At 47.1% G+C, this 71,940-nt stretch overlaps 1 protein-coding gene across 1 annotated transcript; it reads right to left on the bottom strand.

The window, feature by feature from the left end:
* Positions 1-23,223: 23,223 nt before the first annotated feature.
* On the bottom strand, positions 23,224-66,256 carry EMB (embigin). Its single transcript, XM_036020162.1, has 9 exons — positions 66,025-66,256; positions 55,494-55,583; positions 40,662-40,848; positions 40,328-40,416; positions 30,924-31,051; positions 27,977-28,256; positions 27,132-27,165; positions 24,075-24,129; positions 23,224-23,525 (listed from the first exon to the last, which is right to left on the bottom strand). The coding sequence occupies exons 1-9, from the start codon at positions 66,134-66,136 to the stop codon at positions 23,505-23,507; spliced, it is 996 nt and encodes a 331-aa protein (XP_035876055.1). The 5' UTR covers positions 66,137-66,256; the 3' UTR covers positions 23,224-23,504.
* Positions 66,257-71,940: the final 5,684 nt, after the last annotated feature.

The following is a 71,940-nucleotide window of genomic DNA, read 5'->3' as shown; positions in this document are numbered from 1 at the left end:
TCCCTCTCTAAAAAATAAATAAATAAAATCTTAAAAAAAAAAAAGAAGTAGATGGGGGGACTGCCTTTGAAGATGGAGCAGTCAATGTTGCAGAGGCAGCCAGTTCAGGGAGAAGAGAAAGGAGAACATCACAGGGAACATCAGTCAGTAGGAAAGGATAATTATTTGGAGAGACACTGTCACTCTTTGATACAGGGTTAGAAACAAAGTGGGTTTAGGCTCCACTTTCATTAAGATGCAAATTCTGAGTCGGGCCTAGAGGAGGAAGCAAGGTCCTGCATGTCTGAGATGCCCACGCTGGTCCACGGACCACTGCATGGCGAGGGAGGTCTAGGAAGTCACTGGACACTGGGATCAGTCGCCAGAGGACTGAGCCCATCTGACGGGGCGGGGCGGGGCGGGGGCAGAGGATCTCAAATCCGTGCTCTCCAAAAGCTTCTTGTCCTCATTGATGAGGTCAAGCGTGCAGCATGGCGTTGATATTTAACTCTTAGAGAGACTTTGACCCCCCTTCACCTCTATTACACTGATTTGTGTTTTCTCTCCCCCCTAATTCCTTAGTGGTTCCTCTTAGGCCTCTAGCCTAAGAGCAGGCAATTCTGCAGAGTTCCATCTGGGACAAATCCTTCATAAACAAATCCTGTTTCTGACTGTAATTGAACCTGCCACATTGTATTTTCAGGCCTGCATGTTCAAGGACAGAGAGAAAAAAAATTTTAAGTGAGATTTTTTTATATCATGGGAGCAATGACCTCTTCAGGCAAGGCTTGATCCAGCTCATGCTATGTCACCAATAACAAATGTATTCCTTTTTTCTTTCTCCTGTCTTCTTCTGAGATGGTATCTTGATCTTCAAACTTGACCTAGTTTTCTCTGGAATATCTGGGCCCTTACTTTACGATAGGAAAAAAATGGTTATCAAAGTAGCAGACCTCACTTCCTGTAAAAGAAAGATCATTTCCCATTCCCTGTCATCCCCCTAAACATCTGTTCCCATCTTGCTGACTTGAATTTGCCCCAACCTGTGCTCATCATCAGGACAGGACATGGTGCTAATTCATTGGCTTGAGAAATGGGGATGAAGTGAATCCCACCCAAACCTGAAAACAGGAAAGAGTACAGAACAGAAGAATGAATGTCAGTAAGAAAACAAATGAGTGCCCGCTCCACGGAGAGCCAGTTTTCTAGCTCCAGGTTCACCTTGTGTCCTGACACTGTCCACCGCTCCAGTTAAGACACTTTTCAAAAAGTGTCTCTCACCTGGCTGGCGTAGCTCAGTGGATTGAGCTCGGGCTGTGAACCAAAGTGTCGCAGGTTCCATTCCCGGTCAGGGTACATGCCTGGGTTGCAGGCCATGACTCCCAGCAACCGCACATTGAAGTTTCTCTCTCTCTCTCTCTCTCTCTCTCTCTCTCTCTCTCTCTCTCTCTCTCTCTCCCTCCCTCCCTTCCCTCTCTAAAAATGAATAAATAAAATCCTAAAAAAAAAGGTGCCTCTCACCTCAAGGCCCCCCCACCTTGCCTTTCACGCTAACGAGTCACACCCTACCCATCGTCTGGGTCTTACCACACAATGGACCCTTGGCCTTTCTGAATCACATCTTTCCTCTCACAATATCCTTTTCATTTACATTATTCTCTAATTATTGTGTATATGCTTCTTTCCATCCAACCAGACCATGAGCACATGAGAAGCCCAGGACCATGTTTTACACGTATTATATCCTCTTTCCATACCAAATAGGTCATCAGGCTCATAGTCTGCACCCAATAAACAATCGCCGAGTACGTCCCATCATGATTGAATGGGCAGCACCTTGAGACAAAGGAGCACTGAGGCAGGACGCGGACTCGGGCTTTCATTCCAGCTCCGTCTTTGACCAGTCGGCCACCCTTGCACAAGTTATTGAACCCAGAAGCCTCATCTATAAAATAGGCAAATGTCCCTATGCTATGCCTACGACCCATGTCACTGTGGAATCAGTTGACATGACGTATTTTCAAAAGTAAGGAACAATCGTACAGGAATTCCGAGGAGAATCCGGCAATGAATGCTGGGCATTTGGGGGAACCTTCCCAGGGGAGCGGAGCTGTGCTTGGAAGTGTGCGGGCCTTCAGAAGGAGGAGGAAGGGGGAGGAAGCCTTCCAGGTGGGGGAAGGGAGGAGAGCCAGAAATTCAGGAACGAACACAGTGTTTTTCCTGAAGCCCGAGAAAACCAGCCTAACCGATACTCATTCTTTTCAAATGAGATTGAAAAAAGAAGCCTTTTGCAGTCATGACAGCTGGAAATGGAAAATTTTCCAACATCTTCAGTGAATTCCTAACTCCAGCCCTACAAAAAACCAGGCATTAGTTGAGAAAAATACAAGCAGCTGTTACCTGTCAAACCAATTGTATTACAAAGTCTCAGAATCACAGAAGGGAAAGGAGAGGTAAGAAAGTGTCTTGTTTCTAAGTGAAGAAAATACCTCAACTCTCCATTTCAGAAGCCAACGTTTCAACGTCTCTGATAAACTTTCACAATCCCCATTAGATGTACATTCTATTCATGTCACTACATTTAGCACAACGCACACAGAGATGCATTGAGTTGGCCCCAGACCCCCAAAAGCTCTCATCTGGGATGAGACGGATGGTCTCTCAGACCCCAGACTTTGGTCTCTCCTGCTAACCAAGCCTAAAGCTGCCTCCTTCCATCGCTGTGCCCTGGCATTGTTAGCCTGCGGTTGATGTAAAACTGATACTCCTGGGAGAGATCGGAAACACCCGGCAGGATTATCGCCCAACAGTAAGGACACGCAGGAAAATAGGTGAGCTCATTCAAGCGAGTTTCAAATCCCTGGCCATTCGACTCCAGCAAACAAATGTACGCCATTATAAAAATAACATCCACAGGACACCAGTGTGTGTGCTTGCTCTGATATTCGAGCCGCCTAATGTCAGGGAAAGGATTCTTAGGAGCTATTACCCATGAGCTTAATAATCAAATAATAACTTTCCTCAATAGTCAACTGTAATCTTGCTTTTTTTTAATGCTACCCAACAAGTTTCTGGAACTCAACAATACGTTTTTATAAATTTTAATTTTACATGATAAAGGGGATAAAAATTTTCTTGTAAATAATAATAATAATGTAATAATGAATAGATAATAAATATGTGCTCATGTTTTAATTCTATTTAATATCATTCACTGTGATACACTTCATACAGGAGAAGCAATTATAACAGCAGTGGATTCCTCAATATTTGCCTTTAAATGTCTTGCATTTAAAGGCATTTCTCAACAAAAGGAATTAATTGCTAGTTGTGTTGCCGCTGGTATTTCCCTAGACACGGGAAGCAAAGGGAACTGGACGTTGAGCCAATGCACCGAGGAGCAGGCGCCTGCCTGCCTCCCCAGGAAGCTACAGCGTCTCTCTCCAGGGGCCTGAAGCACTGTGCCCCGCCCCGCCCCCCCCAAACCCCCTGCTCCAGGGCCAGATTGCCAGGGAAAGGCAGGTACTTGCTCCCTAAAAGTCCAAATGGCACAGTAGGGCAGTGCTTGACCAAAGAGGAAAGAAGGGATTCATTAGGAGAGAAACCGTATTCAAAGTTTGCGAAAGCCTGGGACATTGATTGGTGGTTTTGGAAAGGCACCTGATCCATCCCAACCCCAAACTGGTATAACCCCAGGGGAACAAAGAAGCTCTTTTGCCCACCTGGCAGCGTGTTCGCTCCGTGCACTGGTGTGTTCACTCCCTGCGTGGAGCAGCCACACAGACAGGGCTCCACCTCCGGGGCATCCAGGAACAAGCGCAGCTCCCGGGGTTGAGAACTGAGACGGGTTAGCCTGCGGGCTTCGAAGGACCGAGCTTTAACATGAAGCAGCAACTCTGGACCCTGGCTTTGGTGCTGGCCTTGCGGAGGCCAAGGTCGGCCCTTTCCCATGGCAGGACAGGAAACCCGGGGCAGCTTCTATCCCCACACGAATAAATCTTGTCCCACCTGCTCTCCCACGTATGGGTCCTTGGAGCGCTTTCCTTGCGACCCCGCGGAAGAGCTTAGTTCCCACCGACAACAGTAGGTGTATGGAGAAATCGCACCCAGTTCACTGTTGAGTATAAAATTGTGCCACTTTTACAGGAGAAGAGTTCCTTAAAGTTTTACCTAGAAATGCTGCTGGCAGGATTTTACCCTATAGCTAGGTACAGGCACTGTATCCAAAGTATGTGTGTGAGGATCTCATGTTAGCACTTTTGTAATTGCATAAACAAACAAATCACAACAAGAAAACACCAAACGCACACACAACAAAAACCACTGTTTCATCTGCGGGAGACCAGTGAAATAGGTTTTGGGATGCCTACCAAAATAAACAGCTGCCATAGAAACTAGAAATTAATGCCGATGGGAAAAGCTCTTCAAAGTACATCCTCGAATGTGAAGTTCAAGGTGCAAAACATTGCGTATCGTGTGATCCATAAAACAGCAACGACAAAAAGGATATTCAAGGAGATGTGCTCCTCTTTTCTTTTCTTCCTGTTGCAAAAAAAACTGGAAGAATTTGAGGGATGGCGCGGGGGGGGGGGGGGTAGAGAATTAACAATAGTTCCCTGGAGAATCAGAGTGAGGGAAATGGAAGATTTTTATCTTTTAATCCTGGAACTTACTATAGTGCAGTTTTCTATCCCTGTACACGTATACTTTTTATCAGTGTCCTTACTTATTTTTAATTCCTCCAGTGTTACCTGTACAATATATTACAGGCTGTAATTGTTTTCCTTTGGGCTATTACATGCTTTTTAAAAAATTCAGAAGCCATATACATATTCTATTCTACACACACAGAGAAAACACAAGTCTGGCTATTTAGGGCCTTTATTACAGCAAGAGGTGTGTTGACTTTGCAAGGAGGGGAAGATGGCATACGACACATTTTAAAATTATTGAGCTGCAGAACTTTTTTTAAAGGATATCCACAGAGACCAATATTCCACATAAGAAATGTTACAAAATTCTGACTTCATCAATTAAAATATCATTCCATAGGTTTCTTCTTATTGTTGACCACAGAGAACATGATGAAATACAGTTGACCTGTAAGTACTGTAACTCCTTTTACCTTGATGCCTATTTTATAACAAATACACTTGTAATTTTGTTGTTTACAGCAGGTGGCAGCTTTTTTTTTTTTTTTGTACACAGCCAGACAGTAAATATTTCAGGCTTTGCAAGCCACGCAGTCTCTGTGAGGACCACCCGGCTCCGCAGATGTGAAGGGAAGCAGCTGGAGACGAAACACAGCGGCCAGCAGCACCAGACCCCCGGGCCTTGGTTCAGCAACCTCGGTTCCTGAGTTCAGCCTTGAAAGAACTTGGAGCCCAGGGGCTGAAATACAAGCCAAAGCTGACGGAGAAAGTCACCAGGGTGGAAATACAGGAGCCAGCTGCGCTGTGTGGACTCAGGAAAACAAGTTACAGAAGCAAAAGGAGGGACTTTGGAGCTTAGAAGAAAGAGGGGCAGAGAAAATGCCCCTGAGGGAAGGAGAAGGAGAAGGGAAAGATGTGGGTGTGATCCAGAGAGTGGGGGTTGGGGGAGAGCTCCAGCCCTGGGGAGAGAAGCCGGTGGGGAAGGGGGGCATGCGCAAGAGAGAGAGGACAGGCTGCATCCTTCCTCCTGAGGGCTTTGATCTGGAGAGCTCAGGGGAGGATCTCAATAGAATATTCACCGACTTCCCAGGTGTGTCCTTTCAGGGTCTGGGTCTCTACTGATTGGTCAGTGCGAGGGGCCATTAGTCATCACAGCTGGTCCTCAGGTCAGCCAGGGCGTCCCCTGGTCTGGTTTTACTGCTTCCCTGGGCCCGGGGCTGAGACACAACTGAGGCCTGGATGCTCTCTCTGGCGAGGGGCTCAAAGCTTGTGGAAGTGGTCCTACAAGGGCGTGTATGGGGCTGTTCTTCAGTCCCCTCGTTCCTCCTCTAAGGGCGTCTACCACATGATGGGGACCTGCCAGAGGAGGAAAGGCCACTAACTCCCAGCCTTCCGCTCCTGTTCTCCAGCGTCGTCCTTGGCGCCACGGTTCCCAGCGTGTGGGCACTTGGGTCCCCGTTTCTCACCTGGTCACCGGCGCCTGCGCCCTCCTCTCCCTGAGCGACGCCCTCCATTCCTCACTCCCTAGTGGGCAATACCATTTTTCCATCGAGTTTCCACCTTTCCCTTTAGTTGTAATTAAGTAATCTATGATTATATGGGAAGAAATCAAAGCAGAAGTCATTTCCTCTTCTTAGGCTTGGTACTGCTTAGTGGGATGACCAAAAGCAATTACAAACAAGGTAATATTTTTCTCTTTTTCAGAACAGAATGGCTATGAAAGGAATGCAAGCAAAATCAATCGTCTGTGATTCATTAAAACGGAACTCCCACTCAGCATTTTGATAACATATGGTGACCTTTTCTTTGATGCACTTTATCAAGCTTCAGTTTCTGCAATATTTCTTATTTTAAAAAAAAATAAAGATAAAGTTTTAAATTATTAAAGAGCCCAATTTTTTTTTGCAGCACGAATATTTTTTATTCTCGATTAACCACTCCATGAGACATATTAGGGACGTGGATGCCGAGTCCACACTTTAAAAAGAAGCCATGCTTTTATAAACAGACGCTTTGCTATTTTCTAACTCACCATCATTGGTACTCATGCACTGGGGTGTTCTTCGGGTTCTGTGTAAACATCTACCACAGACTAGGAAGGAAACGATACCGCAGGGAAATGAATTCACTAACAATCCCTGAAAACTCTACCAAGAACTTCCGAAGCAACTGCACCAGGCCCCCCCTATCTGTGGGGGTGCATTCCCAGAGACCAGTGGGTGCCTGAAACCCGAGGCAGTACTAGACCCTGTACCTACTCTGTTGTTTCCTCCTGTGCATACCTTTCCACTGAAAGGAAGCACTTGACGACTTTTCTTTGGCGTGTCTGAGTTAAGGGCATCGCTGCTCTCGTGCGTGGGGGCCATCATGAAGTAACACAGGGGTGACTTGAGCACAAGTGCTGCCATACTGGTAACCAGGGGGGCTCCTGTGTGACTGACAAGTGGGGAGTTCATACAGCGTGGACACGCTGGACAAAGGGGTGTTTCACATCCTGGCCAGCACACAGCTGGATTCCATCCCAGTACTCAGAACAACACGCAATTTAAACCTTATGAATATTTATTTCTGGAACTTTCGATGTCATATTTTCTGACCGCCATCGCCCACAGGTACCCGGGAGCATGGAGAGCAAACCTGTGGACCAGGGGGTGCTCCTGCGCTACGTTTTACTTCCTAATCGTTCTTAGGGATCGGGGTGCTCTTGCAGGCTCAACGCGACAGTGTGGTTTTGTCGCTGATTTGGCACATTCCGTTTATTGATAAATTCTCTGAAATAATTTCATTAAACTCCAAAGCATGCTAAAATGAAGTATGAACACACTGAGACAGTATTCTTAGCCGACAGGTAGGAAGGCGCCTTAGCTCGTTGACTCGGGGCGGCTCCCTCGGTGCTCCCGACTTTCTGCGGGGGCGCCTTCCCGAATGCAGGACCCCACGAGGGGTGGAGGAAGTGCTGGTGATGGGTGGGACTCTCCTCGTCCCCCTCACGTCAATCACACTGCCGCCCAAACCTCCGGCCTGCATCTGCAGACACCGAACACGTCAGACCACTGTGGAAATCAGATTTAATGCTCTTTGCTTACTTTTTAAAAATGCTCTTTGGCTGATGGAAAAACAATGACTTGTTTCCTGGCTTCCTTTCCTCCCTCTCTCTGTCTCTCCCTCTCCCTCGTCCTCAGGCACGCACACGGCAGGCTGCGCTTCCGTAGCCAAGTTGGAAGCTGTGTCTGTTCAGAAACAAGCATCATTTTGCTCGTTGGTAAAAAAAACACAAAAGTGTGTATATTATTAAATGCATTTTATAGGGATAACTAGTATGAAAAATTATAGGGAAACAGTCAGAATTGCAAGTAGTTTTATCAGATTACCTTTCCCGCTGCCTCCAGCCACAGCCTTCCAAAGGGTGACGTCACTGTTTTTCTTCCTCCCCACCCCCACCCCCGCACTTTCCTTCCTCTCTCCCTCCCTTCCTCTCCCTCCCTCTCTCTCTCTCTCTCTCTCTCTCTCTCTCTCTCTCTGTCTCTCTCTCTCTCTGTCTCTCTCTCTCTCCCCTTTCTTTTTTTCTTTTCTTTCTTTCTTGCAACTATAGCCTGGGTTCTTACTGGAAAAAGATTTCTACTAAGTGGAAATTATACTTCAAAATCTAGTCGGTCTGGCCTAGCAAGAGAATGTGCACATTGTTTTGTCCCAAGACTATGTTCTACAGTGAGTAACATTGAATTCAATTATTTTCCTCAAGGTTGCTGATAGTACCAGACACATGTGAGTTTGTCATAAATTTTGCCCACGTTTATGTATTTAATACACAGACAGAATTTCCCGTCGATGAAGATTAGATATGCACCTCATTGGACTAGGTGGAATCCTAAGGTACACAGAACAAAGGCTTGTGTATCATCAACGGACTTTGTATTTTATTTCGAAGCCAATGTTAAGGGAATAATCCAGGAAAAAGTAAACTTGGGAAAATCACACCAAAAACGGGTATGTGGGGAGTTTCCAGGTAAACCCTACAGCTACAAATCTATTTAGCTACCAGCCCAGTGACCTTATGGAGTTGGGGTCACTACTGTAGACCCCCATCTGGCCTCCCTGCTTCCACTCCGGCATGCCCCGTCCTCCACACGGCGCGGCGAGCCTTCACTGCTGTGAATCAGATGGCCCCTGCTCTGCCCTGCTCTGCTCTGCACCACCCATTGGCTTCTCGGCTTAGAGCCCGCTCAGAGCCACCCAGCCAGTGCACTGTTCTCCTGCGACAGCACAACCCCCAGAGCTTCACACTCGCCTCGGGGGGGGGGGGGAAAGGGCACTTTCTACTTCCTCTCAGAGCCAGGCGTGGCCGTCAGACCAAGTTCCTGCACTGCAGCGTAAGTCTAGATGTCTGGAATACTTTTCTGGGATGGAACTTTACAAGTACAAACATTGTCTTCGCTTCTTTGTACTTTCTGGTCATTGTAAGGAGGAGCTGGTGGCTGCAGCTCCCCAGCCATCTCAGGCCCCGGGGCCGAGGCCACCTTCTGAGGGCGACGCAACCGCAGGATGGAAGGAGCTCTGTTCCCGACCATTTCGGAAGTTGGGCAGCTCGCCTGTGTCTTGATGTCTGTCTTCATCAGAAAGAAGTAATCTTCTACCTTTGTTCAGCTATTCTCTGTATACATTTTTCACCACTTGCCGCTGCACCACATGCTGACTTTTCACATGAATGAGAATAAAATTAAGATTCTTTTCATGGTCTACATGTCCCTCGGTGATTAGATCGCTTACATCCTACCCTTCTCCATTCAGTACTGGACGTCTGGCTGCTCCTTGGACGCATTAAGCACAGGAGTACCTTACGGCCTGTGTGCTTTCCGGCCTTCAGCCTGTTCTCCTACTCCAGGTGTGCACACATGGCCCGTCTGGCCTCTCTTGGGACCTTGCAACCACTCTGCCTCGCATAAAAGCACAAGATAGCTTTTCTCCATTCACTTTATTTTTCTTTATAGTATTTTTTAATCCCAGTTAATACATTATATATTTTCTTTGCCTTTACATGTGTCTGTCTTCTCCACCAGGAGCTATGTTCCTGGAGGTGGGCACGTCATTTGTTTGGCGCTCTATCTGCCAGACCAAAGGCCATTGCAGTTGCACAGTGCACATGCGTGAAGAACTGATTATACGAGGTTCTCTCCAGAAAGTGCCCAGCCACGTAACATGAAAACCAGAGACATTTATTGAAGAAGATACAAGATACAAGGAACATTGTATGTAGGACAGTGACACCTTGGTCCCCTTTAAAGTACGCACCTGGAGACCTCGCAGACTTCTCCCAATTGCTATCGGCAGCCCTGTCATATTTTCCTGAATCTCATCGACAGTCTGAAATCTGTTCCCTTTCAAAGGTGATTTTGGTTTGGGGAAAAGCCAGAAGTCTCAGGGCACCAAATGTGGGCTGTAGGGGAGCTGAGTCGCCTGGGTGATTTCATGTTTCTATGTACATTCCGGAAATTATTCAGCAAAGAAGAAAACATTTTTTCACATTGTAGTAAAATATTATGCTGCTTCCCCACCCCCACCCCCACCCTCACCCCCGGCCAACACCGCCTGTGGATTCTTCAGAACGGCTTCTTTCCCTCGGGCGCTCCCCGTGACCAGCACACCCCCTGCAAAGGAAGCCCTCCGGGGCTGCTGGTGGGAGGCGCCTACCTGCCAGTCTCTCTACCTGCGCATACAGTCATCCCCGATTTGAATGACATAACACGTATGAAACATCTGTCGTCGTCATCAACTGAATCTTGAGTGGCACTGAGGGCCTTTTACAAACAAGCACGTAAAAAAATGAGCAAGAAAATTTCAGTGTCCCCTGGTTGCAGACATGTTCAGTTTTCGTCGTAGAGAACAGGACAAAGTAACAAGACTGCTCCGTGCAACTTAAGTTGAGGAAGTGCATTTCCACGTGGTTTTTTTTTCTTCAGTTTCTATTCTGACTTTCAAAACACACAACACTGGGATTTCGGGGGGAGAAGAAGCTGGGAAGAGACCTGGGAATAAAAGGGTCCTTTTCCCTCGGTCCAGCTGTGACCTATTTCCCAGAAAACAAGCCAGCTTCAAATTAGGACCTCTCTGAGTCCCTTCCCTTCCCTCCCAAATGTAAGTCCCTGGGAGTTTAGAGGCTCCAACAAGGGGAGACCCTGGCTGATGCCCAGCTTTCTCCCTCACTAGCTGCTGGCTACCAGGTGTAACTCAGCAATAATATTGCAGTAATTGGAGCCCCTTAGCCTGTGTGCTCAATGGTGGGGACACGGAAGCCAAGGGCTGGTCCCTCGGCAACCGCCTGTGCTTCCGACAGAGAAGTGGGAAGGACGGGTCTCACTGGGATGTGGAGCCAGCGGAAGGGCCCAGATGAGATGGAGCCTGTTCCCACTGGGCAGGGCAACACCCTTTCCTTTATAGCTGGCTTTGAAGGACAGGTTTTTGGATCATGAGCTCAAATCGCTCCAAGTCTCCTAGCGTATACGGGTGGCCCAAAGTAGGTTTATTAATTGCGACTTGTTCCTCTCAAGGTAATACCATAGAAAATAGCAAGGTTCCCCCTGACAGGTGTGGGAACAGAAAGCCCATTTTTGTGACTGGATTCATTTTCTTAATTTTGCTTTTCCCCATGTAAGTAGATTTGTATAATTTCTGCCATCTCTCTGTGCACTTCTTTCACATAAAAAAACTTTGTTTTTTTCTTTAGATAAAAGAAAAAGCTGTTGCTGCTTTTTTCTTTAGATGAAAGAAAAAACTGTTGCTGCTTTCGACAACCTTATCTTGTATTCAGATAAAGGGTTTTGTCTGCCCCAACTTAGGAATGTTCAAGGGACATCGCTGAAAGCGGGATTAGAGTATAATTTAATCGTCATTTTCTGAATTTCAGGAGCCGTTTCCCAGCCTAGATAATTTTGTCAGACTTCTCGTGCCCTCTGGGCTGCCTGACCTACAGGAGCACAAAGGTTGGCTGCACTGTTGACTACACTGCCACCAGGCAGGCAAGGTCGGTCCCATGTGACAGCAGGAGCTGCTGGCCCCGTCTCCAGCCACACACCGTCTCCTGACACTGCACAGCCTAGGACCCTACTCGTCCCATCATCCCCTGCTCTACCTGGAGGGACTGTGTGGTGGCCCCTGACCCCTATGGAAGAAACAAATACATGAATACATAGGATTATGACAGGCAAGTGATGGGAGCATGAATATGTACTCTGGTATTTTGTGTGTGTGGGTGTATTTTTATAAATGTGCAAGGTTTTGACTATGGATTTATTTCCAAAATAAAACAACCTTCTTATTGTCAGCACTAAGTGGCCCTTGCAGCTATGGTTGGGTACAATGAGAGGTTCAATATAAATAATTGCCGTGTCTTATGTAACTATAGCAGCACAAAATAAAGAGCCTTACGGTCAGGTGATCTTAAGTTTGTGCATAAACACTGCCAGCCATTCCCTGATGGGAGAAACTTACAAGCACGTATTGTCATTTAGTTCAGCATGGGAAACGTGTATGCATACGGGGGGGGCAAAAGCAGGTTTGCAGCTGTTTGTATGGGACACGATACAGTAACTAATGAATGGTATTAGAGGAAACTGTGTGTTGCGCACTTACAACCGTCGACCTACTTTTGCCCCCCACGTATATACACTCTTCCCTGGCAAACACTTTCCGGTAAAACGTTAGCATCTGTGCTCGTGGACTTGCTACTCGCCCTGCTCTTCGCTGTTTTACTAACGGTTTTAGCTGACCTTTTACGCTGACTTTCTATCTGAACCTGAACTTACAAGGAAAAAATTCTCTATCGTGTTCTCTTCTAATTCGAATCATTTGACGCTTAGACTAGTCAATTGATTCAAACATTTTTTAAAGCTATCTTATTTTTTTAAAGATTTTATGTATTTATTTTTAGAGAGGGAAGGGAGGGAGAAAGAGAGAGAGAAAAACATCAATGTGCGGTTGCTGGGGGCCGTGGCCTGCAACTCAGGCATGTGCCCTGACTGGGAATCGAACCTGTGATACTTTGGTTCGCAGCCCGAGCTCAGTGCACTGAGCTATGCCACCCGGGGCTGATTCAAACATTTTTAAAATATTTCATTTCGAAAAAATTATAGATTTGCAGGAAATTGCAAAGATAGAACAGAGAAGTCCCTTTCATCCTTAATCCCTCCCAATGGTTACCTCTGAAGTAATTCTAGAACAGTATCAAAAGAGGGAAATTGACATTAATTAGTATAATGTATATTTATAGTGCCAAGACTCTTAACTCTATAGGAGTGACCAAAAGTAGGTTTACCTGTGTGAGTACACAAAACAGTTTATTCTTGTGCTGTTACTTATCAATTATTTTTTTCCAGCTGTAAACCTACCTTTGCCCACCCCTGTATATCACAGATTCATGTAAGCCCTGAGACACAGAACTAACCATTCTTACAAAGGTCTCCCGGATGCTACCTGTCTACAGTGGCACTCACCCTTTCTCCCTCCCGGCGTCCCTAAGTCCTGACAAACACGGGTTTGTTCCTCATTTCTAGCATCTCATCATTTTGCCACTGGCATGTAAATGGAGTCATACCTTCTGAGACGAGTTTTTTTTCACTCAGCACGATGTCCTTGAAATCCATCTAAATTGTTGCATGTATCGACAGTTAGTTCCTTTTTATTGCTGAGTAATATCCCACCATATGAAGTGAGCATAGTTTGTTTAAATAGTAATTGAATGTAAGACATTCTGGTTGCTTCCTGTACTTAACTATTATAATTAAACCTATCTGTAGTCATGTTTGTGTATGTGTGTGGGCATGTACTTTTATTTTTCTGGATAAATAAATGCCCAGGCATGTGATCGCTGGGTCGTACAAAAAGCATATGTTTATTATTTTAAGAAACCACTACATTCCCCCCCCAGAGTGACTGTATATTTCCACGAGAAATGTATGAGAGATTTTTTCTGTATGTTTGGTGTTGTCAACATTCTTTATTTTAGCTATTCATGTAAGTATGAGGTAATAGCCCACTGTGATTATAATTTGCATTTCCTTATGGCTAGTGATGGTGGGCATCTTTGGGTGTGCTTATTTTCACTTATGTATCCTCTCTGGTGAAATGTCTTTTCCTGTCTTTTACCCTTTCTCTGCTTGGATTATTTATATTGTTGTTACTACTGAGTTTTAAGGTCCTTTCTGTATTAAATATGAGTCCTTTATTAGGTATGTGGTTTGCAAATATTTTCTTCCAGTGTGTAGTTAATCTTTTCATCCTCTTAAGAAGGTCTTATGCAGATTAAAAGTTTTTAGCTTTAATGAAATATCACTTACCAAGTTTTTTCCTTTATGGATTGTTCCTTTGGTGTTATGCCTAGGCACCAAGTGCTATGTCCCAAAGACCTATTTTATCCTATTTTTCTTGTAAGGGATTTATAGGGTGTTCTGTGTACTATCAATTTTTTTATCACAGTAAAAGAAGTGCATACATAAATTTCACCATCTTAACCATATTTAGGTGTATAGTTCAGAAGCGTTAAGCATATTTACCTTGTTGTAAAACAGGTCTCAGGACATTTCATGTGGAAGACTGAAACTTTATAGATAAAAACAACGGCTTCCTCCCCCACCCCGCCTCCACCCATCCCCAGCCCCTGGTAACCAGCATTCAACTTGGTTTTTTCCGACTTGGCTGCTTTCGACGCCCCACAGGACTGGAACCATACGGTGTTGGGCTTTTTGTGACTGACAGTTCCCTCTGCACGCCGTCCTCAAGGTTCATCCCCGTCACAGGCACGTGACTGAAGGCCCCTTTTAAAGCCGAATGCTATTCCATTGTGTGAATAGACTACATTTGGTTTACCCATTCACCCACGAGTGGGCATTTCTGTGGTTTCCACCTCTTGGCTATTGTAAGTAGTGCTGCTATGAGCGTGGGTGTGAAAGATTTATACTTTTAATCTTTAAATCTTTGGTCCACTTTGAGAAAATTTTTGTCACATGTGTGAGGGTGAAGATGAGGTTCATCTTTTTAGGGTGTCCAGTTCATCCAGCAGCATTTGTTGAGAAGAACCTCCAGCAGGCAGTCACCAGATGGGCTGCTCTGAGTTCTGTTCCATTGTTCTGTGTGTCTGCCAGTACCAGACAGCCTGGGTGAAGGCAGCTGTGTAATAAAGCTTTTTTATTTTTTAAAAAATATTCCTCTACCTCTTGTATATTTTGAGTATCTTCTCATAACAAAACATTAAAGGACGTAAACATTTTCCATCTCTTTTACTGTGCCGCGCCTTTTTTCCTTTTTGTTGCATTTATTAGAGTGGCATTGGTTAATAAAGTTATATGGGTTCCAGGTGTGCGATTCTGCAACCCACCATCTGTGTGTTGTGCTCACTGCCCCAAGTCAAGGCGCCTCTCACCGCCTTTTGTCCCCTCCACCCCCTTGTCCCTGCGGTCGTCACCCCACTGTTGTCCGAGCCTGTGAGTGATTCCTCCAATATCATTCTGACTTTTCAAAACTGTTTTAGTTACTGTTTTTCTTTTCCCTTTCCAACTACATTTTAGAATAACCTTGCCTTTATCTTCAGAAAAAAATCTCACTGGGATTTTTACAACAGCATTAAATCTGTGTGTTGCTTCGGGGAGAACTGGCATCCCTGTACTTTGTTGAATCTTCCAGCCACGGACACCCTGGTGGGCATGTGTTTATTTAGATCTCCTTTGCCTTCTTTCATCAGTGTTTGTAGTTTCCAGCACAGGAGTCCTGTGCATATCTTTTTAGATTTATACTTAAGAGCTTTAATTTTTATTTTGAGGGATTATACTTGGTCTATTCTTAATTTCAGTTTCCATGTGGTCATTGCCTTATATAAAAATGCAATTTGCCCTGGCTGGCGTAGCTCAGTGGATTGAGTGCGGGCTGCGAACCAAAGTGTCGCAGGTTCGATTCCCAGTCAGGACACATGCCTGGGTTGCAGGCCACAGCCCCCAGCAACCACACATTGATGTCTCTCTCTCTCTCTCTCTCTCTCTCTCCCTCCCTCCCTTCCCTCCCTAAAATAAATAAATAAATAAATAAAATCTTTTTTTAAAAAATGCAATTAATTTTTATGTGTCCTACTAGGGTCTTAAGACATGGATGAATTCATTTAGCAGTTCTAGAAGTTTGGGGTGTATTCCTTAGGATTATTATTTTTTAAATAATTTTCATCTTTTTCCACATTTTTTATGGTTGTTCAAGTACAGCTGTCTCCACTTTCCTTAGGATTTTTTATGTTGACCATCATTTCATCTGCAAATAGGTACACGTTTCTACCATCCTTTCCAACCTGTGAGTCTTTTGCTCCCTTCCCTTACGTGATTGCACTTCCCCGAACTCCCCGCAGTGCTGGGTAGCAGTGCGGATCGGAGCACCTCTGCACTGCCCCAGTTACTCACGAAGAAAGCCTTCCGCTTTCACCACTGAGGACGATGTATCAGTCATAGGACTTTTGTAGCTGTTTTTCATCAAGCGGAGGGTGTTCTCCTCTGTTCTGAGACGTTTGAGTGTTTATCATGATTGGGTATTGAAGTTTATCAAAATGCAGGTAGAGAATTCATGATTTATGGTATAGCAAGAGAGTTTTTACTGCAACCTGGATGTTTCAGGTGTTAGGAGACACTTGGGTGGGAAAGAGGGCACCTCACCTCCTTTCTGCCGGGTAGGGCTGGAAATACAGGTTCTTCATTTCACCTGAGAGGAGGGCTCCCTTCTCCCCCAGGGAGGGAGGGAGAGTTCAGGCTGCCCTGGGCGGGGCAGGGTGACCACCAGCTGGGGTGCAGGTCTCAGCCTTTGCTGCCGGCTGTGGGGGTGGGGCCACAGGACAGGTGTTTGGCGGGAGTACAATAGTTACTGTCTAAATGTTTTCCTGTCTTGCTAGATTTCTCCTTCCCTGGTTCTTTGCCTAAAGAGAGCAGGATCCGGGGGGAGCCTTCTGCATCTGTAACATTTGGAACAACCTCTCCAGTCTGCTGGCCCCTCTGACACCTAGTCTGGGATACACGAGGCAAAAGGAAAAATCCGGGATCTCACTGGTGCGTTGCACCCAGTGCACCCCAGTCCCTAGTTGGTCTGCATTCTTCTCTTCACTTTTTAGTATTTTCTACTAAAATTGCTTTGCTAAATAAGGCCGTCGTCTGTCAGGTGCATGAGGAGGACGGCCAGGGGAGACTGTGTGGACTCCATCTTCCCAGAAGCTTGTTTCCCCAGCTGTGGCTTCCCACCCTGGCCTCCGCCCCAGTGAAATAAATCACCCCTCATGCTGGCCCCACATGCTTCCCAGCACCCGCAGTTCTTTGTCAACTAGGAATCATTTTAATATGGATGTACTTATTTCAGTTAAGGTAACAATCAAGTATACTACATAGTGAAATAGGCTATTACTCTGCCAAATCTTTTTTCCCCCGATTCTTGGAGTCATTCAAACACCCCACTCGGAAGACTGATTCTCTTTTATAGCAGTAGACATTGTCGTAGAAGACGGATTTGGAAACCGGTTTTGCTGAATCAATTTAACATAATGCTGCAATTAACAAAAAATCTACTCAGGACAAGCCAGTATGTTCTAGACATTAATTTCATTTTAAATGTCTGTTTTTTATCAAAGCCATGATTGTCTTTGAAATTGTCCAAATATTTGGTAAGTTTTGAAAATTCCCTTCTAACTTCCTATGGGAGGTGTCAAAATACAGAGGACCAGTTCCGGTACACTTGTTTGTGGGGCTTGAGAAGAATGAATTGTCTTGAAAAGCTTGAATTTTCTCTGAGTATAACCAAAGAAAATGGTTAGTATTTTCTATCATCCAGTGCCTTTAAATGCACTTTTTAACCACTAGGAAAATTTCAAGTTGAAAGCATGCTTTCTGATATTCACTTAAATTTTTAATTCAGAGTAAATGCATTGAACTTAATCACATATTAGAAATATTCCTTAAGTCATATGCAACAAAAGTTTTTAAAACATTCCAATAGAGACATTTTCTGTGCTATTTACATAATACAGCAAGTCATTAATGAGAATTTAGACACATATAGTAAAGAAAGAAAACATGACAGGAAATATATCTTAATAAATCCATGAGTCTTTATTTAAAAAAAAAAAACAGTAAAGTTTATGATCAAATTTATACTGTGAGAGATAAGCAATTAATATATACTGCAGAATATTTTTGTACATTTAATAGCTCTAAGTCTTAGTTTCATTTTTCAAATACATTTTAGAAAAATAAGAATTTGAGCTAAATTATTTTCTGAAATAAATTACAGAATACACAGCAGAATCACTTTTCACGAACAAATGTTCTCCAAGATCATAAATACCACACCAAGGTAACATATAGATTCTAACCATACACACCCTAAACAAGTTTCCTGAGCATTTTTCCCTTTTGGGAAATGAGCAAGTAGGAAATGGAGGTGCTACGGGACAGCCATGTGATCAGAAGTGCTTTTGACAACACCATCGTGAGCGACCACTGACCCCACAGGGGAATCTTACTGTGCAGGCATCGGCAGGCGCCCCGATCCATTGAGAACCGCACAGGCGTCATGATGAGAGCACATTAACCATGAGAGTGGATCAGTGCGCAGACCCGTCCAGCTCGCTTCACGGGCCATTGAAAACAGGGACTCCTTTTCCCAGCTTTCCCCACACCTTTGAATCATACTTTTGAATGCCGATACATTTTAAATTATTACTGGGAAGGAATACATCTTGAAGCTTACTAAATTATCTCATGATAGGCACTTCTCAGTAGTGAGACTGATACGGTATTTGGTAAAGACATTTCTTTCCCTGAAGTGGATTTGTGTCTCCCATTCAAACTTGCAGCTGTCGTCACGCGGTGCCTGGGCTCGAACACCTGAACATCCAAAAACTAGTCCACTCTTCCCTGCGGGCTAAAAGTGTGAGCGTCTGGCCCGTCTGCTGTCTGTTGTCGTGCTAACACGGTAAAGAGCAGCTTCCTTCATCCCCAGTGTTTGCATATACATTTTACAATAGCATTCCCTATTGAGAAGCAACATTGGGGTGGTGGGAGGGCCACCGTGCACGATTCCCAGCACGCGGCAGGGGCGCATGCGTGCCAGAGCGCAAGGCCCAGGAGCCCCTCCGGGCGACATTATGGAACTTGCTATTTACCTGACCGTCTGAAGGAGTGACATTCAAAAAACAAAAGATAGTTGATAGACAATAGTCTCACCTTCCAAGAAACATATAAGTAGCAAGCCAAAGCTCTTTAGCGTGGCTGTTAAAGCTAGACTCTTGAAGGGGGTCTCCTTGGATGTCAATCCCAGCTCCAAACCATCTGTCTAGGGCTCAGTTTCCTCATCTGTGTAAAAGTAAGTGATAATGGTTCCTACACATAGGGTGATCTGGAGGTTAAATGAGATAATTAGACGTTTCAAAACATCGAGCACAGTGCCCGTCACATGCTAAGTGCTCAAGGCCTGCCAGTCATTATTATTCAATGATGTTACGTATTCTCGAAGAACTCAGTTGACAAACAGGGCTCGGAGCTGACCTTCGTTGCTGATATCATGTGAGAGAAATGCACAGAGAGAGTCCCGGTTTCCTCATCTATGCTACAGGAGGATAAATTCAGCCTATTAATCAAAATCAAAGTAGGTATTTCATAAATACGTATAACTTAAGATTCCAGAATAATTGCCTCATTTATTGAATAAGTACTAGTTTAGAGCATGCTATAAGTAGGTTTCTGCGCCTTCTTTTTAAAAGATTTTATTTTAAGAGAGAGGGGAAGGGAAGGCAAAAGAAAGGGAGAGAAATATTAATGTGTGGTTGACTCTCGCACGCCCCCTACTGGGGACCTGGCCCACAACCCAGGCATGTGCCTTGACTGGGAATTGAACTGACAACCCTTCGGTTCACAGGCCGGCTCCACACCAGCTGGGTCAGGTTTCTGTGCCTTTTTATTAATACTGGAGCACATACCTGAATGTGTTCCTACCTGAAGGTGGACAGTGCTACTGCGGAGTGAGTCCCGAATTCACAGCCTCGCCTAACACATTTACAGGGGTTCGTTTCCTAGGAAGAAGTCTAACAGTCAGGAAATCATTTTGCATAACTCTGTTTAAATGCCTCAAAGGTGAAGAGCAAGGGAATGAGGGAGCAGAACGGACAATTTTGTTTCTTTTGATGAATTTCATTCAAGACAAACTTTTAGTCATCCAAACTAAACAAAATGTTCTAAAAATTTCTTTCCTTTAAGATGAGATGTTGAATTGCATTCTGAGATATTGTAAGATACTATAAAGCAATGATGGGGAGGAGGAATGAGGAATTCAGTGGAGTGGGCGTGTGCCATATTTTGTCGTGTATGAGCACTTTTTTGCCCAAACTTTTGAGGGAAAAGTAAGGATGCACATTATACATGGGTAACACTAATTATACATGGGCAAATTATACATGGGAATCAATACTAAAATGTGGGTGCGCATTATGCACGGCAAAATACAGCATACCAACACTCACCAACAGTACCCTGCAAAGGAGCACAGGGCTCCAGTTCTTTATATTTAATGGAAATCTACACATTGACTTACTAAAAGAAAGGATAAAATTCAGATTAAAATCTGTACTGTTCATAAAAAATAGAGTAAAATAGGAATTTAAATAAGTTGAAAGTAACATACCATGTCTAATAGTTCAGGAATTCTCTTTGCTCGCTAAACATTAAAACATTATTAAAATCAGACAGGACTTTTTATTTTATTACTGTGTGTTTTTTCAAAGTAATAGAAGCAAAAACGAAAGTTCTAAAGTCTTGCTTATCTCTGTTAAACTATTTTGTATTCTGATGTCACAATTTAGATTGTTCTTCTAACAATGAGAACAAGTTTATGAAATCTGATTGGTTTTTACTGATACATTTATCCATTCATCACACACTTCAGGACAGCTCAAATGCATCCTCTCCGTGGTAGAGCAGGACACAAGTGAAAGGCACAGCGATCCAGGAGGGAGACAAACATGTGTATATTTACGGTACGGGGCAATAAACACAGGGACTGGCAGCTGTTTGAGCACACGGGATGGCCCACACTCCGCCGGCCATGAGGATCCCTCCAGGAAGGGGCATCAGAGCAATGCCTTGAGAGCTAACCTTGACTCGGTCTGTGGGGTTGGCCTCCTGAACCAAATCTTGCAGCGCCAAAGCTAAGGCAAGGCATTGGAGAGAGACTAGGAATTTGCAAAAGGGCAGTGGTAACAAATGGCAAAGGTGAGCCTGCAGAGGTTTGGCAGGGAGCTCCCACATTACGTTACAAGGAGAGATTTGTGTTTTAGAAAGGTGATTTAGGCAGCAATGAAAAAAGAAAAGGATGAAAAGCAGCTGAGACTGAGGTAGGAAAATCAAGAATTCAGTTGCTGTGGCCGGATGGGGTGAGGTGGGGGAGGCAGCGGGTGGATCAATGAGCCGTTAGAAAGGAGCAGTTCATGGCTCCCACACTTGAGTTAATAGAGGAGAAAATACCACAACGGGGTCTAGGTTTTGGCCCAATAAACGGATACTGAGGGGAAAGAGGAAGACTACAAAGGGAGAAGATTTACATTCCAGTATAAGCTAGCTGAAAGTACCTGGGCATTTTATGACATTAAACCTACTTCATATGCTGCCAACCTGTTCGCTGGAAAGAGAAATCGGGTTTCCCGTCCAGGACCTACACGCACGGTGGTTTCCCTACTTGACCTTCTCTTCCCACTCAGCATTCTGAGTCAACTGACGATGGGCCGGTGTGAGTCAATCCACGTATCCTCTCCACCCGGTGGCTTCATGGAAGCTTTTCGTGTTCAATCCGATATCGGTGGAGTAATTTTCCAGAAGCCCTCCAGAGAGACTCCGAAAAGCCAAAGCTCACCTTTAATGTTTCTGAGTGCTTTTTCTTCTTCTTCAAGTTACTGAACTAAGTTGTCTTTGCTGGAAAAATAGCCAGCCACTGCCATTTGAAAATTCAGTGTGCTCTGTAAATATTCCAGATCACTTGACCTCGGGGCAGCAATTTCTCTTGCTTGAAAAGTACTTTAGCCTTTACGGTAGTAACGAGCTGTGAGGATGCACACTGTGTCTCTGAGCTACAGATTGCTTCCGGTTGGTACCTGCCCAGTCACACATGCACTGTGTCGAATGGGACCCGGCCAGACAACAGGTCTAGTTCCTCACCGAATTCAAATTGTTTAGATTAACCAAGTGAACTGATGAGTCCTCTGTCATCATACAGATACCACCCACAATTACATTATCAAAATAACAATTGGTGAAGCCAAAATAAACACACAGCCTATGGCTCAAGAATAAAATGAGATCTGCCATGACCGAAGGGATGTTTTCTAGTTCGACAAAACTTGTGTGTAGAGCTGACAGGCTTTGCACGAGACCCTACCACAGCGAAATAATGCGCAGCTTCCAGGTTGCTACTTTATGTGCATTAGTCACACTGGTGCTATTTTTAACATTGCTTAGGCCGCCATATAAATTATAAATGTCACTACCAGGATTTTATTATAATTTTCTCAGACAACACATAGCATACATTTCTATCAAGTTTTTTTAACTCATTAAACTCCCCTTCTTGGCATTCTAATCCCCTAGTCACCAAGAACTGTGGGTTCCTTGCCAGCACCCCAAATTTCCCTCTGCTTCCAACCACTCTGTGAGCAGCGGGACACGGGACCCACTCCACCAAGACGCCCAACAGCTTACACGTCATCGTCCTCGACCCAATCCAGTATTCGGCAGCAGGGCTCTGGATTCTAAGGTTCTCGTCAAAGCCACTGGCACATTTCCATGTCTGTTCAGAGTTCCCGTGGTTTGGTCAGAGTGATTTTATAGTATTTCAGTGACATATGCAAGAGCTACTACGTAGTCTATCCCTGAAGAAAAGTCTAAGGCATCTGCAGCATCACAGAAGCACTGCAGCACTTCTGGACTTTAGACAGAAGAGTTGGGATTGTAAGCAGTGACAGTGCATTTTTAGGTACTGAGCCAGCCGTGGACACCGGGGAACCACGAATCTCACAAGCATTCTCATAGCGGGGCCGCATGATGACCACATGGCCCTGTGCCCGACCACATCAGTACTCGGTGGACTTAGGAAATCCGAAACCTGTGGCTTTAAAGAAGTGCTCTTGGTAAAGGCTAAGAATGACTCCAGCTGCCGTGGGGAAGCAGCGCAGATGCGGGGGCGGACGGACTGGGGCAGATGCTGTGGTAGAGACGGAGGCTGGGGAAGTGCGTGGTTCTATTCCTCGCCCTACACCAGGATGTTTGGAGGAGAACAGCGTTCTTCTTGTGACTGCGGAGAGTAACCATCAGCAGCAAAGGCAGAAAGTACTCACTTCGGAGTCAAGACACACTTCCCTTCAAGGTAGCAGGAGGATGAACTTTACATGGCTATCATTGCAGTTGTATACATAGTAAGCACGATTAGGGAAAACACTTTTCGAGGCAAATGGCAAAGGCTTCCTTTCTAACGAATTCTTTGGTTGTAAGCGGGTCTTGAGTGACAGGAGCTCTCTGAGCTATTACCTGCTTTTGCTGGTGTCTGGTCTGTGTCCCCTGAGGACCGGATGAGATTATTATCCTGGGTTAGAGCTCCTACAACATATTTAATACAATTTACCTCGCTGTTATGTAAATAATGACAGAACAAAAACCTCTTTAGGTCTGAGATAGCATCTATTATTCATGAAGCTGCTGCTGGACATGCTGCTTAAACTCTTTATTCTTTTAAAAGATAAAAACTCAGATGTTCTTAACAGGAAGCATAGATGGAGCAGGAATACAAACTCTGTCCACCTTCCCACGAGTGTTGGCGTGATGCTTCTCATTCGCTGGCCGCAGATTCCTGAGTCGAACAAAACACAGTGAAACTCCATCAGCACATCCTGGTTAGCAGGATGTAGTGACATCATCACTTCAGCAAAGCAAAAACTGCTGGGAAGGGGTGATCCGAACTATTGCCAAAACCAACCGTTCCTACTCTTGCCACTGGGGGAAAAATACTGATGAATTCTGAAAAGGTAATATGAACCCAAAATATGGAAATATGTGAGAATAAAAGAGGAGAATCCAGAAAAATTGAGAGGGGGAAAAATAAGCACTACATGAAAAATTGTAAAAGAAACCAGCCCGTGGTGACAAGAGAAAAAAAAACTGCATATAGGCAGTGCAATAGATTTACTTTTATATTGGTTCTCTGGTGGGAAAAAATGTCATTTATTTTTGTATAAGTATATATTTCCCCCCATAATGTTGTAAACAAGCATGTCCAAGCACATAGGGACTGACTAGGTCTTTAATGAAACAAACGAACAAAAAATGAGCTGGATTAATAGACAGCCTATGCATAGTGGATTTTACCTTTTACTTGGCATACAATTTAGAAGTAACTTACATTTTTCCTGTGCCTGGGGACATTATTTTCTATACCATTGCTATCATCTGATTTCCTGCATTGAAAATAAAAGAGAAAATCACTAGATGTTTACACTGCATAAAATTAAGTCAGTCACCATCCGTCTCACGGCTACCAGGTTAATGTGAAAGGTAATTCCAGACAGAATTCACTCCTCTTAACAATGTTTGACTTACAATGTTGATGGTTTTTATGCCACTGATTCTGTTGCCATAGATGACAGTAACAAAGGCCTGTTTGTTTTACTGGGAGGGAGGGTTGCTTCTCCCCGAACACGGGTGGGGGCTTGGGGACACGGCTATGATGTGTGTGTTGCTTCGACACATGTCAGATAATGGCCCGTCGGGAGCTCCGCCAAGATGTGAGATGCAGGTGCTGTGATGTGACCTGTTTATTACATTGAATTAGAGGCTACCCATGGTTCCTTATCGACCCTGTGTGCATCAGAGCAGGGACACGAGTCTGCGCGTCAGACTCCGAGGACAGGAGTGACTAAACTAGCTAACGAGGATGGATCACGAGTGCCCTTCCAGGTCTTCTGGGCAGCGCCGGGCTCACGCAGCTATTAACATCGGAGAAGAAACTCAACCAGCAAATCAATTACGTGAGGACTTGGGGGCAAGTCGGGCAGACGAGACTGGGCTGGTGAGATGTCGCAGTGGGTGAGATAACGAGGCAGGGCCTCGCTGGACCATTTGAATGAGCACTCAGACCAGCCTGATCCAATGTTATGTGTTTAGAGTTATTTTTAAAAATCATTTTCACTAACAAATCACTGGTTTCTAAACACACACGTGTGTAAATGAACATTATATAGAAAATATACTGATACATAATATTTATTCGCTGTCAAAAATAAATTTATCTCCTAACTAAGAATTCTGAAAGAGCATTAGCAAAAGGTTGGTCCAAATGGGTTCAAGGACCCTTGACCCTTGCATGAAATCTAAAGATAAAGCTGTAACCTACAGATGAGGAAAACGAAACAGTGATCTCAGTGGAACAGTATAGGATGGAAAAAAAATGATATACAATATCCCAATTTCAAAAAACCTGAAAAAATTAAGGCATCGTACTAGAAATCGAAACACTCCAACAATGCTAAGATATTCTAGAAAAAAATATTTTCTAAGTATTTCTTAAACAGGGTAGGCTGCATGAATGAGAACTGAGGTATTGAGAAGTGGTGGCCTGCTGCACGTTGTTCGGGTCCCAGCCTTGCAGAGCATGTCCCAAACAGACCAGCATGCGCTGAGCCCGCAGCAGCCCCTGGGGCACTGTGTGGGGGTGGGGGGGGGAAGGATGCTCAGAAGCCCCGGGGAGGCTGAGCTGGCAGGTGGGGGGAGGGCCAGGCAAGGCTGGGGCTGTTCAGACATCGTAACAACTGTCACATGTTTCATATGACTTTGAGTAGAAGAGAGGGACTCTGTACATGGCAACCAGAAAGACGAAGAGTTCACACTAATATAAACAAGATGCCTAGGTTGTCCAGAAAGAGGGATGATTGATTCTCTCCCAACTAGGAATGTGTGATTCTAACACTTTTATTCCTATCTGGGGTTGTAGGACTCCTGATGTAATTATTTAATGGCCTTACTTTAGAACTTCATAGAGCAATGACTTGTTTCACCTGCTGTATGTGAACTGAGTAAAAATAACTATGTTGAATAATGTCCACAAATACCTAAATGACAACGGCACACTCGTGCCCTACTCTGGAAGCGTGGCCACAGCACCCACACCTCAGAGCTCCCGCCCACTGACAGAGAGAAAATTTAAGTGCAGTTTTTGGTTGGTAACCGTTGGCGAGGCCTCTGGTTTCTGCTTTCCCCTGGCCTCATTTTCCTGGTCTCCAGTCCTCGACACTGTACTCAGACATTTGCAGTATCGTTGACATAAACACTATATTAGCCTCAGGTGCATGACATAGGGATTCAGCATGTCTAGACCTTGCAATGTGTCACCACAGGATGTCCAACAGCCATCTAGCCCCGCACAACGTGACTATGATACTGTGCACTAGTTTCTCCGTGCTGCACATTGTATCCCCGTGGCTTATGGCCAGGCCCGGAGGGCATTATGTTAGGTGAAATACATCAGGGAAAGACAAATACCGTATGACTTTGCTTATATGTGGACTCTAAAAAAGAAAACAAAACGAATGGACAAACAAAGCAGACATGGACTCAGAGACAGAGAACAAGCAGATGGCAGCCAGAGGGGCGGGGAGGGATGAAAACGATGAAGGAGAGGAAGGGGGACAGACTTCCAGGGGTAAACTAGATGTTGCTCAGAGTTCCACCCCAGCCTCGGCTGCCCCTGTCCGCGGGCTCTGTCACCCAGTGGTCTGGTTTGGAGGGGGAGGGGGGGCGGAGCTTCACCAGCACACCAGGCCCCACCCCCGTAACCTCTATCCCAGCCCTTGTCCCACTCGGCTCCGCACAAGCGGGGCTGTGCCAGCCAGGGGCATGAGCCGGGTGCCTTGCGAAGTAATGACTAGTGGAATTCTGGGCCAGTCGTCTTCAACATGACAGGGAATCTGCACCAGGGATTGCCATGTGAGAGAAATGCAGATGCCCAGGCACCCAGCCGGGGGGGGCCTCGGACCTGGAGATCCAGGAGGGTCTGAGTCACGGAGCGCCCTAAGTGATGGAAACACAGCCAGGGCTGGGTATTGGCGCTTCGCACGGTACTGCGTCCTCGTGGTTACTGAACACCTTCTGCGCACCAGGTCCCCAAGCCAGGCACTTTACAGATATAATGCCATTTAATCCGCCTGCCTTGTGTTGTAAGTACTGGCGTTAAACCCGCTTTCTGGGAGAAAAGGGAAGCACAGGGAAGTGGGAGTCACAGTGTGGGACAGCCCCGTGACAGCAGGCAGATTCCACGTGTTTCACCACAGCACGGACAGAACGGAACACACACGTAACACACTCGGGGGGGGGGGGGTTCCCCCAACTCTAAACATTTTATCCTATTTCACGATTATCTGTATTTCTCTCGCAAGAAAATGAATCTAGAAAAACTGCTACTTACAGCTGTTCAATCTGTTCAAACTCCTTCCCGTCATCTGTGTGACGAAAGAAGAAGATACATGTTAATAGGGAGGTGGGGTGATGACTCTTACGGAGCAGCAGTTCGACTCAGCTTCCCCCTGAGTCAGAGGCCCAGCGCTGTGCTCTGTCCCCCCGCCCCCGGGGAGTGGGGGAGAGACGAGCGACACTGGTCAGCTGCCCTGCCCCCTGTCCTGCGTGCGGCCTCCCTGCTCGCCACACCTCACCTGACATTCCTGTCAAGCCACGCCTACTGCCTCGGATTTCCAAACAGGGTTGATTGACTGATTGATTAAAAATTATTTAAGTGATTAAAGATGTAGTACAAAATCAGGAAAGAACACAGAATCAAACTTTCCTGAGAGGGGACCGTTGGCTTCTCAACCTGCAATCCATCAGGCGGAGGCCATAAAAACCAGCAACCAACAGGACAGTGTCTCTTTTATGAGAACTCTACAATGCGTGGGAAAATCATTTTACATGAGTGATCTACCTGAAAAAGTAATTGTTTGTCTCTTATCTTAAGCTACCGCAGAATTTCCCAAGGCACAGTCCACTACCAAAGCCCACATCACCTCACCTGGTGTGTAGGGACCAGTGACACCAAAGGAAAAGGGGGAAGAGATCTATTTCAACACGGAAATATTCTGGCGAGTTGAAACAGGAAGACCAGCAATGCAAGCCCACAGCTCACTGTCACCGCTGATATTAACATAAATACCGCCCCAAAGGACAAAACCTAGATTCCCCCCCAGAACCCTAGAGCCCCTGTAATGGATTAAGTCATAACATGAGAATGTTATCCAAGAAAATCAAAATAAATCCTACCTGGGCGGTTCTTCTTCTTTTGGGTGTACATTTCACACAGCAGGATAACAGTCACTAAGACAACCACCTCCGCGGCTATGGCAAGAAACGGTTTGAGGGGCACCAGGTAACTCAGCACGACCAGCTCGAGGTGGTCTTCGACCTCGCCCAACGGGAACACCGCATGGCACCTGTAGGTCCCCTGGTCATCCTCAGAGAGGTGCATTATCTTGAGCCTCGTTTCATTAACATTCGTCCCAGTGATCACATACTTATCAGTCATCTGAACGTCAAGAGGAACCTAGTAGAAGGAGACATGGAAACCCATTCCTACCATACTGCACACCCCTGCTCAATCAGGGGTGTCCAACCTTCAGGCGCCTTTGGGCCACACTGGAAGGAGAAGAGTTCTCCTTGGGCCACACATTCAATACAACATGACATGTAATCACACCCAAAAAATCTCATCATGTTTTAAGTAAATTTACGATGTTGTGTCGGGCCGCATTCACAGCCACCCTGAGCCCCGTGGGCCGAGGTTGGGCACCCCTCTAGGTGGTCTAGTTGGCAGGAAACGCTCTAAGACAGGGCCAAGGGAACTGCTTGCCAGAAAGGGGCACATTAAAATTTGTGAGCAGGTACACATAGCAGAGCTCAAGTCCTGTCAGAGTTTGTCTCTGAGAGGCAGCAAACGGAGGAGAAGTAAACTCTGTTTTGCATCCTTGACACCGAAGGTTCAAAACCGCAGCACGGAGGTTGTCACAGGTAAATACCACGTGGGAACTAAAACTACGGAAAAATTCCAGCCATCGAGGCTTCATGTTCTGACTCCCGACTAGCTGTTCGAAGACCTTCTCCTTCACAAGCACAGGCACACAAGACACTCAGGATTACATGAAGGGAGCTATGAGATCCGATCGCTCCTACAGTGGGGGGTCGCTGGCTCCTGACACGGGGAGCCCCTCCAGCTGGAGCTGAAGAGGAAGTCTTTGGGACTTTGAAGATGGTACAGGAGGACCGGCAGAAATCCCCAGTGAGCCTGGCGTGTGCGGTGGTCTGCCCACTCTCTGGCTTTTCACATCCGAGTTTTCTGTCTCTCGGGCACGCTAGCTTCTGAGAGTGTCACTGGGTTTTCCCAGTCACTGAAGAGCCATCTTCAGCTATGGGGGGGCTCACGTACTTGATCCATTTAAATTAAATTTTGCCCTGGCTGGCATAGCTCAGTGGATTGAGCGCGGGCTGGGAACCAAAGTGTCCCAGGTTCGATTCCCAGTCAGGGTACATGCCTGGGTTGCAGGCCATAACCCCCAGCAACCGCACATTGATGTTTCTCTTTTTCTCTCTCTCTCTCTCCCTCTCTCTCTCTCTCTCTCTCTCTCTCTCTCTCTCTCTCTCTCTCTCTCTCTCTCTCTCTCTCTCTCTCTCTCTCTCTCTCTCTCTCTCTCTCTCTCCCCCCCGTCCCTTCCTAAAAATAAATAAATAAAATCTTAAAAAAAAATTACATTTTACTCTCGGGGCACTGGCTGCCCTCAGTGCTCTACCCCTCAACTGCACTGCTCAATAAAGGCTCGCCCGCACACGTGCTCAGAGGTTGTCTGATGAGGAGCTCGGTGTGAGTCTCTTATCTGCCCCCCAAATTGTAGCGATACGCTCCCTGTGCACAGCGCCACCTGTAATGCTTGTCACCAACGCATCCTCTCCGACTCAGAGCGGATGACCCAGAGCAGCGCATGCGCAATGGGCCTCTCAGGTGGCCGAGGCCGGTGCAGCTGGCTCATCTGCATCTTGAAAAAAATGCTTGACCTACACCCTGTTCCTTGCATTTCTCTCATATCCTAACGTGACCCAGGCTGAGGGCCAAGTATAGCACATGGAGAGAACCACAGACGACATTCTAAAAGTTTGATATAATTAGATTCAGGGTCCCTTTGTCAGTATCGCATTCGCATTATTAGTAAATTGAGCTGTGTACTCCCAAAACCACAGTGAATGTTTTTACAAATACTTTAAAAAGTATTTACATACAAAAAGCGATTGCCTTGCCTAATCATCACTAAGATAAGCAGAAATGTTAGTGGTTTAAGTCTGCCCCAAGATGACTTGGAACTATTTCTTTGAAAAATCACACCGACAAGTACAGAGTCAGCCACACTGCCTTTTCCGTCCTTTCTCTCTCCTCCTTCAGCCATATGAATCTTGTCTCGGAAGGAAATTAATATTTCATGGTAAGACCTACACTGTCTCGTCCTGTTCCTTCTAGAATTACAGCTGGCCTTCTCGGAATTTAATTTCCATGATCCTTAGCAGCAGGGCAAAGATGGGTGTCCCCAAAGGGACAATTTCTTAAATGTCCATGCTACTTGAGGCCATTTCAGAGGAAGAAAGAGAGCCAGAAGTGGTTTCTCGAATGCTCATGTTTTTCTTAATATCAGCTCTTTGAATATCCATTAATTCCTTAATAGTAATATTAAGCATTTGGCTTTCCTTAAGTCTCTGCAAGGTCAAAAAAGGCCAAAGAGAGTTAATAAAAGAACTTAAGACCTAAATTCAATTATCAGGTTTTCATTCTGTTCTCCAGAGACAGAAGCAGGAAAAGAAAATGGGCTTTTTTTCTAGCTACTTTCCTGAAACAATAAAAAAAAAAGAATCTTTTCTTTGTTGGTCGTCAATCTTTAAGGTCATCAATGAAAAACGACTTATTTTTTCCTTTCAACCTCCTTTCAAAAAATGTAAATACATTGCTAAATCTAAAAAGGCAAGTACCAGCTAATGAAACATTACATTTTTGATGTGCAATGTACTAAGCTAAAACCATCAATGACAGCTGCATTTCCCACTGTTCTCTCTTTGTGACTACACACTGAAGAAAACGATAACAGACCTATAAATAGTCCTAGGAATTCTGAGGCTATAATCTTATTGTTTACGAGATAAACTTTTTCTTCAAATCAAAGAAATATGATCTTACCTGCACACTCCCATTACCACTGTGCCAGGTCCAATTTAAAGGACAACAACCTTGACATTTACATATCAAGACAGTGGAGTCCCCCACGTAAGTGATCAGTGGTTTGTTTTTGCCATGAAGTTCAGGGACTAAGAGAAATTTAGAGAAATGTGTATTACTGAAAGAGTTTGAATAAGGAGGAGGTATTCAAGTTGAAGTCACTTTCTTTCGTTTTCTCATTAATATGACTCTATGCGGTTTTATTTCTATATAAAATGAAACTAGTTATAATAGTCAGGAAGTACAATAGAAACAGTAATGTAATAGCTCAATGTCATTGTCTGTAATGCAGAAATAAAAGAAAGATCTTCTATTATCGAGTCTAATAACAATTGCAAGTACTATAATAAACTGTTACGTGGTTGGATAAGAAAGAAATTTCACGTTTCACGCCTATTTCTTCCTACCTACTAAGCTACTTTAGAACAATTTCTTTCAAAGTTTCATCCCTAGATGGCATTTGATTGAGGAGATAAAATTGTCAGGATATAAATTCTTTAGCTGCTACAGATTTATGAAAAGTCACCAAAGAGTTAGAGAAGGGAGGAACACGAGAAGGAACATGGGAAAATTAAGAGCAAGAGAACAGAGTAGGACAGAAAAGAGACTAAAAAACCCTTCCATGTGGTTTTATAAATATGTATCTATTCATATTCACTGTAACGAATTTCCTGAGTTTGAAGTAGATGCCATTGGAAACAATAAAAATGACAGCTGACTTTAGAAAAATGAAGTGTTAGGGACCAAATAATTTGGCCAAAATTAAAACATAAATAAAGTAATAAAAAGCCAACCAGTAGTTTCCATGGTAAAACCAGTTCCTTCTGACTCCCCTCAAAGGATACGCAGTCTTGTCAACTACGGTTACTGTTGTTTATACTTTTTCTCCTAATTTAATCAGGGTTTGGTTTTGTGTTTTGTTTTTCCTTTTTGTTGTTGTTTGCTTTGCCAACAGAGAGAGCATTGTAAGAAAACTGTCTAAATGTTAATACTATGTTCACACATGTTGTGGGTGTTCTTTGGTATTTACTTGTTATCCTCTTTTTAGATTTTATTTTGGAGAGGGCGAGGCTGGGGAAATGGACAGATCAATTTTAATGAGTCAAATTAAGTTTCTATATGAAATGCATTTTCCAAGTTCTCTTGGCTTTTTCCTACCCAGAGATAATTAGGTCCCTGCTGGATGTACGAACTGTATGGATGAAGAAGGGAAAAATAATTGCTAATGACTACAAAAGAAATTCTGACTCGTCTAAGCACCGGAGAAGGCATCAAAGTGGAGTTGTACAGCAGGGTTCTTTATGGGTTCTGTCCTGAGGTGATTCCTGTTCCAATGATGAGTGTGGGGAGTATCCTTTTTTCCTCACTGTTTAAATCGGGCCTAAATAAATATAATGTGATTGACGACACCATCAGCCTCTCCTCCACCAGGCCCACTAACCTGTGGAGCACCAGCTGGGGCACTGCTGATAATAACGACAGGCCAGTGAGAGGAAGGACTGTCACCGGTGAGAGCACGGATGCTTCAGTGACCCTGAGACAGACGACAGGGCCATCTGGAACCAAGGAAACGTGTTGTGATGAAACGGAATGGTCCACGGTTTCACACAACCGAAGATGTGACTTGACAATGAGAATGTGTACTGACCTGACTCCTAGTTTATGAAAGGCCAGTGAGGTGGCCCTGGGGTGTCCCTGAGGGAATAGGGGCACAAGTGCATGTGACTAGCTCGACCGACGTCATCCCAACCAGAAGACACGGGTGCGCAGGCCTGGCCGAGAGATATTCTGAGCACTCCTTGGGAGAGGAGTCCCACAAGCCTCATTGGTCACCATTAAGCTGAGGGACATTCAGGGACAAGTGGTTACTGTGTGTCCATTCCAAAGGTCAGGTCAGGTCATGAGTGTTTCAAAGAGACAGTGCAACCTGCCAGTGGCGTGACAAGGATAAGGTTTGGGTCCACAGAAGACCTGGCTGACAACGGCAGCTTCAGTGTCAGCCGCACCGAGGACAGACGCAGTGACCCCAAGGTGCCGCACAGCGTCGCTGTAGAGCACAGGTGGCAAACTCGAGGCGTAAGGCCGAAGCCGACTCCCCACCTTGTTTCATCCGCCCGGCGCCTTGTTTCTACTGGCCGGCAGTGCAGAGCTCTCACTTCACTGTTAAGGAGCAGTTACATGTACACAACCTTAGCATTACACTCAGCCCTTGGAAGGCCACTGCGAGGCTGATGGGGCCCCCCGTGAAGATAACTCTGACACCCCTGCTGTACAGGATTCCACTCGGGAACAGACGGCACAGAGTGCGCGCGCGGTGCAGGGAAAACACCGCCACGGTCAAACTTCTGGCGTGATCGTGATCGGGTACTCGCGCTTTTCTCACCCGAGCGGTTTGTGATGCCCGCGGCCTCTCTGCACAGCGGTCATCAGCCAGCTGAGCCGAACCGGATGGGTCCTCGTCACGTGCAGGACGACTGGGCCGGCTGGCCACGTGGGGCAGAGAAGAAGACAGACCCAGAATAAAAAAAAATTCTTCTGAATGTGTGGGCGCAGCCCAAACGGAGGAAGAGGCTCCAAACGGAGTCCCTCACAGACCGCCCCGCTCGTTTGAAAACGGAGGTTAAAATGGAAAAATGATGAAAAATAGAAGATGAATTCCCCAGAGACCAGGCCCAGAAGAATGAAGAAAGAGGCGCTTTGGGCCGCAGGTGGCGGCAGCGAACGGTACCCAGACGATGTCTCCGCGAAGCTGCAGAGCCGGTTCCGCCGCGTGGGGGCGCACTTTCAAGGACTGGGCAAAAGCAGTTGAAGCAGATGTTGTTTGTTGTAAAGATTTACAACCAAAGTATAAATTAGAACATTTTAAACCAGAGTGCCTAATTCCTGCTCCTTACCGTAAAAGAAATGGAATGAACTCGGTTAAAACCTTAAAAAGAACACCTTGTGTTTGGACCTAGGTAGTCTATGGAACAGGAAAAGCACATGGGATAACTTTACATGTTATCATGAAACCTGAGAATAAGAATGAAACGTCCCATTCCCTACAGACTGTGTTTCCCAAGAAAAGGCAGAACACAGCAAACAACACTTTGAAACAGCCGTAAGGTATAATTTTGACTAAGGGGGTAATTGCCGCCCCCATGCCTGTTTAAACAGAAAAGTGCAGCGTCTCTCCATAGTGTAAGCCCTGACATTTGTCCTCTCCTTCACGATGCAAGTGCCTTTGATCAGCCAAGGCTCCCACACTTCAGAGATGGCCGTCGCAAAGAAACCAATGCCAGCCCCAGGCCTAGGTCACAGCCACCTGCACCCACGGAGACTCCTTTGTTTTAAAGGTCTCGGTTGATTTCAATAATGAGCATGTGGACCATTTGTTCAGTTCCTTTTCCTGCGCTTTAAATTTCCACTCCCTTTGTTTAAATTCCCCCATAGTGGTGAGCCCGTGAAACCCTGGGCCCCACCCGTGGCCCCAGTAAAAGCAGAACCCCAGCCCCGCGCCCACTCAGCTTCTCTCTCCACGACCTCTGTGGTCCCAGCTGGGCTGTGTCCCTTCCCGGGTCTCCTAAGTATCCAACCTGCACTTTTGCAGAGTTTCCTGATGCAGGGCAGGCAGGCGTCTTGCAGCCACAGTCGGAACCACACGGGCGGGTCCAGCTACAGCACTCATTAATGACGGGCTGACCCCTGTGCAGAACACCCTCACCCCAGCGCTCTGCCCCATTAGGGCAAGCTGCTCCGTCCGTCTGGTTCGGTGGACTCAGCCTGTGGCTGTGCCTTTGGGCTCCTTTGCAGACCCAGAGAGCACGCTCGCTGAGGAAAACAACCCGTATGAGAAAACTGGACGCCACTCCAGGGGCCAAGACAGTTGGTGGGCTATCCGTCCTGATGCTAACATAATGAGTAAATCGTCCACTTTGGAGAAACAAGACAATGAGGTTAAATGTCGGAATGGTAACAGCCTAAACTAGGTTGAACCACAGACCACTGTACTGTTCTCTTTTTCTTATGGTGGAGCCCGTTTCCTCCACTAGACACCGGCCAGGTGGTGGCCGAAAGCAGGACAGCAGTCTGTGGGCTTAGGTCCCTGGTGACCTCGATGTGAATCCCCTCCCCGCTCCAGTTCCCCAGTCCAGAGAGGGCGGTCCTGGGCGGGTCACGTTTCAGGGCTCCGACTGGGCAGGCAGTTTGGATCCCCGTGACCAGCACGTGTCCTGGTCCGTGCGGGTGTGTCCTCTGGCGTGGAGTGGTGACCACCAGACTGAGCTCGGGCTTGGCCTGGGAGGAGCAGGCCCCGTGCTTCGGGGTGGGGTCAGGAAGACCCTCACTGGGAAGGCAGCAGCGGTCCATGCGGTCAGGCCCTCGAGGATTTCAGCGAGGTGTGTGGCCACGGCTGGCGAATCATCATCACCACCATCACCATCATCACCACCACCATCATCATCATATTTTATTTTGCTTCAGTGTCCCTTTTTGTGTATATTTATATACTTGACATGTTATTGTGGGGAAATGGGAAATGATTGGACCAAGTGAGAACAAAGTTATTCTTGGGTTTTTGGACAAAACACTATCCCTCCGTCAGCTCCGCACCCCTTCCTGGTCGCACTTCACTCCAACATACCCACAGCCTGGGGCCGTGCTGCTATTAAAGGAAGTCTGAGGACACATAAGCACAGGCAACACAGAGTCCCACTTAGAAAGATCAACCCAGTCCTGGCCGGTGTGGATCAGTGGATTCAGTGCTGGCCTGTGAACCAAAGGGTCGCTGGTTCAATTCCCAGTCAGGGCACATGCCTGGGTTACGGGCCAGGTCCTTAATAAGGAGCGTGTAAGAGGCCACCACACATTGATGTTTTTCTCCCTCTCTTTCTCCCTCCTTTCCCCTCTCTAAAAATAAATAAATAAAATCTTTAACAACAACAAAAAAAAGTTCAACCCAGAAGAGGCCCCCACTGAAGACCTGCAGATTAAGCAGAGAGCGTAAGCCTGGCTCACGTAGGGAATCTTCGCTGAAGCCCCAGGCTCCTCCTTCCAGACCACAGACGGAGTGGAGCTGTGCTTTTATTTTGTTTTTAAGATTTATTTATTTTTTAGAGAGGGGAAGGGAGGGAGAGAGAGAGAAACATCAATGTGTGGTTGCTTCTTATGTGGCCCTCATTGGGGACCTGGCCTGCAACCCAGGCATGTACCCTGACTAGGAATCGAACCTGTGATGCTTTGGTTCGCAGCCCGTGCTCAATCCACTGAGATATGCCAGCCAGGGCTTGTGCTTTTATTAATGCAGCTGTGACACAGCCACGACCAGAGCCTGGCGAGGCCGCCTCAGAGTGAACGTTGTTGCCCTGGAGGCAGCCGGAAACTGGCGGTGCCCGCATGAGTCAAGGGCGCCGTGCCCGCGTCCCCCACCTGCTGGTCTCCCGGATAGCGACCCCACTTCTCCACCTCAGGGTGCTTTTCTCTGGAGAGACGGTAGGTCGTGACTCAGCAGGAGAATGTGGGTTGGCATATGATCAAAACGCTGACAGGGACTCACAGACCAAGAATCCAAAGTGGAAGCAAAGCAGTGTGTTAGGGAAACCGCGGTAGAAGGTGCACGTTGTCAGCACACATGGAAGCAGCAGGGCGTGGGAAGCGTATCGGCCAGCTGAAAGGGACTTTTCAAGAGAACTGTGGGTTGTTTGCGAGGTTCGGGGGAGGGATGCGCTGCGGCACCATGAGGCCATCTCCACGAGACGTTCGGATCGGGACACAGACTGCAGGTGGCAGAGATGCCGGAGGGAAACAACACAGACAGACCTCCTGCCTCCTTTCATCGCCTCCGTAGCTTCCCGCCGTCCCCGGGCTGACGGTCCTGACGACACCAACCACCACCGCTCAGCTCTGCCTGGTGTGGCTGATGCTGGCGGCAGCGTGGGCCTAAATGACGACATGCTCTGTGCTCGGCGGGGGTGGGGCGGGGGGGGGCGTCGCTGGTTTGACTCGCTCCCCAGGCACAGGGACAGGTGGTCTGGCTGCTGCTTCCACTTGGAAGTGCGCACGAGCAGAAGGACAGCGACACTGCCTTCTAATGTGCCCTGCCGACCTTTTGGAGCCTGGAATAAACCAGGACCTATGAGAGTCTTGGGGTTGGAAGCATCCACTCTTCAAGATGGTGATTTTGCTGATTCAGGCTGATCTCCAGGAAAACGGGGTCTAGGATCCCCATCCCCCACGCAGTGAAAGAGAAAGCCCTATGGAGTTACAAGGTTGGCGATTTCTATCTACGTGTTCACCAACTAGAAAAAAACCAACCTGGTCATTCAGGGCTCCAGGATGTTTACTTATGTTCAAACTAAGAAAGAGTCTTCCATATGGTCAAAGCACCTAACTTCCACCCCAGGGTCTGGAGCTGGGGTTCCAGCTCTTCTATCACGCCACATAGCTGCACTTGGACTCCCGGGGTGCTTCCCAATGAAGATGGTGGCAGGGCCAAGACACGTGTCCTAACACGTGGCACCATCAAAACCTCACCATGACATCCCAGCGTTCCATGTGCTGTCAGTGGTCCTTTACCCACTAAACTGCCTCTTTCTGCTAAGAGATTTTAACATTGATGAATACTGCAGCAGCCACCTCAGAATATCTGACGCACCCCAGAGAAACCCTGTACACCATCACTCATCGGCCGGGGGTGGAAAGCAACCACCGGCACTGGCTGCCGCCCGTGACGGGCGTCAGCAGGCAAACACACGCAGTCAGCAGGGCTTTCCGCACCGGGCTAATCAGGGACGTGGGGGCCCTTTAACAATCGTGTAGCAATAAATCAACCAGCGCCCGGAGAGGCAGAGACAGGGGCGCCACTGATAAATTGTTTGGAGAGCACGCGCCACAGCTGACTCATGAAGTCAACAGCAGAAAAATTTTTTCTGGCTCAATTTAAAATAGAGTCTATAAAGTGGACTTCTTACCCACACACAATTGTAGTGCTGCTAAGGAGAGATAATCCTCCTTCTCGGGCAAACCTAAGCACCCCATGGGGAGGAAACATAATAGGACATTGATGAAAGTACGTATCATTCCGTACGCCTTACAGACCTAATTAAATAACTGCGACATGAGTTGTTCTGCAGACGCCCGAACATCTCTAAATTCTAATAAAAAATTAGTTTTCAAAACAGTAATAAATTTAGGTAAATTACAGAGAACTATTGTTTTGCCAAAAGATCTAGAAGGGCTCAACTTACTAATTTTATAAATATCCTCATGATATACCTAGTACATACTTAAAAGTTACATTGATGTTCCGTGGGCATTAAAAATTAATAAACTGGACTAAACCACTTTGAGAGAACTATTTTTTTTAATTAGTTCATTAGTTCATTAGTTAATTAATTAATTATTATTTATTTATTTATTTTTAGAGAGGGAAGGGAGGGAGAAAGGGAGAGAGAGAGAAACATCAATGTGTGGTTGCTGGGGGTCATGGCCTGCAACCCAGGCATGTACCCTGACTGGGAATCGAACCTGCGACACTTTGGTTCACAGCCCACACTCAATCCACTGAGCTACACCAGCCAGGGCTATTTTTTTTTTAAGAAGTAACTACTCAGTGGCTCTTTGACTCCTCAAGCACTCGAGTTCCGATGCCGGCTTTACGCCGGTGCCCCAGCCAGCTCCGGGCTCCTTATCTCCAACGGACTCGGAATCGAGAGCCCGCCTTCAAGACTGTTGGCATTAAATCTACTGGAATATTGAAAAGTGAAGTGCTCCTGTTCATCTCCACATTAGAGGTAAGAATGATCACTTCCAAACAACAGCTCAGGTGATTTAGTATAAGAAAGCTACTGAGAAACACGGAATGCCATCGATATTTAAACTTCGAAGGGGTGTAACTAGTGCACATTTGTAGAAATAGAGCCATTTAGAAGGGGGGAATAAAACCATTTTTGAAGTTGAATTTCCTGGAATCCCATTAAGCCTCAAGATTTGTTGAGTATTTCTGTAAGACCTATAGGTCTACTTTATGTATTTAAAGGAGACGCAATAAAATGTTCACTAGGATTGTGTGTGTGCATGAGTTCAATATCCTTTTCACTCATGGGGAAGGGAGGGAGGGAAGGTGGAGAAAAGACAGAAGGAAGAGGAAAATAAAAAAGGGGAGGAAAAAAATGAATAAAGGAAGAAACTATATAATTTATCCTTCCCTAAGTTAAATCAGGCAAATGAAGGAAAGAAGGTTGAGAGAGAATGTACATGATCAAAATAATCAAAAGATGGTAACAGTTTCTGCCTTTGCCGAGACCAAGTTCCACAAACACCAGGATTCATTGTATTTACCAGATGGCACAGCCACAAACCCTTCAGAAGGAAGTAAGCTGGGGAGTGGAGAGGGAAGCAGGGAGGGTGTAGGAGCGAGCCACCTCTCATCATCTGGACGATGGAACAGGCCGTCCTGCTGTGGGTGGGGCCTCCGGGACAGCGTCCCTATTTTGTCCCAGCCACCAGCCAGACAACGATTTCCCATGTTTGCGGGGCAGTTAATGTGCAGAAAAGTCCAAAGCAGTCAATATGGCAACAGACTGTGTTCCCGGGACACCAACATGGACACCGTGTCCACTAATCTGTCCCAGCGTGGGGGTTTTCATGAAGATAATTGTTGAACTTGAATGACTAGTCTTTTTGATGTGTCTGAGATCATTAAAGTTCTGTTTTAATGACGGAAGGAGTAAAACACTTTGATGTGTCCGTTCCCACCAGGGAGAGCCGGGCATGACATTCTGGGGTTGTCCCTAACCTGATGGCACCAAAAGCAGGTGCCCCTTTTGCGTCTCTGTATTATTTTAAAATGTTATAGTGTCCCTGAATTTCCACAGGTGACACACATTCTCACAGCCTAGGACTGCAGTAACTCAGACACCTGGAGGGCTATTGTAAAAGCTCTGAGTTTAGAGGGAGGGATGGATGGAAGGAAGGAAGGAAGGGAGGAGGGAGGGAGGGAGGGAGGAAGGAAGGAAGGAAGGAAGGAAGGAAGGAAGGAAGGAAGGAAGGAAGGAAGGAAGGAAGGAAGGAAGGAAGGAAGGAAGGAGGAAAGGAAGGAGGCAGGAAGAAAAGGCTGCTATGACTTACAAATAACATGGCAACCAGGTCCTTCTAACTAAAAGCTGTGCCTGAAGGAGGGCCAGGGAGTGGCCTGGGAACTACAAGTGTGACCGCTGGGCAGACAAGAGGAAACACCATTTTAAAGGTGCCACTTACGATTCAATAGAAAGCATATTATGAGTGTCTTTCAGCTGCATTAAGTTTAGCATTGTAATAATAATTTAAGGACTGGGGGATTTAGAACTCTTAGAACACTGGTTATAACGTCACAAATTATTAGTACTGACCTTTGAAATTAAATGTGCCCCTTTTTTCCTTTTCCTCTTGGAAGAAACAAGAATAACGCCCCAACTGTTTGCTATTGCTGATGGTGAACCTAAAGAGAATGTAAGTTATTAATGCAGGCTTAGTCTTCAACACACGTCCTGATGAAAATGAGAAGACACGGCTATTCATCAAACCGCTAGACGAGAAACAAATTCTGCCAACACACCATCTGGAATGCCAGCATGACGCTCCAGCGGCCGCACAGCCCACAGCAGAGCGCGCCAGCCCGCAGCAGCGCCCGGGTTTACCGGGCGGCGTCACGTGGGCGCGCGGGCCGCAGCCCGGCCTACTCACGAGTAGCGCGTGTGCACGACTCCGTCCGCCGCTCTGATGACGTAACCGCTCTCCAGGGGCTGCTCCTCCTTTGTCCAAGACACGTTCACGGCGTTCGGGTCCCCGGAGGCCGTGAACTGGCATGCGAGTTCCACATTCGACGGACTTTGCAGAGTGATGTTTTTTTCCACCGCCACGCTGGAACGCTCTATCAGCCACAGAAAGAAAACAACAACAGAGATGATGTTGTGCGAGCCACGAGTAAGGGAAACCCGGTCTATTACAACACAGTTTAAGTCCTCAACGGTCGTGCCCTCCCGAGACAGTGTCTTCATGTGACATCTCTGCCAAGACAGAGTCGTCATCAGCACAGATTTAGTTCCCTTTACCATTCTCTTGTGTGGGCACATTAATGCAGGCTTTAATGCAAAACTTTTTTTTTCAAGAAAAGTGTCGTTACAACAGTAGCAGAGCTGCAAAAGCCTCAGGCTGTGACGGTTGCCTCCGTCACATCTGCAGCGGCCAGGGTGCAGGAAGGGGAAAACTGCGCGGAGCTGCGCCCCGTGCTCGGGCAGAAGCGGGGCGCTGTGGGAACACCCCAAACCACACCAGGGGGGCGTGCCCTCCACAGTGACCACAAAACGTTCTGTGTACAATGTGCGTTTGTGTGTGACGTACTAACTCTACCCTTCCCAGGCTCACTCCTTAAGAACCTGGAGGAATCGGGGAAAGATACCTATCCAAGACAGAAGAATTTAAATATCCATCCTGATGTTCTGAATTGTCACCGAACTTGAAATATCAGCACAAAGCCTGGAGGTGATTCATCTACAGGTAAGTACATAGATGTAGATACAGAGATAGAGATGGAGATGGAGATATAGGTGACAGAGGACCAACCACTTCCTTTATTTTGAACAGTGGTATATTTTTTAAAAAATCAAACCAGTACACTGCTCTGCCTAAATGAACCCATGGTAACCAAATAATAGAGAAGGAAAACTCTCTGTAGAATTCCAGCAAATAAGTAAAAGAATGTAACACACCCTGGCTGGTGTAGCTCAGTGGATTGAGCACGGGCTGTGAACCAAAGCATCGCAAGTTCGATTCCCAGTCAGGGCACATGCCTGGGTTATGGGCCAGGTCCCCAGTGGGGGCCATGTGAGAGGCAACCACACATTGATATTTCTCTCTCTCTCTCACCTCTCCTCTCTAAAAGTAAATAAATAAAATCTTAAAAAAAAAAAAAAAAAGAAATGTAACACAGTGATGTTGCAACCACTAATGAATCATGAATCTGGGCGCTTTGCCTTTACTGCTACCATCACCTCTAAACCAGAACACCGCACCCACTACGCAGGCAGCGATCTGGGAATAAAGGGGCAGGGAGGTCCCGAAACTGACTAAGTGTCTAGATCCAATCACCGGTTCATAGGAAATACCGGGGGCGGGGAAACACGTCAACCTACACCTCGTGAAACTAATCAACAAAATCAAGACTGTGCAAAGGCTTATGAGATAAATCATCTGGTTTTTGTCAACAGATACATTAGGAAGGGGAAGAGAGAAGCCTAAAGATGATAAGATACTTTAAAAACACGCCTTTCTGTTAAAAGAAGTAAAACTAAACCATCACACTTAGGAATGCATACCTGGGTCATAAAGCAATTTTAAAAATCAAGGCAGTGACTACACAGAAATCAGGGCACCCTTGGCTGGTGTGGCTCAGTGGATTGAGTGCTGGCCTGCGAACCGAAGGGTCACAGGTTCGATACCCAGTCAGGGCACATGCTTGAGTTGTGGGTCAGGTTCCCAGTGGGGGGCTCGTAAGAAGCAGCCACACATTGATGTTTCTCTCCCTCCCTTTCTCCCTCCTTTCCCCCTCTCTAAAAATAAATAAACAAAAGTAAATAAACAAAAACAAGAAATCAGAGCAGTGACGGCCACCCCCAGGGGAAGGGAGGGGTTACTTGCCGGGGAGAAAACACAGTACAAACACACTTCTCAACCTTGTGCTCCATCACGGGGTGTCATTAGAAGGAGAATGCGGAACCAAAATGCAGAAAGAAAAAAAAATAGAACTGAAATAAATTAACACGACATCGCTTTCAACTGCATTTAAAACTTTACAGAAATGCTTCCTTAAGCAACGACCAGGTGCGAAGGTTGCCAGCAGTTAAGAACAGCTAGCGTGGATTGCTTTGTGAGCACATGCTGGAAATAACTGCTTCCGTAATTCCAGAATTGCTGAGCTGAATTTTGTGCTCAGAAAGAAAGAGAAAAAAAAAAAAAAAGAAGCACGTTAGGTATGGTAAGACCTTACCAAGATTCAATTATACAGGGAAAACACTGAGTCAGTAAACTGGAACAAATGACTCATTTCAGCACATTTTCTGAGCATCTACTATGTGTCAGAAATTATCCCGGGGACTAGTAACAGGAGAAAATGTTTCAAGATGTACTCTATCCGGTCTCCAGCTCGTTTTCTGTAAGTGTTCCTCCTGTCACCGTTAGCCCTGGGATCCCCTTAAAAAGGTGGTCCCCTCTGGGTGGCAGGGAAATTTACTTCGTTAGTCTTGTGGAGGAGTTCTCCGACTCCGGCATTCCTGTTTCAGTAGAGCACGCACGTTCTGGTGCCTCGCAGCACCACAGAAAGTGCTTTCTCTTAGGTTAAAAATGGCCTGGTTGTTTAACCCGACAACCTCCTTTCAGAGCCAATGTTTTATTCGCCGTCACCAACATGTCAGACGTTGCCAGAAACGACTGACTCCCGGAAACGCCCCTGGGTTTGCCCCTGTGTCACAATCTAACACTGTGCTGGCCGCACCAGCTTCTCCCACCAGCAAAGGCCGATGTCCGCTGGGACTCTGCTCTCTAGCCTCTCTAGGGTTTGATTTTATGCTCCCAGGGCCGATTGAGCAATTCTCTCTCAAGGGGCAGGGAGGTCCCGAAACTGACTAAGTGTCTAGATCCAATCACCAGTTCATAGGAAATATAGGGGGCGGGGAAACACATTATTTGCCACATTCTTGGCTCCATTCGTACTTCTTGATCCCACAGGTCCATAGTGCTAGGCGTGTCCTCAGCATCTGACCCGCGGTGTCCCCCAGGTCCTTCAGACTCCCTGTATCCGGGGGGAAGCACTGGCCTTCCCTTCCCCTGGCCCGTAATGCTGCATCACGCAGGGTAGAGGGCAGCTGGTTCTACCTCTGAAACATCAAAGCAGTTTGATGTTTCCCGCCCTGCTTACTACGCTGTCGTTGAGATTCTGTCACACTAACCACCCCCCAATAATGGCACCTTGGTGTACCGGATATTTTGAGCCAAAGAGTCTGCGAAACAGCAGAAGCAGAAAGATCTCTCTGAGCACCCACACCAATCCTCCCATCTCCCCTGCCATAAAGCTCTCAGGTGACAGGTGCCCTCCCTCTGTCTGCCTGGAGGGAAGGAGGGAGCATCCTTATCCCCGAAGACAGGGACACGGGGAAGGGTCCTCACACCCAGGCCCTGCCGAGGTCCCCCAGCCTGTTGCCCTGATCTCCCCCTCTCTGGCCCAGCGTGCCCCTCCACAATGCTCCACGCTCCACGAAACCAGCTCCAGACACTCGGGGCGGCTTCCTCCGGGCGTCACTCCCCTCCAAAGGCCCCCTTGTCACGGGAAATGTGTATTAAATAAATGTGTGTGCCTGTCTTCTGTTGCTCTGTTTCCGTTCCCAGCAACCGCACATTGATGTTTCTCTCTCTCTCTCTTTCTCCCTCTCTTCCCTCTCTAGAAATAAATAAATAAAATCTTTAAAAAAAAAAGATGTATCTTTGCTGTTGTGGGTTGTGTGTGTGTGTGTGTGTGTGTGTGTGTTGAACTTGCTCTTTGTATTTCTGTCCTGGAATTGACATTTCTTTTTCTGCTTTTTGGGGTTAAGAACACAACACGAGTTCTGTCTTAACAGTTTTTAGGTGCACAATACAGTCTCGTTATCAAGAAGCACACAGCGTACAGATCTCTGGAACTCATTCATCTTGCAAAGCTGAAACTTAGTGCCTTGGACTGATAACCCCCCCGCCCCTGATCCCCACCCTCACCCCTTGCCTCAGCCCCCACAACCACCATTCTATTCTTTTGGCTTCTGTGAGTTGGACTATTTCAGGTCCCTCATATGACAACAGCCAAGATGTGGAAACAGTCCAAATGACCACTGATGAATGAATGGCCCACAAACATGTGGTGACAGACACACAACTGAACAACACTCAGTCTGTAACAATAAGGATATGGGGTGACATGTGAAAACATGGCAGAGCCCCAAGGACACCATTACGAGTGGAACGAGCCCGCCGCAGGAGGACAGACACACTGCATGATGACCCTTATATGGAGAGGTCTGCATTTCGACAGTCTCTGCTCCTGGCACGGGGTCATTGTTGTCAGTGCCACAGATCCCTGGCCCTGGCAACAAACTGCACGGTTCCTTGGAAGGCTGAACTGCTTTGGTTTACTGCCTTGCTGGTGCGGAGAAGGAAATCCTAACTTAAAGAGAAGGAAGGGGGCTCAGGTCATCAGAATGTCCGGGACGCGTGGTGGAGAATCCCCAGGAAACACTTCCATGTCCTGAAAAACTCTGCTCAGACATTGCTGCAGGATCAAGGTCTTCAGAGATTTCCCTGAGTCCTTTCCCGGGTCTGAGTCGAATGCCACTCATTACCGCTGGCCCCGGCTCAGCCCAAGGTGGCGCCTCTGTGCTCAGATGGGGAGAGCCAGGCCCCGCTGCAGGCTGCGGCGCTCAGGAGGCTGTGGAGGCGGGAGCACTCAGAAAAGGCTCTTTGACTCTCCTGTTACTTCTGACTCCCTGGCACCTTGTGGAGCTGGAGACAACCCGTTTTCTTGGAGACAAAGTGGCAAGGAGATGTGGCAGCATTGTCCCTCCTAGAAGGACAGATCACAGAGACACGTACACCCTAGAAGGTGAGGCCAGGCCGCCACGCTATCTCGGTGATAGGGCTCCCTGGGGCCTCCCAACATGGCAGGAAGTTGGAATGAGAATCGTCACCTCCCTTGTGCAGGGCAGCAGCCCAGTGTCCGTGGTTCTTCGCCCAAGGTTATCCACAGGGCGAAACAAAATGTCTTTATATCACACTCTTCAATTTTCTCACTTGTAAAATGGGACAATACGTATTTCATGAGACTCCAAAAAGGACTAGATGAACTTTCATAAGAAAAGTTTTAGTAACATGTTAATTGCTACATAATCATCCACTTCTTCTCCCCATTCAGCTCACTGCAGGATGCAACAGAGGCTACAGCCCGTGTTGCCGAACGTTACACGTTGATTCTACCATTTGCTCTTCAGGGCGCTTCTGTGGGGACCATTTCTGCCAGTCCGGCTTCCCCCCGGGTGAGGAAGCGGAGACAACCAGAGGCGACTCTCGTGCCCCAGGTCGCAGGCTGATAGCGACAGAGGTGAATCTCAGACCTCGGGGAGGCTGAGTCCGGGCCCTAACAACCAGCAGCAGGCTGCCAACTCCCAGAGACAGGACGTTCTTGGGGACCGTGGGACTGACTTCACTACCTTCCAACTTCAGAACTGAGGTTGAGAGAGAAACAAAGTATGCACAGAGAGGAGACAACACGACTTGTCACATGGAGCAGTGCGATGACGGCAGAGGAGGGGTGTGATCGCTGTGTCCCAACCGTTCACACCCGCCACAACCCACTTCTGTGAGCGCTGCTGAGCAGCCGCTCCCCGCAGCGGCCGCGCTCCAGGCCAGGTTGTGGTCTCACTGCTCCCTGTGCTCTTGGGGGCCCTACAGCTTGCTTTCCTGCAGGAAACCACAAGCGTGAAAATAGGCACAGAGATTTTGATCCCTAACTGTCAGAGAGCCTGTGGTTAGCCAACACACCAACATGTCCACCGAACGCAGTGCACAATGTTTCAGCCTGCCCACAGTCCCAGGTCTGCAATGGCGCATTTCTGCCTGAGCAGCAGGTTACAAAGGCGTCCCTGACGTCTGCCTTGCCAAGACTGGACCTATGTGGACCTCAGTTTCCGAGCTGTGTTTTAAGACCATTCTTGCCCTGGCTGGCGTAACTCAGTGGATTGAGTGTGGGCTGCAAACCAAAGCATCGCAGGTTCGATTCCCAGCCAGGGCACATGCCTGGGTTGCAGGCCACGGCCCCCAGCAACCGCACATTGATGTTTCTCTCTCTCTCTCTCTTTTTCTCCCTTCCTTCCCCCTTTCTCCCTTCCTTCCCTCTCTAAAAATAAATAAATAAAATCTAAAAAGAAAAAAGAAATGCCACATTTAATTTAAAAAGACCATTCTTAAAATCACACAGGAAATTATATCCATCTAAATACTCTTGTTTTTATTATTAAAAATTTTAAAGTATATGGACCTTCAAGCAATTCGTAACTGTCAGAAAAAAAACGGACAAGTTAGACCTTAATGGATCCATTCAGGAATCATTTCACTAGAAATAAGTCTACGTTGATGCCCTGGCTGTGGCTCAGTTGGTTGAAGCATGGTCCCATAACCAAAATGTGAGTTCAATTCCTAGTCAGGGCACAAGCCTAGGTTGCAGGTTTGATCCCCAGTCTGGGCACATAATGTTTCTCTCACACATCAATGCTTCTCTCTCTCTCTTCCTCTCTCCCTTCCTCTATCTTTAAAAGCAATGGGAAAAAAATGTCCTTGGGTGAGGATTTTTTTTTTTAAATCTACTTTGATCTATTATGCAAGAGAAAAAAAGTGGAAATAGCCAATTAAAAGCATAGGACGGTATTTCCAAACAAGCTTTAAATCAGGAACTCTTATTAAAAAGTGTTAAATGCACTACAACATATAAGACTCGCTATCAATAAAAAAAACAATTTAGAAATAGGCAAAGAATGTGAATAGATATCACTCAAATGACCAAAAAATATATGAAAAGGTACTCAACATCACTGATCATCAGAGAAATGCAAATCAAAACCACAGTGGAAAAAATCACTTCACAACTCTTGGTATGGCTATTATAACACACACACACACACACACGCACACACACACACAATAACAAGTGCTGACGTGGACTGGAGGAACGGGAACTCCGTATACTGTTGGTGGGAACGTGAGTCAGTTCAGCCAGAGGAAGACAGTACAGAGATTCCTCAGAAATTAAAAATAGAACCTCCATGTCATCCAGCAGTCCCGTTTCTGGGTACAGAGCTAAAGGGGACAAAATCGGGATCTTAGAGAGAGACTGCCCAGCCGTGTCTGCTGCTTCATAGTCACAACGGCCAGGCTTTCAACACAACCAAGTGCCCATCGCCAGAAGAGCAGACAGAGAAGCCGTGTGCGCACCCAGTGGGTGTTCCTCAGCCATGGCGAACAAGGAAATCCTGCCTTTCACATAGCATGGGTGAATCTGGAGGACATCATGCTGAGTGGAACAGCCAGACAGAGAAAGACAAATTCTGTATGGTCTTGTCCACATGTGGAATCTAAAACAAAAAGTTGAACTCCTAGAATCACAGAGTAGAAGGGTGGGCAGGGGAAATAAGGAGACATCGGTCCAAAGATGCGAAGTTGCAGGTACATAAGATGAATAAGACCAGAGCGCTAATGTACAGGCATGAAGACTGCACTGAATACTATTGTGCTGAACACTGGAGATGCGCTAAGAGTGGAGTTCAGGTATACTCGTCATGCATAAAAAAATAACTATGTGAGAACATATGTTCATTAGCTTGTCTACAGTATCATTTCACTATATTTATAATAAAATTGTCATGTTAAACATGCACACTGTACATATATGTAATTTTTAAAATATTTTTAAAAAGGAAAAAATTGTTTAAGATAAAATAAAATTTTAAAAGGAAAAAATTAACTAATAGCTATCAAATGAGATCTAAATCACTCATGGCAACATAATACAATATCATAAGAACAGTAATTATTCCCACATTAATCTATAGATTCAGTGAAAAATCAGTTCAATTCCCCTGCCAAAATATTTTTGTGTAGAACTTGTTCAAAAATAAAAATCTATATGAAAGGGTAAAACTCCAGGAAATAGGAAAACCTATTTTTTAAAACAAGAGCAAAGATTTAAAGATATATCGTGTTGCAAAAATTAACATTTATGTTAAGAAGGCTGGAAAACACCCAGAAATTAATGGAATAAAATAGGTAAAGTTTTTCAGGTTGCAAGTCAGAAGCTGTTTGTGGGTTGTGAATTCAGCTTAGGAGATACCACCAGATCTTTTTTGAAAAGTGCATGGGAAGAGAAGAGAAATCATCAGTGTGTAATGTACCTGTTAGGTGTGGGTGTGGCCTGGTGAACATTTCGTGTGGGTGTGGCACACAGGAGAGGGGCCTTTGGTTACCAGGTGAATTTTCTCCTGACTTCACCTAGCACTATCCAAGCCGGAAAACATTGCAACAATGGAGAAACAATAGCATATGGGAAGTTGGAAAATCACTAGGGTGGTATTTCAAAGCTGTAGGAAAAAGAACTATTCAATAAAGTGTTGAGACACTAGCTATGTGTATAAAAATAATGATAATAAAGTTAGTGCCTGTCACACACAATATATAAAAATATATTTCAAGTAATCTAAAAACTGAAGGGTGAAAAACACCTCTGAAAATACATCTTTGAAAATAATAGGAAAAAACTATAAATGAAATTAACTGTAGTAAACTTCTTCCTACAATAAAGGCCACATTGAAAAGTTTAAGGACAAAGGACTTGAACAGACACTTCTCTAAGGAGGACACACAGAGGATCCAGAGACATATAAAAAGATGCTCAATATCACTAGCTATCAGAGAGATGCAAATTAAAACCACAATGAGATACTACTTCACACCGGTCAGAATGGCCATCATAAACAAAGCAACAAACAACAAGTGTTGGAGAGGCTGTGGAGAAAAGGGGACCCTAGTGCACTGTTGGTGGGATTGCAGACTGTTACAACACTATGGAAAACAATATGAAATTTCCTCAGAAAACTAAAAATGGATCTGCCTTTTGACCCAGCAATTCCACTACTGGGATTATACCCTAAGAACCCTAAAACACCAATCCAAAAGAACCTATGCACCCCAATGTTCACAGCAGCACAATTTACAATATCCAAGTGCTGGAGGCAACCTAGATGCCCATCAGTAAATGAATGGATCAAAAAACTGTGGTGCATTTACACAGTGGAATTCTATGCAGCAGAAAGGAAGAAGCAGCTCCTACCCTTTGCAACAGCTTGGATGGAGCTGGAGAGCATTGTGCTGAGTGAAACAAGCCAGGAGGTGAGAGACAAATACCATATGATCTCACCTTTAACAGGAACCTAATCAACAAAGAAACAAGTAAAATATAACCAAAGACACTGAAATAGAGGACAGACTGACAGTGACCAGAGGGGAGAGGGGAGGGAATTTCAGGGGACAATGGGAAGGGTTTACAGGAACAAGTATAAAGGACACATGGACAAAAACTAGGAGGGGTGGAAATGGGAGGGAGGTGGGTAGGGCTGGGGTGATGGGCTAGGCTGGGAGTAAAAGATAGAAAATTGTACTTGAACAATTAAAATAAAATTAAAATAATAAAATAAATTAAATTTTTTTAAAAAGAAAAGTTTAAGGACTAATGGAAGACAATATTTGCAACTTCTATAGAAAGTACAGATTCATATTAAAAAATTTTAGCTGTCCAATTCACATCAATTTAAATATATATAAACCCAGTAGGAAAATGGATAAAGAATATAAACAAAACACAAATATATAAGTATGTCCAATCCCAAAATGTAAGTTCAAACAACAATTATATAGATTTTCATCCTCATGATTGCAAAAACAAGAAAGGTTTCGTAACATCAAGGGCTGGTCAAGATGTAGAAAATATATATACTCTAATATCACACGGGGGGAGGGAGTAAACTGTTACACTATTTTGGAGAGCAATTTGCAAGTACCTATTAAAATCAAATCGCAACGGTTTCTGACTCAGCCATTCTACTTGGTGGAATTTATCCAAGGGAATGCACACAGTCATGCAGAGAGAGAGGGGGGCGGGTTGGCAGGGGGAGAGAGAGAGAGATAAAAGTGTTCATTGCTGCATGGTTTACAATAGAGAAAAATTACAATACAATAAAATACAATAGAGAAAAGCACACCAGGGTCCATGAAGATAAAAATATCTAAGTAAGCTGGTAGATTTCTACTGTGCACACGTGTTAAAGAAACAATCTAGCTCCACGTGACATGGCTACATCTCCGAGAACTAGTGTTGGGGGATCACGAGAAGCACTTTCAGAACAATACATCTGGGTTCCACCAGCAGTACGAAGGCACCCAAACAGCACGGCCTAGGATTCCCCAGCATCCAGGACGCTGCTGGCCCAGGCACACACACACCCCGAACAGAGGAAACAAGGGCTGAGATGGAAGCAGCCGGTGTTCACAGGGGGCATTGCCTCCTTCTGACAAGTTTGGTTCTGTTTGGCCATTTTTTTCAAATGCACCTTGTCTTTTTTTGTTTTTGATAGCAGAATATTATTTTCTCGTGTTTTTGTGTTTCTTCTTTTATGTCCCTACCTAGTGGTTCTACATCTGAAGTTCTGAACAGTCAATGCCTACTGCTCCTTAGCTCACTCTCGGGGTTGCGGCTGCCCCAGTGTTCCTTCTGTTTGTCTCGGAAGCTGGTCCTCCGTAGGGATGGCAGAGCCTGGGGGGACCATTCATCCCTCCACAGATGTTCTTCATTTGCTTTCCAGAGCTTTCCCTCGGGCTGGGTTCTGTGCCACTGGCTGGGAGCGCCTGCATCGGGCAGGTAATGGAAACCTGTGATCTGCCCCTCACTCAGAGTGGCACTTCAACCATGACTAATCAGGGGAGTTTGGGGTTTTTGACACCGTAGAGGACGAACACCCAGCCTCCAACTGCCCATCCCCTTGGGGCGGTCAGCTAATTTTTTCCCCTTATGTCAAACCTTCCACACTGTGTTTCTATCTTAGGAAGGATCAGGTTTTTGGAGGTTTCCAGTTCCAGCTCGCCGCCTTGCCTAGACTCGAGGCTTTGTTCTTACAGCTGTGGCTCCTAAAAACTCAGGTGCCCTGGCCACAAACTCAAGGGAATAAGTTCAGAGGTCTGAGGTCTCGGTTACCAGTTTCGGTTTGTGCAAATTGTCTTGGCTTCTTTGTGTACTTAGCTCAGTGTTTAAAAGAATGCTTCCTATATTTTATATTTTATATTCCCTACCTGTGACAGGAGCTTTTCAGGTTCTCTGAGTTACTATATTGCTGGAAATAAGATCATGTGTCAATATTTTTAAATGAGCTTGTTTTTCCTTGTGCAATTAAAATTAATAAAATACGCTAAACAGGTATCAGAGACACAGAAGCAGTACTTTCTGGATATGCGCTTTACCGAGGATGTAGCTTTTGACCTAATGCTGAAGGACTGGGAGGATGCGAAGAGCAGCAGGAGGGAAGGGAAAAGATGGGATTAGACCCCGCCAGGTTCCCGGTCCACTCCTGCTGGGCAGCTGACTTGGTAGTGAGCTTCTTCACTCACTGTTAACCTCCAGGGGATCGTTAAATCACGTGTCTTCCCACCTTGAGGGGACGGCCGCCTTTCCTGACCTTGACTAACCTTTTCAAATTTTACTCTGTACCTTCATCCACATGCGTGTCCCTCCCCCACAGCTGCTCTATCTAGCTCCATCCATCCCGCACCGGGAACTGCTCTAGGCCAGCTGCTCACATCTCCACGGGGTGAATACACTGTGCCTCGGGAGAGCTGGCACCCAGGCTATCAGAGTGGGCGGAAACCTGTCCACCGATGTTCTCATTTTAACCTCTGGTTAAACTGTAACGCACTGATTGAGACGCCAAACACTTCAATATGCAGAGGGAAGGGAAAAATTAATAGAAACAATAAAGAAACACTCTAGTTGGTGTAAGCAAACTGAATTCCAAATACTGACCATGGAAAACTTAGTATAGTGATGTAAAAAGAGTCCATTATCAAAGGATGGTTTTCAAAATACAATGATATCAGAAGGAAAAAAACGTACCCTTCTGTCAATTATTCCTTCACAATGTGTTCATTATCTCCATGAATGCAGTTTCCAACACAAACCTACTGATAAATGAGACACTTAAAACAGCTTTCTTTTCATTGTTTTTTAAAACTTTGTATCTAACGCAGGTGTAATTATTTCAGTGATGCTACTGGAAGATACTGTGACTGAGCCAGGACAATGCTGCTGCGTGGCAGCACGGTCAACGGCTTGGCCCCTGGTGTGGACCACCTGGGTTCAAGGCTGAGCTCCGACACACCACCTATGACCTTGGTCAGTTCCCGTCTCTCTTGGTGCCTCTTTCCCCTGATCTGCAAATTACGAATAATAATACCCACTGCATAGGGTTGTTACAGGGATTCAATTAATTTTCATGTAGAAACAGATGCAGTCACGCTCTGTGTAATGACTTCTTGGACCATGAATGACCGACAGACTGCTGGTACAACGTTGGTGGACCAGATAGCCTGGGTGTGGAGGCGGCCATCCAGTCTGGGTATGCATCAGTGCGCCCTTTTGCACAATAATGACATTGCTAAATGACACACTTCTCAGAAAGTATCCTGGATTTGAAGCAATGCATGGCCGCACATGACCGCGCGGTCAACACCGTGTTCCTGTTAAGTAACTGGTTAGCAGTAGCTTCAAAACATAAAATAACAACCAGCCAGGCTTTCGTGAATCGAAGGTCAGGTGTTCCATTCTCTTAGGCACTGGGCTGTGGCACCTCTGGGTGAGTTAATACGGGAAGAGCTGGCCATGGCTGCCATGTTGGTCCAAAATTTGCAACTCATGTATTGCATTTGAGCTTCCCTACAAGAAACATTTTATCCCAAAAGAGAGATCAATTTCTAAAATGGCCAGAGGGAACGGAACACCGTATTAAAAATAACTATTGTCAGCACCCATCTGCGGACACACTTGAGTAATGATATAATCAATAGTGGGGCAAACCCAATACACAGTGCTATAACAGTAGGAAAACGTTCCATTTGTAAAGTGGGTTCAAAATCCTAGTGCACCCACCCTAGTGAGAGGCGAGAGAATAAAGCTTATGGTCCCCAGTAAACACAAACTCGTCTTCAGATTTACACTTTGTATGCCAGGGAAGGCGGTTCCTAGAACCACACTGTCCGGTGAGGAGGCCGCCGAAGCAACGCTGTAACCACAATCATCTGAGTCAGAGCTCAGAGAGCCAGCATTTCCAAGTGAGTGAGTAACGGTGCACTTCTTCTTCCGTCACATAAAAGCACATCTGGGCTGAAGGGAAAATTTGACTCAAAAAGTCTACTGCCGTGGGGAAAATGGTCTCAACTCTGGATCTGCAAGCATCTCAACATCAAACAGAAACAGGCCTTTCTTTTACAAGGAAGGGGACGCCAGCTCGCAGGGGACCTTGGAGAGGAGAGTGGGCAGACCAGCGCGTGGAAGCAGACAGCAAGGCTGAGCTGTGTCGTGCAGCAGGGACTGCTCCCAACTGGGGGCAAGCCGAAGGTCGGGGCCCGGGAGGGAGAGCAAATGGCTTAACTAAAGAGTATCGGGCCAAGGTGAAGGCAAGAAAGCGGTGAATCGTGAGCACGTGACCTCTTCACAACAGTGGGAATGCTGGTCTGAACAGCAGCTGCAGAATGAAAGAGTGGCCAGGGGTCACACCCTGCAAACAGGTTAGGCAGGCAAATAACCAGCTTTGCGTCAACTAAAAAGTCCATTCTCGCTGTCGCCCCGGGCACCATCCTCCCCCGGGCGCCGGCGGGACTGGGCAGAGGAGGGTGGGATTGCCGCCAACATTCCCGGGCGGCTCAAGCCCCAGGCGGCTGGAAAGACAAACTTTTTCACACGAATCTCTCTCAAACATCTCAACATGCGAGAAGTAAAAAAGCAAGTCACGCAGGAGTGTGGCAATTCCTTTCTACAAATAAGAATAGATTGTAAATATTAGAATAGGGATATTTGGGGACAAACAGAAGGTGTACAATGCCATAAAAATGTTCCACTAAAAAAGCTCAGAGCAGACACCCCATTGGAGTCAACTGGTGGGGGGTTAAGGGGGAAGAGCCCACCTTTTATTCCCGTCCAACAGAACTACGGAAACTGTTCTTCACACAAGAGGACAAAGACTGCACACGTAATTGGATAAAAGTTGTTATTGACTCAACAAACAGGTTTAAGATCTTTTAAATGCTAATTCAACCATTACCATTGTTACTGAAACAGAGGACCCCTCCCACTCAGTTAAAGAACTCTGCCGTTACTTTTGAAACACTAGCCTCCAAAACCACGCAAAGAGGAAGTGGACTGAGTGTTCCCGCAGAGTTGGGACCGTCATTGACTCACTGTCAGCCTTTTTCCGTGATCTGCCTGAAGGTCTCGTTCACTAGCTACCAGAACTCTCCTTTTACTGCAGAGGGATCTGGTGGATACACCAGCGAGAACGGGTGAAAAAATAAGAGTATCTGCAAATCAGCCTGAACCCTCTTCTCGTCCCATGGAGTGAGGAAAGTGACCCTTTCCTCAAGAGCCTGTCTTAGCCTCCCCGCCTGGACCGGCTGCCTCCTCCCTGCAGAGCACACCATCCACACGGCATCAGTCCCCCATTCTCTACTACAGAGCCCACAGCACACGGCCCTGTATGTGCTGGACAGACACCACAACTGTATCCGGGACTGGCGTGCTTGTCCCACCGGACCGCAAGCCAGGATTAGTACTTCAGACAGCAATAGCCGGTGCCTTCATGAAAAATAAAAACTTATTTCAGCACTGTAGTATTTGAAATATGGCACAGTTACCAGTCAGTGATATGTTATGGCTCTCCAAGGAAAAATTGCCACATCTTGTCAGCCGTTCTTCTCGGACAGGTAGACTTGTGATAGATGAAGCTGTAAGAGAAAGGACATGTGATTATACTTCCCATCAGGATTAAGTGATTATCTAAAAGCTGGTTTACAACAGCTAAAAGGTTATATACTATTAATGAAAAATAATTTGTAGCCCTGGCTGGCGTAGCTCAGTGGATTGAGCATGGGCTGCAAACCAAAGTGTCGCAGGTTCGATTCCCAGTCAGGGCACATGCCTGGGTTGCAGGCCATGGCCCCCAGCAACCGCACATTGATGTTTCTCTCTCTCTTTCTTTCTTCCTCCCTTCCCTCTCTAAAAATAAATAAATAAAATCTTTAAAAAAATAAAAATAATTTGTTCAGGAAGATCTGATTCACTGGGTCTCCTATGCTCCACAGATACCGGGCATTAAGTGTGATGAAATTTCCAATCATTTCTATGTTCTTTTTTTTTTTTTTTTTGCTGAAAATTCCCTATTGATTTACATCAAATGGCTGTAAAAAAAAACCCTTCATTTTCTTATCCTACAATTTGTGGTTTCTTTACAAAACATAAATGAAGACACTGAGGGCTTCGATGAGAGCGGCAAGAAAAGAGAAAGGCGTGACGAGGCAGAGCAGGTGAGAGACCGGGAAAGACAGGCTGGCCAAGGTCAAGGGTGCCAGAGGGGATAGAGCGGCCCGGGCGCCCCAGGCCGGAGAAGGCGGAGGGACACCGTGAGAGTCCACGCCACTCCTCCTGGTCCAGCTGTGGCCACGGGGCGGTGTTCCCCTCTGTCCCTTACATCATCCGCTGAAAACGTGTACCAAGGAAACAGGTTTTGCTCCTCCACCTTCTCGCTCACTTCAGAACTCCTTATCCCCATACACAGGCTACTTCTTCTTCAATGCGAGGGCCCCAGACCTTCCCTCCTGCAAAAACTACTTCAACTCCAGCAAACAAGTCAGAGAAGGAAAATAAAGTCTTGTGATTGTCAATCGGGCTGCGTTCCTTAAACTTCATTCAGTGTAAATGAATCCTGGCCTGTTCTGGCTTCGTTTTCTTATACTTCCCCCCAAAGTTATTTCTGGTTATTTCATTTTCCTCTTTGTGTGGAACACGTTATCAAAGTTAGTGCTGGCTTCTGTCGCTCTCGCTGACACGGGGCCTTCGCAATGTTGCCGAATGAAGGAAACCTACGGAGCCAAACCTGGCCCTCCCATCGGCTGTGCCCAAAGGCTCCGTCACTTCCTCTGCTGCTCTGGAAGGTGGAATGCAGGGTCCCGCAAACTTGCAGGGGTGCGCCCAGCCTTCCGGCGTCTCTGGGCCAAGTGGGAGAAGGAGGCTTGCCTCGGGCCACAGATTACATACACTGTGACACGTAATCACACACAAAAAAAGTCTCGGAATGTTTTAAATGAATGTACGATTTTGTGTTGGGCCACATTCACAGCCATCCTCAGCTGCACGCAGCCCGTGGGCCGCAGGCTGGACACCCCGGCAAGCCATCCTTGAACGAGTTAAAGACCCAAGTCCTGCTGCCCTCTGGCGCTGACTCTACAGGGAGATGTGGCCTGAGAGTCTCGTGGGCTACAAGAAATGCAAAACCCTTCCTTGGCCAACATAAAGTACTCGTTTACTCTCGCTGTCTCTCCCACACACGGGCACACACACTGCCAGAAAGGCTGTACCTTTTCCTAATAAAAATTCTTTTTTTCTTCTTGGGCACAGTTCACTGAGAGGTCACAGTACAGAGCCAGCGTCTCGCGAAGGCTAAGGCAGAGGCGGACGGGAGGGAAGGAGCTGTTCTGCGGTGGCCTCGGGTCAGTGACACCCGCAGGACAGAAGATCTGATATCTCCGCTCCCTTGCCAGGGCGTTCTCTCGGGGCCGGCCGGGTGTGCGTGGCAGAATGCACGGGTCGTCCCGTACCCTGACCCCCGCCAGGGACCGTCGTCCTTCGTTAGGAGTAATCACCCCATCAGCAGCAGGGAGAGTGACAGAAGCTGACAGAATGCCCTTGTTCTTATTCTTATCCCATTCTTGATGCCACCGAGGAGGAGGATGAGTGACAGGGGCCCCAGGGGGCCTCAGGAACCACAGTTACTGCAGGCTGGGTCCCCAGGGTGTGACCAAGAGTGATCAGAATCTTAGAGCAGCAGCACCGTGTGCGGCACTGACCACGCCTGGCCTGCGAGTTTTATGCAGGTTGGCGTGTGAGCGCCAGAGGTACGGCCTGACCAACACCTTGGAGGGGCTCTGGAGGCGGCGGATGGAGGGAGGGAACACCGGGAGGTAGCACCTGGAGGCGAGCTCTGAGGCTGCGGGCGGGACCTGGATGGATGGGCTCACCGAGGTCCTGAACTAGAACAGGGAGGGAAGGAGGGCCAGCCTTGGCCTGGGCGCCATCTAAGGGAATAGAAGGTGAAGGAATACAAGGACCAAGAAAAACCAAGTTCAAGAGTAGGGAAGTTTGTAGTTCCAGAATAGCTTAGCTGTTGTGACCACTTCCGATTACCAGATCCTATAAGAAAAGTACAGTCGGACACCTATGAATCAGCCACCGCACCGAAACCATATTTCCCATCCCCTTTACTGAGTGCCAGGTCCCACAGAACCAGGCCGAGGGCAGACGAACTTGCGTGGCTGCTGTGGTTTCCCCGGGAGAGCTCCTGGAAGAAGCAACAGACACAGACACCCTGTGCGCAAAACCAGATCCTGTGGCAGAAGGTGTCAGGGTAGTGAGAGTGAGACATTCTTTGTTCAGCCAAGGTAGTTTTTAATTTAAAAAAAAAAAAAACACAAAAACCTGAGAATGTAAACCTGAATGCTTCCAGCGGCCAGGACCCTGCGTTGGCAGACACGGTGTTTGAAGGAGACTGGCCGGGGGTCCCAACTGGCCTGGGGTTTGGCAGAGGTGGTCCGAAAACTTCCCCGAAAGGATTAGGCAGAGTCACAAAAAGAAATACGAGACGCAGAGGCAGGCATTCTGAATCCGGATCCAAGTTCCACCGCTGACTCGTTGCTGAAAGTTTCGTTTCATGAGAAGGGGAGGGCGAGGGAAGTCGAATTACATCGGGTGACGGGGCCGAGACCCCCCTCGCCTTCCTCAAGTTCGCCTGCTCTCCCGTGTCTCGGTCGCGGCTGGAAGCTTTCCGTGCGGCCTTCTTCTGTGGCAAAAAAGCCAACAGAGAAGAGTAACACCTACTAGTTGTTCCGGGGAGTAAGAGATTTGTTTTTCTCCCTCTGCCGGGAGATGGGGCATGAGGGCGACACATCAAAGACCTGAAGAGCACCCCTGTTTTCACCTGTTAACAGTTCACGGGAGATGACCCAATGGTGTCTAGTCAAGGATCCTTCGCACATTATGTTTAAAAATTGCTATATGTGCTACTGGCATTTTCAGAAGAAATGAGTATGATGCTATAATTTCTACTGAAGATATTAAGGTGACATTTTCACATTTAATTTGGGGGCCTCATTACACTGAAAAAAATTGGGAAGGAAAAAAGAGGACAAGTCACACTAGAAAAATGGCTTTGGGTTTTAAGATATGCTTTTATTTGAATCAGAAAATCAGTTCAACTGTACCTCTGTTTAAGAATAAACATTTGCATGCCCTGGCTGGCATAGCTCAGTGGATTGAGCGTGGGCTGCGAACCAAAGTGTCACAGGTTCAATTCCCAGTCAGGCCACATACCTGGGTTGCAGGCCACAGCCCCCAGCAACCGCACATTGATGTTTCTCTCTCTCTCTCTTTCTCCCTCCCTTCCCTCTCTAAAAATAAATAAATAAAATCTTAAAAAAAGAAAGAATAAACATTTGATCTAATCCCTCCCGCAATTTCTTTCTCATATACTGGAACTTTGGTTCTCGAACTTAATCCATTCTGGAAAACTGTTCAAGAACAGATTTGTTCCAAAACTGAACCTTTTTTCATCAGTCATCTGAGAGACACATGATGGATCATACAGGTGTCAGCAAGAAAGGGTTGTCAGGTTGACCTGGGGACCTCAAGCTTTCTTCGACAACTGAGACGTTTTTCCATGAACAACTTGGTCAACAACCAAATTGTTGTTCGAGAACCGAGACGTTCAAGAACTGAGGTTTGACTGTATTTTAAAATCAGGGAAGGGTCTAGACTTCACTTGGAGAAAGATGTAAGAGAAATCTATTATTCAGATAAATATCATTCTCTCACTCACATAATGTATTGATTGCTAGCTATATGAATAAAATTATTTAAATAAATCTTAGTTTTAGCATTTTGATATTTAGCATTATAAATGTGCAACCCAATTACAGAAACACTATAACCTAAAAATAGATCACATATATGTATAAAACAGACTTTTGGAAATCAAAATATATTTTCACACGGAAGCAACTATATGTAACCATGCCAAGTTGGAAGGGCCATTTAAGCCACGATGTGGGTGAGCATTAAAGCACCTAACTGCCAATACTGCTTAGACACGGGGCCCGTAGAGTGAGTTCCACTCCCAGGTTCCGGGAATCCAGTGCTCCTGTCCCCTGTCTGTGACCGGGGTGGCGGAGAGAAGAGAAGGGGGGGTTCCCAGACAGTGCACTTCAGAGAGAGTTTGTCAAGAAAATAAATTCCTGATGGGGGCGTTGTAACTCAGACTTTCAGCATGAGAAAATAGTTCAGACAAGGAATTCACAGGTTGTCTGTTTTCACGCACTATGGGAACCACTGGTAAGAAGGCCATTTTTAGACTCGTTAAAATAAAGAACAATTAAAAAGCCAAAGGACAAGAGCAGTGTGCACTTTTACACGGCCTTGTCCAACTACTTTTAAAACTTAATCATATAGGAATATAAGTTGCTCTGTTCTTAAAATGTGATTTTTGAAATACAATGTATTTTCAAGTACAGTATGCAAATTCATATGCTTCAAACTACCCCTGCAGAGATCATTAGGGCATTTTTAACAGTGAAATGGATGCCAAATAAAACTCTTTAAAAATAAAAACCCAAAAGTTCGACTAGGGTTTCTGCTCTTTCTAAAGACAGTAAATAGGTTTTTAAATTGTTTCGACCTCTTTGATAAGACTCAGATTTTATTCAGTGTGTCTCCACTGGGGGGCGATCTGCTGCGCCCCGTCGGGGTGCTCAGCCGTGTCTGGAGACACGGTGGTTGCCACACTTAGGGAAGGTCGCTGTTTGTTTCTAGCGGGTTATATTCGGTTCCTAGAGCTGCCGTAACAAATGACCATGGAGATGGTGGCTTAAAACCATCAACATGCATCCTCTCACGGTTCTGGAAGCCGGAGTCCTTTCGTCCAGGTGCAGGGCCGCGCACCCGCTGAAGGCTCAGGGGCAGCCTCCTCCTGGCCTCGCCCTTCCCCTGTTGGTGGCCGGCATCCTCGGTGTCTCGGGGCTGGTGGCTGCATCACTCGCACCTAGGGCTCCATCTTGACGTGGCCATCTTCCGTCTGTGGTCCTGTGTCTCCGTATCCAAACCCCTTGCCTTTCTTTCATAGGGACCCCAGTCACGCGCCCCGGGGCCTATCCTGACCCAGCCTGCCCACCCTGGCCCAGTCTGCCCTCATTCTACCCTGACTGCACCTGCATCTCCAGCCAGGTCCCTTTCCCACACTCCAAGGGTCAGGACCCAAACCTTTCTTTCTGTGGGGCACAACTCCTCACTCATGACACAGGGATGCTGCTAAGCATCTTATAATGACAGCCCTTCACAGCAGAGGTTTATCCAGCCCAAAATGTCAATAATGCCAAGACTAAGGGGCTCTCATTCAAAACAGGTACACTTGCAACTCTGATTCTTCAACGTGATATTTAATAATCTTCAACAGCCCCGGGGTCCTGTTCTATCCACATTATGTAGGTACAGATATTTTAAAGCATGGATGCTTCATGCAGCCCTTCTCTGCTTTTTTTCCCCTCCAAAACTAAGTATTTATTTAGAACAAGAACAGAAAGGGCTGCAGCTTCAACATCTTCAAGTTCATCCACCTCCAGCAGAACCTTGTTTAGGCCTGAGCACCACCCTCCCCCTCTCCTGAGCAGGCCTCACCCACCCGTCTCCGCTCAGGCCCCGCCTCTGCTCAGGCCCCGCCCCCAGACTACCCAGGCCGTGGGAGAGGCTGCTCTGGGTTGCTGGGCTGCCTCCCTCCTCAGCTGCCCGCACATTCCTTCTGACAGGGGCCTATTTTGAGGACCTTTGAGGAAGAAGCACCCATTGCTGGATGGAGGTGTGAAACGCAAAGCAGGAAACCAGTCCCAGTTACTAGCTAGCTCCCGGCTGTTCACACCACCAAAAAGCCCTTTGGGCTTGAAGATCAATCAAATACCACATCTACATTCCTTTTTGGACCTTGGGACAACGTAATGATAAGGCAATTTAAAAAAAAGAAAGATTCTGTCTTAGGAACAGGGATACATTAGTAATGGCATAACCCCGGTCACTTGAAAAATGCCAGGAAAATGATTTTCAGTTAAAAGAATAGCACTATTTTTAAAGACAACACCTATTATTTCCGTACTAACTGCACATTATTTGAGATAGTCCCTTAGTTGTGAACAGTGACTATTATCAGGAATAGAGAGTTTATTTTTAGTAAAACGTTGTGAGGTTTTTTCTTCCATGTCAACGTGTGTGTCCTAAATTGTTTATTTCCGCCGTTCGTGTAATGTTCTAAAATGTTGTGGAACTCGGTGTTCTGAAATGGGGCGCCAGGGAGACCGAAGTCACTTCGAGGGACTGGGGTTTGGGACGAGCCGCCTCACCACACACTTTGATACTGTTGCAGAACGAGCCCTTCTCCGGAAAACAGGACCCAAAGATACACACTCTGCGAACCAAAGTGTCGCAGGTTCGATTCCCAGTCAGGGCACATGCCTGAGTTGCAGGCCACGACCCCCAGCAACCACACATTGATGTTTCTCTCTCTCTCTCTCCCTCACTTTCCTCTCTAAAAAATAAATAAATAAAATCTTAAAAAAAAAAGACACACACTGATGACTGCTTCTCAGCTGTTCCCTGTGGTTCAATGTCAGATGTTCTCAGCAAGAGTTGGAATTCTTTCTGCTTTCTTTTCACATAACCCTAACCTAACAGAACCGTTCCAAATACAGCATCTTTGAGAATAAGCGGGTGGCCCCACGGCCCACTCCCCTCTAAAACACCACTGTGCATTTACCACGCAGGACTTGCCCCCACCTCCTCCCAACACCGCCCCGTGAAAAGAGGGAAATCAGCGTTCGTGCATTCCCCACACCGGATCTGAGCTTCCAAAAGAGTCTTTTTGCTGAGGTGCACTTCTTAGCAGAAGTTCCCAGCTGTGAATCCTCTGTGGCCATTAGCTGCCACGTCCCTCTGCTCTCCCTCACTCTGAACAACCGCAGTCTCGGGTGACTTCTGTGACCTTGATGCTGGGGAAACTAACAGCATGGTGACGCTGTCACGTGGTTAGATTCGGAGCAGACACCTCCCCCAGGAACACCACAGAGGTGACTGCGGTTCTCACTGCATCCTGTCGGATGGCACATGATTTTTATTTCCCCCTTTACTGATCATTTTCACTTGGGTCATCTGATTCAAGTCCTGTCTGGCAGGCTTCTCCACTACACAGTCACTCTTTCTCCTTTCCATGAGTAAGAATTTTGGGTGAAGTTACTTTGAAACCATGTAACATTCTGTGCCTCATGAAACTTTTCCTTGGTTTGTTCAAATAATTCATATCAGTATTTACCCATTATTATTCAGTGGGCATCATTCAGTGGCTGCTAATGCATACTGGATGTCCATCCGGCCCCAGCTTTGTGCAGTGGGGGCCCCTCCCTCCGGCCCCTGCTGCCTTTGGGCGGCACCCATCATTCTCTGCACACCTCATTGCTTTCTGGCACAAGATGGTCCAGTTGTCACACAGGCTTTCCCGCACCCCAGCCCCAAAGTCAGCCCTTTCTCCAAGAAGTCCTAGTTGCCCTGGGTAAAGCAGGGTATTTGGAGCCGAGATGCGGGGCTAAGTGTGTGCTCACCAGGCCCGGGAAACCACAGCTCCACCTCAGCGGGCAGAGCTGAGGCTCCCTGCAGGCACTCCGCCCCCGCCCCGCCCCCTCCGCCCCCCCACCCCCCCAGACAACACATCGGCCGCGGCATGATGGGAGTTAACCATGGTCACTTCAAATCACTGCCCTGCAAACATTGGTCAGTGAATCAACAAGACCCATTCCCTTGACTCTTCTGTTTCATAAAATAGTCATAACAGTGATGTTTGAATAGTCCTGTTTCAGCCATGCTCCTCCTTTACAAAGATATTTCTTCCACATTTCTTATTGAGCGGACAGACAGCCCGAGAGTGCGCCCCTGTGCCTGACTTCACTCCAGGACTCGCACGACGCCGGCCGGCCCTTCAGCGCGACAGGAGAGGCGACACAGGCTGCGCTCTCTGCCGGCGGCTGGAGGCTGTGAGAGACACACCTGGCTATTCCGGCGCAACGCCTGAGCACGCTGTCTAAGGGAACAGGCTCTGGAGTTGGACCAAACTATGCCAAATTTCCTGCTCGACTGCTTAATTAAGGATGTGTCCTTGGGCCATTATTTAACCTCACGAAGTTCCAATTTCCTCCTCTCGCGTCAGGGACCGTGAAAGCTAGTACACAGCGCTGTGGACTGCACATCCTGCCATTCCCAAGCACTGTGCGCAGTTGTTAGGTAACAAACATAAAACACTGTAACCACGTTTCATATGAAAATTTGGCCAGAAAGTGTTTGGTTTATAGAACATCTATCTCTAAGTAGTTCAAAGCATCTAGATTTAAAAAAAAAAAATTGCGGTAAACTTTACCATGTCCTTTAGCGAACAGGAAACTCAATCTCGTGGAGGTCGACGCAGAATCCGTAAAACAAGAAGGGGTTGCCTGACAATTTTTAATGCTTCCTTAAAATCAGATGTTCCTTCATGCCTTTCACATGGCACATTAATCAGTAATTTTGGCTTACAAGAAACTGAAAGGGTGTCACTGGCAAGGCATGCACACCCACAGTTTATTTGCTAATGCATCCTGCTTTCACTTGTCTCCTACTTGTTTCTCTTTAGAAGTCTACTCTGCATGTCCATTTAAACCTGGCCCCCCGGTGCCAACAGAATAAATGACTACCCCACAGTGCTACCTCTGGGCCACATCATTTTAAAGCCGTGGTTTCCAACCTGCTCCGGATCCCGTGATTAAAATCACAGAGGACTGAAACACTCCTGATGCCCAGGCTGAATCCCAGGCCAACTGAACCAGAATGCCTGAGGACAGTATCCAGGGGGTATTTTGAAGTTCCCTGGCAATGCCAACACGAAGCCCAATCAAGACCCAACGTTCTAGAACTAACCAGAGTGCGTGGGTCCTCATATCTACCATGTTCTTGGGTGAGTGAGGGGTGAATCAGGGGTGGAAGAATTAGGGACAGCCTGGGCAGGACAAATGGCCGAGACAAGTCTTTATGCGTGGCATGAATGAAAAAGAGCGGGGTGAGGAAATTTAGAAACCGAAGCAACCCAAAAGGTTGCTGGGCCTCGGAGAGGATATGTATTTTAAAAATAAATAACCTCACACGTTGATTATCTTTCCATCTCTGCGGTATACTATGAAAAATCTGTAAGCCATAAAATGAATTCCTGTGAAAAGCTAAAATCCCCGTGTAGAGTAACAGCCCGATGTCAGTGAACGGATGGACACTGTTTGCCAACTTGAGCTGCGGCCTGTCACCCGACGCTGCCGTTTATCACACAGGAGCGGGCCTCTGAAAACCGGTCAGGCGGAGTGCCTTCCACATAAACAGTAATGAGAAACAGGTGAAGCTAAAAATGGCAAATTTGGTGTTTTGATAACGTCCTGCCCATAAATCCCTCTTTTGAAGTGTCTTTAACAAAACAACCACCACCACAAAAAAAAACAAAAAAAAAAAACAAAAAAACTTCGCTGTCAAAGACCAGGATGAAAAGCACACACTGCGCAGGGTGTGAGTTGCAGGCTTTGTTTGGTTGCTTTGTTGCTCCACATCCCCAAGGCCACCCCACCTGCCTGGGAGAGAGCAGGCGCTGTTTAAGCTCTACTATCCATTCAGATGAAGGGAGTTGGCCTCGGTGAGTCTGGCTTTCAGATTACTGTCACTTTCGCAGAGGCCAGTCGCTGCCTGTACCCGCCCACGCGCGCCCCGACACCCTACCGCCCTCTTCTTAGAAGCGCCGAGACTCCGCGCTCCTGCCGACAACTACCCCTGACTCCCGGCGGGTGCTGTGGGTCCCCGACTTACCACCCACAGCGGAGGCAGCCCCGGTCCCTTCGTCAGACTTGGATAACCCGAGCGCGGCCAAAGGGAGGCGGCGGCCGCCGCTGTCCCCAGGCGTCGCCAGCATCCTCCCGCTTCTCCCCACCGCCGTGCCCCCCGCGCCGCCGGCCATGCCCTCCGACGGCGGGGCCCGACCTCCCGCGCCCCCTCCACCCCTCCTCGGCCCTGCATTCGTCACACCTGGGGGATGGCTGTCCGCGGAGCTCGGGCGCACGGCGGCCAGGAGGCAGAGGAGGAGCAGCGGCTGGGGCGGCGGCGCCCGGGGCCCCCGCAGGCCTGGGAGGGCGCGCATGGTGCCGGCGGGTCCCGAACGGTCCTCGCCAAGGCCAGCCCTTCGGGGCACTGCCGTAGGTGCCAGGAGTCCCCGAGCACACTCACGGGTGGCCGGACGCAGGAGAAAAGGCGGAATGGGAGGGGCCCGGCGTCCTGCCCTCCTCCCCCAGGGCATTCTCCCCGAGCTCACAGCCGCCCCGCGACTGCGCCCGGCCCTCCTTCAATCGTGCGGCGCTCCCCCAGCGCTCGTGCGCTGCACACGCGCCGGATGTGCGGCGGCCACTGCCCAGCGCTGCCTCTCCCGCCTCCATCCTGCAGGATCCGGCGGGTCTGGCAGACAGCTTGCTGAAGATGCAGGGCAGGCGATGTCTGTCTTAGCCTGTCTAACACACACACACACACACACACACACACACTATGTTATATATAATGTCCGCAGACTTCTTCACAGTTCATTTGACGCAGGCTCGTGTATGCACTTTGACGGGACTGATGAGAGGGTGGGGAATACTGATCTGCTACCCCCCCCCCACCCCGCCCCAGCCCCTGGGTTATTGAGGAGACGCCCGTTTGCACTGGGAAGAGGCGCTATCCAGCTGCCATGCGCCCTGGCCTGGTCTTTCTTTGCTCTGGGTACTGGCGCCACACACACCCTCCCCTCCAGACTCCGAAGGCTGAACCGGTTCTCTCCAGACCGAGACTGCCGAAGTCCCAAAGTGCGCCTGCTTTTCTTCTCCTTGTGTTTGCTTAGCCTGCCCGGTTGGTTTTGAGGAGCCACTCAGGGCTCCAGAAACAATCACTACCAACAACGGCTGCTGTGACCCGCACAAAGCTGTTGACTCGAACGCTCTTTATACTGCCACTTACTCAGCCAGGCTGTGACTTGGAAAGTTCAGCGGTCCCCACCAAATAAAGCAAACCAACTAAAAGCTACGGCTTTATCAGAGAGGGGAGGAAGGATCTCCATGGCACCATAGAAGACTGACTAGCAGGAGCTGATGACTTCCAGGCTGCTGCAATGACACGGAGAGATCCGATTAAGATAACTCGGATCCCTGGGGAGAAGTCGGAGTGCCGGGTGGAGGTGCTGGCCAGGCAACGGAGGGCAGTCTGGGACGGGATTGGCTGAGAAGCGGGCGCCTCCGGAGCCCGTGGAAACTCAAAAAGGGCCGCTGCCTGGCTCCGGAGCTGGCTCCCTCTCAGGCTCTGGCTCTCAGGCCCTTCCCCCTCCGGGATGCCTCGGTGATGCAGCTGCAGCCGCAGCCGCCTGCCTCTCCCAACGGAGGGCACTTCGGATGGGAAGGAACTCGGGGTGCAGCCCAGGGTCAGGCCGGCCTGACAGAGGGTGGTGGCAGGGCTGGTCTTTGGGTGTTCTAGAGGGGACAGGCTGTGAGGCAGAAGCCTGCCGTTCTTCCAAAATTGTGTAGTTTTGTGTCTTATGTTGTTTTAGTTTGTAAACTAACTGTATAGAAACACGATAACTAACAGGAAAAAGATAGAACTCAGGTGGTGGAGTTTGGCCTTAACTGACAGGCTTAAGTGATTAAAGCTGGGACTTAATAGGCTTAAGTAATTGCTTTTGAATAAAGACTCTTTTCCTTTATCACCAAACCTTCGCCTCTGGAATTTTCACCCAGAGGGCAGCCGCTGTTCAGTAACAGCAGCACATTAAAAGGTGTGTGTGTGTGTGTGTGTGTGTGTAAGTATTTCTCAGGAGCTTTGCTTCCTCCCCCTTTGTCTTTTGGACATCAGGGTAGATAGTCGTAAATTAAAAATATACCCACGTCCCAAAAAACAGAGATTAAAAAAATGTTACATACACATTTTTAAAATTTCAGTGCTCAGCCAGGGCTCTGCTCCCTTTGGGGAGGGAGGGTTCATTGTTCCTTGGTGTGTGTTACTAAATAATCTCATTTCTGGGTCCATATTATACAGGCGAAGCTGTGAGAAAGACTGCAACCATTACTGCAATGAGTGTTGAGAGAATATGAGTGATGGGGTCCAGTAACCACCGATAAATGTCCACCACATGCCAGCCACCGTGTTCAAAACAGGCTGCATGGCCATCATGCAGCGTGCATACACACACACACACACACACACACACACATGCAGGGTGGGTCATCTGGGGAGTCAGTTGTCCATAAGCTTCCAGGCTAAGAGAGGCCTGTCCTCAGCCAAGGTTCATGACAATTCCGCCTCTCTGAGCAAAGCCTCGTGAGACACCTGGAAGGGCTCAACACTTTCCAGGAGGGCCTCTCGGGACGTCGACCCACCTTGCTGAACCTCAGGTGCTGGGTCATGGGCTGCTCATGGGGTGCTGCCCCCATCCGGCCCCAGAGCCCACGCCACACGTGTCCCATCGTCCAGTGCCTTCGGGGAACCCTGCCTGGCCTTCCCCAGTTAGTCCTATACAGTCCTGAAGCTCAAACTCACCTTGCTTGCAATAAGCCGACCTCATGTCAAGGAAAATCATCTTTTCAGTGGCGTTAGCTTGTTTTGTGAACAGGAAAAAAAAAAGGCTTGCCCGAGTGGAGGCTAATTCCCACAGTCAATGTTATCATTTCAGCAACACGGGCCGAGAAACAAACAGAGTTCTGATTTTGCTACGCCTCTGGAAAGTCTTTCTCCCGCTGTTGCCGTCAGTGTGTAGACATTGGTGTGTTTGGCCCTATCCTCACTCCGCTTTTTGCAGGTGCGCTTTCCCTGTATGGCTTTTTCGGACCTTTCTGGTCCAAGTTGACCTTTCCTGCCGTGGTGAGCTAAATGCGGCCCTAATGCTCCGGCACTGGCCTGGCCGTGAGGTGTGTTGAAGAGCAGGGAGGGTCCCCGATTTCCTTTCCTCCAGCTGGGTGGGCTCTGGGACCTGATGAATATTGCTGAAGTCACACTGTGTGAGTCTCTGGGTCCAGGCCACGGGAGTGCCCACTACTCTTCTCCTCACTCTCAGAGGCAGCTGTGGGGAAAGGGATAGGACGCTGTGCCGTGGGGAGCCCAGAGTATGCGGCAGGCCCAGGACACAGGGAGATGTCGCAGGCAACGAGAGCGGCCAAGGTGCAGGCAGGAGCCAGCTCCCTGCGGGACCCTTCCTGAAGTCCAAGGACAAGGCCAGGCCCCGGCTGAGTGCCCCACGACGACCCAGGTGATGTTCCTGGAGCAGGAGAGCAGCTTGGGGTCCCTGTCCGAACTGCCCCCTCAGTGTGAGGAGTAACCGCTCTGCTGTTCTAAGCCGCCATATTGTGGGGTACGTTAAATCGCCACAAAAAAAAAATATAATCCAAACTCTCTCCTCGGAACTCATAGGACTGCCCCTAGGACTAACCTGACAATGACTAATTTACAGACTCATGACTCGGCCTTCATTCTTGGCGTAAATTTCCATTTAAATATTTTATTGGTATTCAACTTCAGTGATTCTATCGACTTTCCACACCACATTACAACTCTTCTCGGTACCTGCAAATAGTTCATGATTCTTTACATTTCCTATAGTGTCTTCAAATAATACTCTCAATGAGCTCTCCTTTAAAAAATATTTTTACCTAGCTGGTGTAGCTCAGTGGATTGAGCGCGGGCTACGAACCAAAGTGTCGCAGGTTCGATTCCCAGTCAGGGCACATGCCTGGGTTGCAGGCCACGGCCCCCAGCAACCGCACGTAGATGTTTCTCTCTCTCTCTCTTTCTCCCTCCCTTCCCTCTCTAAAAATAAATAAATAAATAAAAGTCTTTTAAAAATATATATATTTTTATTAAATGATTGGGCTTTCATTGGTTAATAAAATTCTATAGGTTCCAGCTGTAAAATTCTGTAAAACATCATCTGTGCATTGTATTGTGTGTTCACCACTCAAATCCAAGTCTCCTTCCGTCTCTATGTATCCCCTGTTAGCCTTTCCTACCTCCCCTTTCCCTCGGGTGGTTTTTACTTCATAGAAAATCAGTGTAGGGAAAACACTTATGTCTGTCTTACACACTCATGTGTATAACATACTGCTATAGAATCTTACTTTTTTGAGATATATAGTAAGCCGTCATTGAATAAAAAGTTGTGTGACAGGTTCTTGGAGAGGTGTGAAAATGAGAGTGAGAATGTGGGTGTAGGTTACCTGCCGGGGTCCAGCCTTGGCGGGGCCTCAGGGTCCCCGAAGGATGCACGGCTCGGGCGAAGAGACTGGAGTGAGACACCCGGTGGGGGCCGGAGGACAGCCAGGCTTTTGGGGCCCGACTGACTCCCCGAGAAAACTCAATCTTTATTTTTACAGGGAAGGTGATACAACATTCAATGCATAGTGTGATTATTAAAACAGAAACAGTTACCATAGAAATAACTTCAAAAAGTTCAGAAGGTTTTACAGATCAACCATGTTAAACAAAGAAATAACCAAAAAAGTACAAGAAGTCCCACAGATCAACCATGTTAAACAAAGGTTATTTTGACCAAGAGGGTCATTAATCAGATAGCCAACGAAGCTATACGGGCACAAACTTCCAGGTGCCAGTTAGTAACTAGGTGTCTATTAAGATTCTAGGGATTGGTCTAGATTGAAAGGGTGCAAGAGGTGATTTATAGGTTATATAGAAATTAGCTAACCTCCGTTGAGGTTAGATTTGTCTTGGTTAGGTGACTGGTCTTTTGCCTAGGTTTTTTGACTTATACATCTTGGGGAGGGGCATGTTTTGTATTCGTTTCCATGTACTGAGATTATTATTTCCAACTTGAACTCCTTGCTTCTTTACACTCCTGTCCAGGGTATGGGAGGGGTAGTGGCTCTAATAATCTTAAGCCTTTCAAGTGGTGACTCCCTAAGAAACATTCCTAGCAACAGCTTCCTCCAGCGTTCTGGCAGTTGGTCTGCCCATAGTTTAATTTTGCCCTTAACTTCCCAGGTGGGGGAAGCAGGCAGCATTGGGGCTGCTAGGGGTCTCTATTCTGTGGTCAGCAAGTCATTCCACGCAGAATCAGAGGCATCGTGCAGATTTTTTGCTATAACGCACAGGTATCTAAAGATCCCACCCCCTATCGCTAGCAGGGACAGGCCTGCAGGAGGAGACAGACAGGAGATCCGGCCACAGTCGCCTCTGCTGTGCAGACGCGTCTCACCCGACCCGACTGTGTCAAGGGTCGGCTGTTGGTCGGCTCCCGACAGTTACCAATGAAAATAATACGCTATTTTAAAAATATCGGAGAAAAACATATCAGTCTGTGGTATATAAAGTGCTACAAATAAAAGGGAGAATTTCCCACTGGTCATTCGTAGAAAAGGAACAATGAACAGCCCAAAGCTGCCCACACAAGTCACGGGACGTGGCGGGCACAACTGCAGCAGCCCCAGGGTTCCCACCACCACAGGCCACGTGCCCCGGCTGCCCTTGAATGTGGGCAGCCTTGTGAATGGCGGGGTGGTCACTACGTCCATTAGAGCACACGTGATAAGACCCCACTGTGCAGACTGCGGGGAACCATCCCCAGGGAGGAAGACGCCCTCGTGCCTGTCTGGGAGAAACAAGCAGCCCCACTGTGGACTGACGACCTGTGGGGAGGATGACCTTCGGGAGCGACCCTGTGGAACGGAACTCGGCCGACAACCAGGGAGCTTGCGAGGAGCGCCACAGCCTCAGATGACCGCATGCAGCCTGGGAGCCCCGAGGGTTCCCGACCCGGGTCTCACCCGGGCCTTCGGACCCGTGGGAGCTGCGCAATCACACGTGTGTGTTGAGCAACTACGCTTGTTGGAACTTATTGTACGTCAGTAGAAAACTAGTACGGGGGGCCCATCCAATGGGACTCCAGCCACATTATGAGAAAATGATTCTGTTCTTGAA

Source organism: Phyllostomus discolor, chromosome 3 (assembly GCF_004126475.2).
Source record: "Phyllostomus discolor isolate MPI-MPIP mPhyDis1 chromosome 3, mPhyDis1.pri.v3, whole genome shotgun sequence".
NCBI lineage: Eukaryota > Metazoa > Chordata > Mammalia > Chiroptera > Phyllostomidae > Phyllostomus > Phyllostomus discolor.
Note: the sequence above shows the minus strand (reverse complement) of the source record. Positions and strands in the feature narration are given on the sequence as shown.

What these genes read in the sequence shown, in the direction of transcription:
- EMB (XM_036020162.1), bottom strand. Translation starts at nt 66,136, where the DNA reads ATGCGCGCCCTCCCAGGCCTGCGGGGGCCCCGGGCGCCGCCGCCCCAG. An exon ending in GGGCACATTTAATTTCAAAG is followed by an intron (nt 31,052 to 40,327) that starts GTCAGTACTAAT and finishes AATTTCTCTTAG; the next exon opens with TCCCTGAACTTCATGGCAAA. An exon ending in GTGGTAATGGGAGTGTGCAG is followed by an intron (nt 28,257 to 30,923) that starts GTAAGATCATAT and finishes TCCTTCTACTAG; the next exon opens with GTTCCTCTTGACGTTCAGAT.